At 40.1% G+C, this 72,089-nt stretch overlaps 2 protein-coding genes across 3 annotated transcripts; both read left to right on the forward strand.

Moving 5' to 3' along the window:
• The first annotated feature begins 7,133 nt into the window (after window positions 1-7,133).
• On the forward strand, window positions 7,134-33,043 carry klhdc3 (kelch domain containing 3). Of its 2 annotated transcripts, none has more exons than XM_046401811.1 (11): window positions 7,134-7,243; window positions 8,606-8,847; window positions 10,368-10,544; window positions 10,790-10,905; window positions 11,002-11,073; window positions 12,433-12,646; window positions 13,269-13,355; window positions 14,562-14,670; window positions 25,226-25,299; window positions 26,014-26,092; window positions 28,823-33,043. In XM_046401811.1, the coding sequence occupies exons 2-11, from the start codon at window positions 8,694-8,696 to the stop codon at window positions 28,887-28,889; spliced, it is 1,149 nt and encodes a 382-aa protein (XP_046257767.1). In that variant the 5' UTR covers window positions 7,134-7,243; window positions 8,606-8,693; the 3' UTR covers window positions 28,890-33,043. The 2 variants fall into 2 exon arrangements, with proteins under 2 accessions (XP_046257767.1, XP_046257766.1); XM_046401810.1 differs by lacking the exon at window positions 7,134-7,243 and adding an exon at window positions 7,265-7,482.
• A 2,599-nt stretch (window positions 33,044-35,642) lies between these two features.
• npas4l (neuronal PAS domain protein 4 like) lies at window positions 35,643-41,970 on the forward strand. The gene is made up of 10 exons (XM_046402916.1): window positions 35,643-36,517; window positions 36,699-36,822; window positions 37,828-37,991; window positions 38,177-38,322; window positions 38,433-38,532; window positions 38,800-39,064; window positions 39,165-39,274; window positions 39,447-39,582; window positions 39,682-40,967; window positions 41,075-41,970. Exons 2-10 carry the CDS (start codon window positions 36,719-36,721, stop codon window positions 41,101-41,103), a joined length of 2,340 nt encoding a protein of 779 aa, XP_046258872.1. The 5' UTR covers window positions 35,643-36,517; window positions 36,699-36,718; the 3' UTR covers window positions 41,104-41,970.
• Window positions 41,971-72,089: the final 30,119 nt, after the last annotated feature.

Below are 72,089 nucleotides of genomic sequence, written 5' to 3' on the forward strand. Positions count from 1 at the left end.
CAAGTAGAGTCTAGGACACTGTGTGGACACAAGTATGTTAACATATAAAGGCAGGAGTCAGACCTGGCTTTAAGACAACAGGGCCTTTGTTTTGACTCAGACCTCCTAAATGGGTTTCTTGAGCTCCCATAACAATTGGCCACGACATTAGAAAAATACACCAAGCAGCACAGTTGGGAAACTGATTTTGCTGTTAAGAACATTAAAGCTTAAGCCTGATTCTGGCTCATAAGAAAGTTGATAATTCAAAGTCAACATTCAAACTTGTCAGGCAAGTCAGCCAGGAAATTTGTAGATGATCAAACGTATCTACTTCACAGTCAGTTTGTGTTTCTACTTCTCAACTGGAGGCCAGTTGATGACAAGCACGATCCCAAGTATGCATGGGATCATTTGTTGTGTAAGTGTAAGGGTCATGGCATGAACTGATTTTTCTTGGCTGTACTAGAAAAGTTTTGGAACTGAACAAAAAAAACAAAACATAAAAATTTGAGTCAAACTAGCAACATGCCTCAAGAGATGGCAGTGTCGGTCTGCCTGCTGGTCAGTCAGCCAGTCAGTCAGTGGATGGATTGATGATGAATTTAGTACAGACATTCAAGGTGTCCAGTGAATGCATCCTATCAACTTTGGTGATCCACTTACTTCTCCTCTGACAAGGAAAAAAGTTAACTTTTAATCGAGCTCCATAAGCAAGTCAAAAAATGTAATTTCAACATTTTTATGACCAATTACCTGCCTACCTAAGACTTTTATCCTGGATACCAGAGCTGCCACCTTGGCTGGTGACATCATTCTTAACCAGAGTCTGCGCAGTAGTGAGTGATGAAGCTGTGGCATCAAACTGCATACACCCGCTTGACTCATTCATGAAATTTCACCTCTTTATATGGCGTCAAATAACTAAACTGACCACACAAATGAATAGCTGAACATAGAACATAGCATGAAAAGAACTTAAAATGACAGAAACCATCTTTGGGAAAAATTTATTTAATGACTGAGTCTTTAGTCTGTCCCATGTCCAGTATGCTAACATGAAGGGAAAGGGTGTTATGACTACTACAGCCAGCCACCAGGTGGCGATCAAGATATTTTGTCTTCATTTTGGGGCTCTCTTATATTGTCCATTTTTATTTTACAGTAGGCATAAGCATTATACCTGCTAAGCATCAGGTTCATCATGTTGTGAGCACTCTGACATTAACAGAACTAAAAGCTATATGTTATTTAAATGTTTAATTAAAATGGAATCTAATAAAACAAGCAGTTCGCCTTCTCTGTGCTGCTGATCAGTGTTCCAATGTGGGAAGCACAGCAAGTCGGGACACACTGTGTCATATAGGCTTTTATTCTACTTTTCTCCAAGTGTAATGTGAAGCCACCCTCAGGTGGCAGTACACCTCGGCTGATTGGCGGGATGAGGTCACTCCATCATGTGACATCATAGGCTCACATGGCAACTGTGCTCCGGCAGCAGGAAACAATTTTCCCCATATCAAAGGTTGAATAACAGAAAAAAGCTGCACCTTATTTTTGCCCTCTCCAAAAGAATCAATCACTGTGAGAGGGAGGCTTAACATTTGACCTCTGATGTCATTCCAGCAGCAGGTTGGGTGCCTTCAAGCCTTTATTTGGACGCTTTGTTGACCCAGCGGTGTGATTTATTAATCACGTACAGGAACTTTAATCATGTGATGCAGTCTGCCTTGAGAATATCGCTTGCCTGTCAACATCTGAAGAACTGAGAATTGCCAAGTGGAGAGGCTTTTTAAACTTTTGAATGCAGAAACGTAGAATCAAGAAAGAGGCAAACCTACATATTTATATTTCAACAGACATTTGATGGAGCTGCTCTGTAATCATGATGTACTACAAAAACCTCACAAGAGAAACAGCAGAAAAGAAAGAAAACTGTTTCATCTGAGTGCTTCAGGCAAATGGAAAAATGTAGTTAAGCCAAAGTACATCTTGAGTCATTTTTGAACACTGCTATTGCGTTACAGATTAGTTTAATGTTTTGGTTGAGGTAATTCTTCTCTGTCATTTTCTAATTGGAGGTAAATAAAAAAGTACCAATAAATACACAGACAACTTGGAAAAACTTTCACAGATGTTCTTTAACCTTTTTGAAATGCAGTGGGGTCAACACTCATTTTATCTTGCTATAAAGACATCATTACACGTCACCTCAAAGTGTCTGGATTCAGTACAGGACAGGCGAATCTGATTTTGACATACAAGGTGGCCTCGAGGGCTTTACATAACAAGCTGGACCTACCTGAAAGTTCTGCATTATTGTTTGCCTCACTCATGTCACCTCCTGTTAGTGGAATGGATGAGCTCATCGCTGACACCAGTGTGAGCTATGCACGGCTTGTTGATGCAAAAATTCAGCTGACACTGTAACAAACGCCCTAAAACCAGTGGTATACATTTACAGATGGAGTGCCAGTGCGTTATTTGTCTCCAGCGTACAATGACAATTTGCAACACATCAAAGCAGGCATTATATAATTTTGGAGAGCTCAGTCACTATTTGTAAGCATGAACATCAGTGGTAAAGATAAAACTTTAAGGCTCAGGTTTCATAAAATACTTAATGACATTTTTCTGCTAGTGACAAAGGAGAAATTGTTCCCATTACTGTGTAATGCTCACAAAGACCTGTTCACTGGTATAACAACCTTGATAATAACCTAGTCTATGTAAAAAACAGCAGCTGTTTTGCTTATACTGTTGCATACATGTATGTATTGTAAAATGCACATGCATTTAGCACAATGCTTTCCCCATTCCAGGTTAAAGATATATTCAGAGATGACAAACAGGCACACAGAACATCAAACTTCATTCAAGCATCTTACAGGGACAGGAGAAAGTGTCATCAGATAGGGCGTGGGATAACAATTGGATTTAAAACAGGTGCTGTGCAATCTGTGAAACAACTGTCCCGTCTGTGTGGGGGAGGAAGAGCTGAGGTGGGGCTCTCTGAGGGTCAAAAATAGAGACCAAGCCACATAATTTAAGTGGTTCAGATGAAAATACTTCCTGCTGCCAGTTGTTTCTCCTGTTGCAGTCAATCTGAAATATCCTGTGGAATGGTGATTATTGTACATGGTGATATTAAAAATCAATATCATGTAAACAAAAAAAGAAGCTGCCTCAAAAGCAGTGTGTCATAGAAATTAAACTAAATTAAGATGAACTAAATTAAATGAAATTAAACTGTTATGGGAAAAGAGTGTACTCACTCAGATACCAAACAGACAGATAAACCTTTTATACTCCATGTGAATTTACCACAGTGCATTTTCACACCTACCCACAGTTGTACAATTGAGCTGAACCCAGGAGCATTGTTTTTCCCCTTAATTTTCTTTTATTTTGGGAGGTGTGAGAGCCTCAAACAAACAAACTCACCACAAACACTAAGAAAACTGCTGGATTTGTCTAACGGGAGCTTGAGTTCCTCAAAGAGAGAAACAAGCCACAAAACTACAGTTTCAATGAAGCTTAACGAACACTCAGCTTGGTGGTACATAATTCTCAGAAAATCAGATTACACTTTCAGTATAATAACAGAACTCTTTTTTTATTTATCTATTTTTCTTCAACAAGCAGGTGACATACTCACCTGTCGAAAGGGTCTGAATGTACTCTCACTGATCCTTACTGCTGCTCAGGATACATGATTTTATGACCAGAGTGGAAAAGATAATACTCCATTAAATCACTCATCTGTTTAGGATCTTAGGTTTTATGTGATGAGCGGCCTCCCTGTTCATCCACGTGGCTTAGCTTATAAAGTATGGCTTGTTGGTAAATTGGTAATTGAAAACATAGCCTAGCTAATAAAAAGCTGCGACAAAGTACTAATTTTACTCCTAATTCGGAGCAATTCAAATGAACATAAGCGAGAAAATGACCTCAGGCAAATACCAATCATCTTCTTTAGAAACTCACAGAGAAGAGCTCTGTTCATTTAATAACCCCCAAATTAAAGGAAAATGTATGATTCAATCATCTGGCCACAGAGTTAGATCATGCTCTATGACATCATTCTGGACTGCTTAAAGCTGTTGACCTAATCCAGCTATAGCGGAAGTCAAATCAGTACATTAAGCATCCGGGGAATATCTTTGCATGATGTAGTAATGCACTGGCATTAGCTGGTAAATGAACTTTTTCTCATTAGCGTTTGATATTTATGAAAATAGAAAGGCAGAGTATTACCATTTTTTTTAGGCAACTGGTACAACGAGACCATGACTATGCTCTACAGCAACACCGCTTAGTTCACTTTGGGCCTATGAAATTGAAATAGTTGGTGGAAACTATGGAAGAACCTCAGGAGTGTGTCCATTATAGTATAAACCACGAGCAGGCGGAAATAATGCTGCAAAATTATCCTAAAGTACTTGTTTTTCACGTCAACATCAACAAACGTTTCTTTCCCCCTCCTTCCATTTATTGGTTTATTTTGCATGGAGTTGGTTTTACTGTTCATAATAACAGCCCACTTAGGACTTTTATGAGCCATGGTAAAGAAAAAGGTTAACCAAATGAGCCATTTCTAAGTAGAGGCTGTGTTTTTCTCTGCCACAAAGCATTGCAAAGCTCTTCCATCATTGGGCCTGCCTAAGAATACCAAACAACAGTTGGTTTTAGCAGTTGTTGTTGATGTGCAGAGCTATGCAGCAGTTGGTCAACTCCTGTTCTCTATGTCAAGGCAATAACAACAGACAGGCACCACATGTGTTGGCTATAAAGTTTGTAAAACACACCACTAAGCAAATGTGTCAAAGAGTGGCTCAGCAGGGATGGGTGACGCAATCTGTGCAAATGCTGACAGGTGGGATGGCAGGCCTGATTTTTCAGGCAAAACACACTTTCACTGGGCTGGTCTGGAATCTCTGTTATCTGTGTGATGAGAAACTCTCTTTTTGCAACTACCACTAACACACACCACCTCAAGAGAGGTGAGGAAGGTGAGAAATGTCACTAAGTGTTTAAAAGATTGTCAGTTTCTGAAATAACTAAATAAGTTTTAAGTGTAATTTTCTGGAAAAACAGGCCATCTCTATACCTTATTCTCTCTGGGACCAAATTATTTCACATATTCTCGACTGAGGTCAGGTACAAAATTGGAGACAGGAAGGTATATGCATGCCTATGCATAACATTGGTGTATTGTATTCTTTATCATAATGCAATATGAGGTTTGCATGTTATAGCTCAAAACAAAACAATTACTCCAAATAGCATCTAAATGTCCCAGACATGTGATCATTTAAATAAATGTACCCAAGCCATTTCCAGAAATTCCCTGGTCCACTGCCAGACAATAACATCATCTACCTGCAATTGTGAAATAGAATGCATGCAAAGACTGCTGAGCAGACAGCTACGGTTTAGACCACGTGACTTTTTTTTTAACGGTTTTCCACCTGCATCAATCACACTGGGATGAAGAATTTCTGAGAACTAGATTTTTATTGGACAGAATTACATCTGTAGTGATTCTACAAAAACAACAAGCTGTAAATTTCTAAATGATTTCACTTTTTGAGTGATGATAATTTTAGAATCTGTTGGTTGGCTGTAAGCCATTTTTCAGTGAGAGTCAGTCTGTAGCCTGTAACCACCTATCTGAGTTCCAAGGGGCAGCCATGGGCAGCTGTCATTTGGGCAGCCCCAGGCACAATCTCACCATTGTGCATGACGTGCAGCTGGCATGGTGTTGGAATGCCTACACAATGAATCAATCAAATCCCCTCCTAAGTGGTCCAGAACCTGGGCGGTGATATGGGCAGATCCTTGGCAGCTGAAATGAGGCTCCTCACTGCCATAATCCTTTTACAAGGTTCTACTTTCAGTTCAGCCTGACCATTTGGAACCAAGTTGATCTCACTAAAGCTGCCTGTTTGTAATTTAATGCTTTTAAAAATTAGGTAGCAAAATGAAACTGCATCATATGTCATATTTACAGTCTGGATGTGTGAATGGGGGTGTTTAAGGGGTTCCAGTAAATTTCACTATGTGGAGCAGGCTCTACATACTACAAAATAGCAAGTTCAACCAGAGTTGCTCTCAATTTTCCTTGGCCTCACCGTTGGAACCTCCGTTACAGTAGGATTAGGTCAGTCATGCCCATATGAGCCTCAGATGAAGGCTATTTTATTCTCCAAGCTGGGCAAACTGCCCAAGAGCACATTCTTATTTATTGACAACATGGAGCTAGAAGTAGTGCCTGCAAGATGAAGGACCTTTCTTTATATTATACACAAATTCATACCCAAGATCTTCCCAATTTGACCACAATCTTACACCAGAACAAACTGAGGTTGTTAGGCTTTTTTAGTGTTTAAAGGACTGACCTTGCACAAGACAAGCAGCATTCCAGCTTGTGTTTCTACCACACTGAAGTGCTTTTAAAGAATCTGACGGCAAAATACTGAGATCGCCGGTGACACTGCTCGGTAAGTGACCTTGCTGTGCAAGTCCTCATGAATGATTGCAATGCAAGCAGCCAACATGGAGCATCAGTGCTCAAGGACACCTTAACCAGTCCAAGTGGATCATCTAGTCACATTATCTGACGAAAAAAATACTGGGGCAGGGATCATATTCTTGAAAACAGTTTGGGCAGGAACTTATGTGTTTGGTCTGTGATAGCACGCTGGCCTCATGAGCAATTCAAAACATGGAGGACAGCGCCATCTACTGCTGCAATTGTGTGTGTGTGTGAGAGAGAGAGAGAGAGCGAGGAAGAGAAATAATCACGAGTTATCACACCGCAAACAATGGACTAACACTGTGGTTCTCAACCTTTTTGACTTGTGATCCCCTAAAATGGAATTATATCTGAATGTATAAATTAGGCAAGTGCTTGAACATATAGGTTAGGATCTGATTTATAAGCAAGGATGAAGATTGTGTAGAGCACTAGGGATGAATGTCCCTAGTAGTTCACAAGAAAAATAGATACAAGTCATGAAAAAGCGGAATTTTGAAGAGATGAAATATGTATTTTCTGAATCATCTTTTACACTTAACATTTTGGTGAGAAGTCATAAGTTCGTACTTCAAATTCTGCCAGTGTGAAACAAGAATAAGGATTTCCTCCAGGATGGAAAACCGCCGACAGGGGGTGCTAGCGGACGCTTCTGCTTCCAACACGTCACGAGGGAGTCGGTAGGGTCTGTAAACACCAGTTAACGACAACCTGCTCGACCTGAAGGTAACTGAGATTTACTGTTCTGCTGATTTCAGTGTATGTTAACGAAACAGTTCGTAACTTTGCCAAGGTTGGAAATGAACGCCGCCGTGTTTATTCTTGCCGGTCGTTCTTATTCAGTTCACGTTAGCTAACGCTAGCTAACCGCCAAGTAAAGTAGCTTCCACAGATTAGCTTCAGCCTCGCTAGCTACAGCTTCTACTCCCGGACAGTTTATCAATCTGCTGGATACAGGGACGCTGGTAAGGCTACATTGTTGTTATTAAACTTGATGTTGTGAGGCAAGCGAGGGTTAGTCGCTGTCCCTCACCGGCGTGTGTTATTCCTGTCTGGTAGCTAACATCGGCTAGCAAGTGTACAAGGCGTTCCTTGGGCTGTAGTAACAGTGTTACAGCCCAGTGTCGGTATAGATAAGCTTTATCAATTTATACATTCACAATTTAAATGGCCAACCTGGACCTTTGCAGTAATCTGCCTCCATTTTCCTATCTACTGAACGGGATGCATTGTCTACAAACTTGCTGTGGTCATTTTAAGTTTTCAGTGCCATGGTTAGTTATTTGATACCAACAATGTTCTTCAGTTGTTGTTGGATCAGGAGGGTGTAGAAAAAGCTTTCCACTGGGCCGTGTGAGCTCCCTGTTCTTAACATGAGAAAGAAAATTGCTTTTTACGTTATGTAGGGAATGCTACAGTAAACCGGTTTACTACAGGAAGCTTCCGTCACCTTTAACTATTTGTATTTTAAGGAGTCACTGTATCCCAGGTGGAGTCTTGAGTTGCATGGCAGCTCTTACAATTCAGTCCAGACTACAACTACAATAACAATGACTAAAGTTAAAGTTCACATTTGCCTGTTGCCTAGTTATGGCCTATGTTGCTCTGCAGGGATGTGGGGACTTGAAATAGAAACGTCTATGTTAAATGCTCTCTTGGGAGTTTATTTTTAAGAGCAAACAAAGGTTGGAGGTCAGAATAAGTAAGGGTGTATTGAGTTAAGCAAGAGGTAGGTTCATCATTGCTAAAAGATTGTTGAAAAAGTGGGTAATGATATTGATATAGTATTGTTATTAGCAATAAAATTGTATTGCCTAAAAGGGATGCATATATTTTCATATGATTTTTTATTTACTTGACTTCAGTAGAGTTGTGGGATGGTGCAGTGATTAGAGTGAACATAAAGAGCAGCGGTGGGTGTAGCTCTCTTCTTAAAATACTCCCCCTTGTGACCTTGTCAACAACAGTAAAGCCGAGCAACTCTTAGCCTGAGAGGACAAACAGTTTCCCTTTTGTGCTCTCCTTGATTGCCGCCCCTGGTTTGTGTTTATAAGCAGAGGGCTACTCCTCTTGTTGTTTTGATCACAGGATTCAATGGTGTTGGCTTGATGGGATCCAAGCAGTCAGCAAAGTGATGGTCTAAGGAGTCGGAGTCATAGAGGTGCTTGCGCGTGTAATGTTGCGCTGGTCGGTGCACCTGGAAGGAGGTCCGCGGAGAGTCAACCATGCTGCTGTGGCAGTGGGCCACAAGGTGTACTCCTTTGGAGGTTACTGCTCCGGGGAGGACTATGAGACACTCCGTCAGATTGATGTGCATGTCTTTAACACAGGTAGGTGATGAATATACATCTATATATTTATATATCTATATAATTTCCCTCGGGATCAATAACGTATCTATCTATCTATCTATCTATCTATCTCTCCCATTGGTTATACATTTTGTGGAAAATGTTAGAATTCTTGAATTAATTCCTCGTTTTCAGCTGTACATTTTGACAGTGCATGCAGCTGTTTTGGGAACTCAGTTTTACATCCCTTTTGGAAGTTTTTCACCTGATAAACAACATCAGTCAGTCAACAAATAATATAATGTTAAGGTTGAAAGAGCTGGAAGTTTACGTCAGTGCTACACTGTAATCCCAGTATGTATACACTATATAGACAAAAGTATTAGGGTACCTGACAATTACACTAACGGGGACTATGTAAATACACAGACAGCTCTACAGCTGCATCAGCTTCCACTCTTCTGGGAAGGCTTTCCACAAGATTTTAGTGTTTCTGTGGGAATTTTTGTCCATTCATGAAGTAAAGCATTTGTGAGGTCAAGCACTGATGGTGGACCAAAAGGCCTGGCTTGCGATCTCTGTTCCAGTTCGTCCCAAAAGTGTTGGATGGGGTTGAGGTCAGGGCTCTGTGTGGGACAGTCAAGTTCTTCCACACCACACTCATCCAAATATGTCTTTATGGACTTTGCTATGTGCACTGGGACACAGTCTTGCTAGAATAGAAAAGGACCTTCCCCAAACTGTTGCCACAAAGTTGGAAGCATAGCACTGTCCAAAATGTCTTGGTATGCTGAAACATTAAGATTTCCCTTCATTGGAATTAAGAGGCCTTGTCAAACCCCTGAAAACAGGCCTGTAAAGAGGTGTTTGTCAATATAGTATATATATATTTATATAACATGTTTTATTTCATACTGATTTACTGTAGGTTTCTGTTTGTGCTCAAATTATTTTTATCCTCAGTAGGTGAAAAAGCAGTCTCCTTTAATGGTTTATGTTTTGTCTGTAATGAATTTTAATGGTAACACTTTACATCTGGCAATTAAAAGCCGGGCTTTCCATTGTGGTTTGTGAAATTTGTAATTTGAAAGTTGTTATTCTATTGCTACGCTAAAAGTCATGTTTTCTTTAAATGTCCTGCTCTGACTTTTATGAAACAATTCCCGTTTCTTTTCGCAATCCATTTTACCTATATTTTTTCCTCTGTGTGGCCAACCACCTGCTTTAGGGTTTTACAACTTTTTAAAGTTTGATTTTGAGTGACTTAATTTTTCTGTTTCAGTTTCAAATATAAAATACAGGCATACGTTTATGTGTCTTGAACTTGACTGTCTGAAAATTATGTTACGATTGTCTGCCTTCCGTTGTTTACTTTGAAATTGGGGCTTGTCTTAATTACTGACTGTTAGTACATTATCTCATAGTTTCTTTGGACAAAATGTTCCCATGTCTGTAAGGTTGCCATTTTAAAACACACATAAACATAAAACAAGACTTAATGAGTTAATTTTAACTATGCATTAAATGAATATGCCTTTCTTGACTGTTTTGTTCTTCAGTGTCTTTGCGCTGGATGAAGTTGCCTCCAGTGACAACTGGGGGACATGAACGTGCCCGTGAAGTCCCATATATGCGTTATGGCCACACAGCTGTGCTGCTGGATGATATTATCTACCTCTGGGGTGGGCGTAACGACACAGAAGGGGCCTGCAATGTGCTTTATGCCTTTGATATCAGTAAGTAGACCTGCATCTAACTCATGCTGTCAAGCAATAGTTTCAGACTATACTTCTTTTGAGATGCAGTTATTTGATGTTGAGGTTGTGATAGCAAAAGGGAGAGAAAGGTTTTTATGTCAGGGAGCTGTAACACCTGTTTTTATGTGTGATGGTTTTGCATAACACATCAAGTGTTGTAAAATGAGAGGGTCGATCCCTCAATAGAGTACTTAGAGTTAATATAAACTGTTCCTGTTTCACAGACACTCACAGATGGTTCACACCCAAGATTTCGGGGACTGTTCCGGGCGCAAGGGATGGCCACTCAGCCTGTGTTCTGTTGAAGTCGATGTATATATTTGGAGGATATGAGCAGCTGGTGAGTCTTCATCACGCTTCACGGTGGGACTTTGTGTCGATCTCTCTCTCAACAGGAAAACATGATATAAGTTGTCTCTTTTTTTCTGTATTTTAGGCGGACTGCTTCTCCAATGATATACACAAGCTGGATACCACCACCATGGTTTGGTCATTAATTAATGCCAGAGTGAGTTCAAACCACCTTTAGTTATTTCTTCAAAAAACTATTTATTTTTTAAGTTCTTCCTGTACAGAGAATGGCAGCTGTCATGCTTGAGTGTTCGTTTAAAATTGGACACAAAGCACTTACAACACAACATTAACGTAGAATGGACTGGCAACGTGCTCAGTTACATTCAAAGTGCTGTTGGAAATCCACAAACCATTGGTTATTGCTGTGGTTGGCAGTATTGCTACACAAGCACTCAGATTGGCTGGATACAAAGGCACTGCAATGTAATGCAGCTCACTGGTAGGTGGCCAAGTACAAAAAGCCTCACAGAGGATTATATATACTCCCCTTTTGGGAAATGCCATTTGTGTTTGTATGCAGTCAACCTGCTCATGTGATAAACTCTTGTAAAATATATTTTAGAAATAGACACCAGACCCCAGGGTGAACTCGGGAATGGTGTAACAGGGACTTGCTCCACCAGTCCCTAGTTTTAGTTCCTAACTGATAGCATTTTGTCATCAAGGAGCTTGAGTTGTGGTGCGTACAGATTTAGTTGCACACGTGACTGAATGATCTCAGATTTGCATTTCTTTTGGAAAACAAAACTGCCAGTTGTGCCTTTACTCAAAACCTGTTGACTGTTGTTTTTATTATTTTTTCATTTACAGTTAATTTCATTCATCTGGTTTTAACGTCATATTATTAGTGTAATTTTACAAGATTTTGTTATTCTTCCACTGCTCTGTTTATAATGCAAGCCAGGAAGCTTTATTGCCTGGATAAGATTTATAGGAAAGTATGGCAACACATTCTTGAAAGGAGGGCTTATGAAAGACTTTATGATGGCTATAGGGTAGCTAAATGCAAATGCTAAAGAGGCTTTCCTTTGTCAGGCCCTGTTCCACTGAAACATGTTCCACTGTTGTATTTTTTTTTTTTTTTTTATTCTTGACTCTCTAGTAACCACAGACAGTATCAGGTGCACTGTGACTCTGAGATTGGTCCCCACTTAATTTTATACGGTATAATGTCTCTATTACTTTAAAAGGCTACCTGAAAGATTTGGTTTGTATTTGGTCCACTAGATGGAGCTGTTTACCTAAAGTTGTTTGTTAAAAAGCCTCATCTTTGCCAGTGTGTAGAAGCTTTACTCTGAGTCTTATGATGAGCACAGAAAGTTTTGGAACACAGGAGGGTCATGGACTAAAACTAGTTTATGAGGTGTACTTCAAATTATGCAATAGTGTTGCAAATATGTAGGTTTTGCCTAGTATCGGTTCAGCTCTGCTTTCTGTTCTGACTAGACTACCCTATGTTTTGTCTCTATACTGAAATATCATGCAGTCTGATCTGCTGGTCTTCTCTTCACAGGGCACTCCGGCACGCTGGAGAGACTTCCACTCTGCCACCATCATCGGGACAAAGATGTTTGTGTTTGGAGGACGAGCAGACCGCTTGGGTCCCTTCCATTCCAACAACGAGGTCTACTGCAACAAGATCAGAGTGTTTGACACAGAGACCAACTGCTGGCTGAGCACCCCGTCAACACAGCCATTGCCAGATGGACGCAGGAGTCATTCAGCCTGTAAGACATAAACACACCCATGGCATCAATGTGATGTGCAAATTTGTGATGATCACATTTAAATGTTTACATTTTGCTTTAGTAGACCAGTATCCCAAATTTATTTTATTCTGAAGTATTTTCAAATAGGATCAGATTTAAACAATAATTCATTTTGAAATGAGAGTTGTGGAGAGTAATTAATACATGATAATATTTTTTGTTAGGGCGGCAGCAGATGTACACGTATGTGAATAAACGCTTTTAACATAGTTAAACTTAATGATCTGACATTACATTAACATGGTTCACTTAGTTTGAATAATCTGATGAATCATGTTTTTAAGTGGAAGAACTAATGGGATCATTTTCAAGTTTTCTTACTTTGATGATTCATTAGTGTAGAAACTGCAGTCATTTTACAGTGTGACCTTTCTTCTCAAGTGAGGTTTGTTTTTTCACTGTTTGTGTAGTGGGAGTATCAACAGTATTTTTTTCTCCATTTGTTTGCCCACATTGTCTGATTAAAGTCCTGCTAATTTAACAAGTTTACATTGTTCTGTTTACTGTGTTTCAAATGTCATTGATCAGCATGGTAGACCATAAAAATTGGTTCATGTTTCCTTTTTTTTTTGGTGTTTAGTTTCCTACAATGGAGAGCTGTATATATTTGGAGGATATAATGCCCATCTGAACGTGCACTTCAACGACCTATGGAAATTCAATCCAGGTGATTGAATAATTTTTATAAATGTCAGTGGTAATCCATGTTATGTCGCTGCAAACCTACTAATTGTGTCATTCCTTTTCTTTGCTTAGTGGGTACTAATTTTGTTTCTGATTTGCCTGCATTGGTGATTGTTTACAGCGGAAATGCAGCACTTGCATTGCTACCTCTTATTGACCCACCTTCCTTGTTGTTCTCCTGTAGGGAGCCATGTAAACAATCCTTTCATCCCTTACTGCATGATTGTCTGTCTGGTGATAGTGACTGGCTTCTCCCTGTTGACTGTGCTAAGTGTGATACACAGATGTCCTGTCTTTTTGTCAGAAACACGCAGATGAAAAGCAATAATTCACTCTTTGAAGGCTTTGTCTGCTCTTACAAATGTGGACAGATTCATTTTCGAGTCAGTTTAAATGTTTTCTAAAAGAAACCTTTGTGCTCGTGTTCCAAACAAAGCATTGTTGTCAAAGTGGACACAAAATGCACCTGGAGTATATTCATTGTCAATATAGTGTCCTATATGGTGTTGAAAGAAATAGAAATAATAGTGTGTGTTCATCTTGAGAGGCTTGACTTGGTTAAACCTGAGAGCTGCTTTGCAGTCCACTAGATGGCAGTACCTCAGTTTAATCCTAATTATCCAAGAAAGTCAGAATGTCCTGTTGCTATAGAGATGCAGTGATGCTGTGGGCTGTGTGAGTGTGAGACTACACAGTTCATCCTTATATGGAACAGCTGAGAGAGCTTCAACATCGTCACTCATACTGCACTTTAGCAGAGCAGAAGAGAGGCTTCATGTCTATTTCTGAAATGGTCAAGTTTTGTGTTCAGATGACGGTTAAGTTTTTGTCCTCTTGCTTTCATTGCTTTTCATTCCCTTATCCCTGGGATTTGTGTTTGTGGTTAAATATAGCAGGAAGCTGAATGAACTGCAGACACAATGAGAAACACTTGTAGGTTTATGTAACTTTAAGTGACTGGAAGATTGTAAAGCTGCTATGAAATAGTCCACACAGATCAAAATGCTTTGCTTAAGAGCTCTCTGTTGAGCTATTAAAGCAAGAATGTAATTATTTATGCATAATGTATAACTTACTGAGAGTCTTCCATCTCAAAAGAAGTCAGATCAGGGTATTTGTGTCTATTTTTTCTTCTATTTCCATTATTATGTCTAAATATTGTTATCTTAACTTTATTCTCTTCTTGTAGAAACCTTTTCCTGGGAGAAGATAGAACCGAAGGGGAAAGGTCCATGTCCACGGAGACGGCAGTGCTGTTGTATGGTTGGAGATCGAATCATCCTCTTTGGAGGAACCAGGTGAGGCACAAAAGTTTTTCATTTGGCTGTTCTAATGGTCATAATTCTATATGAATTCAATTGCTAGTCCTGTATAAATATACCATTATATATATTTTAATAAACTTTTTCCAACTATAGAATATGAATATGATAAAAGCTTAAGCTGACAGTACATGATGATGATAAAACCAGGGTGCCTAAAAACTCATCTCAACCCTAATCTCCTAACACCCCTTCACTCTTTCATGTTCTCCTGCTTTCCACTCTTGTTCTTCTACTTAAGCACTTTTATTTATTTTTTAGCTCTTATTGCTTTAGTCTAATTCTATACTGAAACTTGTTATTACTCATTCTGTAAGTCGCTTTGGATAAAAGCATCTGCTAAATGAAGTGTAATGTAATGTAACCTATTTCTAGGAGAGTAATGAATGTGACTGGCCCCACTCATTATGTGTTATCTACTTTCAGCTTCTTATTTCTTGTATATTCTCTATATTCAAAATATCTTGGAACCAAATCTTTGCATTGACCTCTGCCTGATGACTAATGGTGTTAATATAGAAAATCTGCAAAATCGGTTAACCTGTAAACAACTATTTGTCATACACTTGAGACACTACAGACTCACTTATATCAGGTAACCTGCCACAGTTGACAGCAAGCTTTATTTATTTTGTCAAAGTCTTCATTGCTTGGTATTACAGTTGATGATATTACAGTATATAATAATATAATATAGTATGGTAGTGTATTGAAAAACATTGCATTTTTGATTTAGATGATTTTTTGATATTTTATTGACTTAACGATTAATCATAAAAATAAAAAGCAGATTAGTCAGTAATGAAAATAATCCTTAATTTATTCAATTGTTTATTAACATTATAAAGATATCAACTTTAAATGCACTTAAATGTATCCAATCGTGAAAACTCTTGGATGAAATAGTTTATAGAGAAAGAAATAGAGAAAGAAAACCTGTCTGGCTAGAGATGGGAAGTACTGCCAACTCCTTTCTTTACAAATATTTAAATTCTTATACTCATGACTCTTTTCTTTGTTAGTTATCATAATCTTTATGAAACACAAACTATATTCAAGACAAACTGCATTCTCTGTTTTTGTTTGTTTGAGAAGAACTGTCCTCACTTTTCAGTATCCCAAATGGAGAGTCTGGCTCCTGTAGACGGCAGTCTGTGATGATTCCCTTGTTGGCCGTAAGACAGGAGTGATTGTGGGGGGTTCGTAGCTGGTAAGCTGCCACTGGGCCGGTGAGGGGCTTATGATAGGCCAGTAGCCAGTAGAGTAATGAGGTAGCTAACAGCATTAGCATGGTCCAGTGTGGTCCGGGACCTGGGCTACTGTTATCAGCAAGGCTGTGTTATCAGGCAAACCCCACTGTGGTAACCTGATGGTGGGGATCGGGAGGCTGTGGATAAGAGTCCTCTCAGCCCCATTACGTCTAGAGGCCCTCAACTTCCAAAGGTGCTGCTGGAATCATTTTCTACTGCTCCAGTGGCCACCACATCATGGGGACCAACACACCATAATGCACAAGTTTCATCTTGATTCATCCACTATGCAGCATTATTAGAGTTGATCTAAAATGATTTTTTTTTTCAACTATTAGCTTAAACAATGACAGTTAGGTAAAAAAATATAAAGACACATTTTCAGACATGTAGTTCAAAGAAGCAGAATCTGATGGAAAAGTAAAGTCAGTTACTGATATGCCACTGAGGAAGAGCTTTTGAAGATGCTTATTTTCAAAGATTGTTATGCGTTGTTTGGTTTCTCGCCGGGATTAGTCCAGGATGGGTTTTAAGGAGTCATGATTTCCTGTTGTGAGCAGATAGGGCTGGTGCTGGAACGGGAGTGTCACTGGAGCCAGTGGAATGATGGAGGGTGCTGGCTGAGCAGTGGAAGAAATCAAACCTCACACAATATCTCCAACATTCTGTTTAAAAGGTTCAGAGCAGTTTTTTTTAGGAAACTTGTGCCAATTCAACTTTTCCATCTTAAGCTGTTAAAACAGTATATATCGACGAATGCAATCAGATATTTTTAGAAGGGGAGAACTTTGGTATGTTTGTGATACTTGTAAAGTGGAGGATTTTGTTGTTCAGTTGTTTTAAGCCTGCCAAGATGTTGTTTCCTGTTACTGTACATGATCCTTGCAGGCTTTAAGTTGGCCACACAGGTTCTCTTGAACCAACGCTGCACCTTTGTTGTTTACTTGAGCACACTTAAGCCTCTTACACACAGGAACTCCCATAAGCACGTCCATACACAAGCAAACTCCAAGCAGCTTCTTATCAAACTCATTAGTTTGCTTTCTCTTCCTCACAAAGAAAGTTTCCCTATTATGATTCTCTTGGTGTTTTAATTCTGTCATGATTTGCACCGATAAGCAGTCAGCTGAGCAAGTGTTTTTTCATTATGCTTCTCTAATTTGGGGTGAACATTACACTGAAAACTGGCCATTGCTGTGTCGTGCTTGTGTTTGTTTTTGTATGACCTAACAACATGAGGGCAGTTAACGGGGCAAAAAAAGTTATTGGTGTCTGTCGCAAAGCAGTTGACGAATGCTTCCACAGACCGTCATGAATTACTTGCTGGACACCTTGCTTGTGTTTTTTGTGGGGCTCCTCATTTTGGTAGGTCTGCCAAGGAAATTGTATTCAAATTTATGGTCTACATCTTGTTTTCCTGGGTTAGTTGTCCTTTCATACTGATCCAAAACAGGACCCTTCTGCTGATGCGTTTTCCTAGTTTATGATATTTATTTTACCTGCAGGAATTTGTTCAGGAATAATTTATCACTTTAGTGAGGGATAATAAAACTATTAAAACCAAGAGCCCTCTGCTTTCAAAGGTATACTTTGGACTGGACATAAAACTGTGGTGTGTTGACACTAGATGCAATTATAAAACAAATCAAATCAATGATGTGATATAGAGTAATGATTAAAAAGTGACTAAAGACACTACAGGCAAACATGAGATTATGAATGCAACTCTCCAGTGTTCAATGTTATATTATGATTTAGACACTGGATTCTCACACAGGATTTTGAGTATTTTTTTGTGTTTTCTCTGGTACTTCTTTTAGGATAAATTAGCAGAGTGCACGTGTGAATGACAGGCTGGGCATTAGTGGCAGTCTATTGAGTGCCACTTACGTCAGTGTAAACAGGCCTGCTGTGCTGCAGAGAGGCGCGAAATTCTGCCCCATCTCTGATTTATGACCTTAGGGAGCATTCTTTCTCACAGAGTGCAATCTGATATACCCTCAGCGCCTCTGCTACACTCATTTACTGAGACCTGCTCACTGCCCCACGAAGGACGAGCCGTGCATGACTAACTCCACCTGCACTGACCTTCACCTACGCACACAAGCAACAAGCAGCGTCCTTTGCCAAAACCTTGTGCATTTGTAACTTTTCTCTCACCTTCCGAGGAATTGAACACTGCTAAAATTGAGCTGCACACGAAGACAGTGCCACATAGATTATGGATCTCCTGCTGAGGTTATGTTGTCATTGTTGGCATTCATCACACTCTGTATATAATTGCTTACGACAAGCCCAGGTTGGGCTAAATTGGGAAGCATTTTAAGCTTGGGAACAGGACTTCCTATGAGGAGCAGGATGTGAACAAGGACATGACAGATTGGCATGCTGGGAGCAGACAGCTTGGAATCTGTGAAAGGGAATCTAGCACTGGGCTTTGCGACATGACGACGTGTGTTCATTTCATTATTGTATTTAGGAAATGTATTTTTAACATGACAGGTATTCGTGCCTCCTTGACTACCGTATGACTGATTTAAATCATCTCTTTTCGTTCAATTTTAACTCTGATTAAAGGCTTCCCTTTTTTGTCACTTGGTAAAGGTTAAGATAAAAAAAATTGTATCTAGAATTATAATTTTGTGCCCTCTTCATAGAGTTGCTATGGGTCATAAAACTCCCAGCTCAGATAGTATTACTGTTTTAAAGGATCATTTTTCTACGTTTTGAAAGTGAAATCATTTCCCATTCTTTCTTAAAATGCAACTTTAGTTTGTATTTTGTGCTTTATAATGTGCCACAAATTTTCAATGGAAGAGATATCTGAAGTGCAGACAGATCAGTCTAGTACCTGCACTATTTTTCTCTATGAAAACATATTGTTGTAGCACGAGCACAATGTGGAAAACATTGTCTATTGTCTGGCTGGCAGCTTGTTTTGCTTCAGAACCTGTATGTACCTTTCAGCGTTAATGGTGCCTTTAGGCATGAGGATATGACGTCCACGATTTTCAAAAATCATTTGAAATGTGGACCGGTCAGATGACAGCACACTTTTCCACTTTATGATTGTCCATAAAAGCTTTTGTGAAATGTGTTGCTATTATCAATTTCATAATAAACTCATATTCACAAGAATCATTGAAGATGATGAGGTTAAATATTAAATATATTGTCTTTGTAAAGTTTTCAGTTGTGTTTTACACAGCAGGGTTTTCTGTTACACCTCTAGCCTTTATGCATGTTTTATTTTATTTATTTTCTAAATCAAACTTTAATTTGATAACCTTCTTAACATCTTGACACAACAGAAGCCTGCAGAGAGAGTTTAAAATTCATTGTCGTTGGATGATACAGAGTGTCCCTAGTTTTGAGTGTCTTCTTTTAGTCAGTTAATATCCTTGTTTCTTTTCAATTAAATCACAGCTCCATTCATCGTCTAAATAACCACTTTCCCTAATATCCCAGTGCATTGTATTTTGGATGTGTTTTATACAAAGATAAATTATGTGTTTTGAAGCCTTAGAGTGACCATGGTCCACTTCCCCTGGTTCTGAATTTCAGTCAAATTGAAGAAGCCACTGTATGTCACTGTTGAGATTTGCTGCTAGCTTCTGCTCAGAACAGAGACCTGGAAAACGCTCTAGTGTTCTCTCTATTCCGGTGTAGTGTGCCATTTATATGTGTTTGCATGTGTCTGGATGTATTGTACTGACTTAATGACTCATAGCTCCTCTTGTTCAGCTGACGTCAGAGTGGTGCACATGCTAGCTTTGCTCTGCCAGCTTTAACGCATGTGTTCTATTTGGCAATATGCATAGTTGATTGGTACATTGGTACAGTGAAGGTTGAAAGCATGCTGACGCCAGTCCTATCATTAGATGCAGAAATACTTAAGTTTTGATTATTGTGCTTTTTATAAATACTTGTCTGTTGCTGACTCATTACTCTGATTTAGTATAGGTTGAAAATGTTAGATGGAAAATAGTAGAGGAACAGATGCAGTTTTTGACACATCATTGACTGAGTGTGTGGCTGCCATATACTCTTAAGAAAGAGGGAGACTATAGAGTAGGTAATCTCTCTGGTAGCCAAAACATCCCAGCTCAGAACCTCTTGTTAAATCCGCTAGCATCTCACCATGATATTTAATCTATGTGGAATTTAACTGGTCATTTCAAAACAGCACGTTGTTGAGCCAGAGAGCTTTCTGCATAGTCCAGTGATTTTGTTTAGTAAATCAGAAAGGTCAAAAGCCTGGTGCCTTGATATCACCTACTAGGCCACTTTGCACCTTATCAATGGCTGAAAGGCCTTCTGTTATGATAGTCCAGCTGGTCAGAGTGTGTGTTGTTATCACTGTTGAACCTGACAGTTCAAATGTTAGACTAAACACGACATTACTCTGAGGCAAAACTAATTCTAAAATACTTTCTTTTCATACCCGTTATTGCATGAAAACCCATCCTTTCTGTTTTCATTTTCAACATTTTCAACATAAATTCTTGAATCTAAATATCAATATGGTGGCGCTTCCTGCACCCATAATGTCTTGAGGTCAGCCACAATGGACCTTGGCTCCATGGAAACATGCCTATCAACACAGCATAGATTTTGATGCCACACACATGTTGTCGTTTGGCCTTCAGTGTCAAAGGGTAGGTTGCAGAAGTTTCCTTTATTAATTGTCTGTGTGCGTGTGTGTGCGTTTAGTATGTCCGAGATAAAACCTGTCAAACAGTGGAGGTGACCTCAACAGGATATAGGGCATCCCGCACGTGGCGAGACCAAATCTTGGGGCAGCACAGCAACACTGTGATTTACTCTTCAAAGACAAGCTCCTGATAGTATTTCATCTGCATCTTAACCCTCTTTAACCCACTAACAGGCTGTATACATTAAGGTGTCATAAGGTTGAGTGTTACACAGCAGCTCAAATAAACAGCCTGCATAGGTGATGCTTTGTGATGCTGCTGTCAACATGAATTCACATGTCTAAATAGTAGTAGTTTAACTTGTGATTTACTACTGTCATCACAGCCAAAACAGCTCTTTGTATGGTTGGTATCCTCTCTAGAACAATGCCATGCTGTGTAGACAAAGTAAAAGAACACAGCAGCTCACTGATTTAACAGAATATGAGGTTATTTATTCTCAGACAGCAAGACATGTCTAAACTACCTTGTCAGTGGCAGCGAATAGACTCTTCTGTAACACTTCAAAGCTTTTGGAAATGGAAGAGCTAACATGAGAGGAAATTCTTATAGTTAATTAAAGAGCCGGATATGATGAGATATTAACTTGCAAAAATAGCTCATGTACTAATAAGCTATTCTGACAGAAACTATGAGCCATAACCATACATGTGCTGAACCTATGGTCTGTAGCCAGTGAGTCTTTGTCAGTATTCTTTATTGTGAGTATCTCCTGTTGGGGTGCTGACCTTGATGCTAGTTCTCAGATTGCGGCAATAAAGGAAGTAACTTATTTTTCAAATTGAGTCTTCCTGCTATAGAAAGTCATTTGACAAGCCTTGCAGACTTTCCTCTGTATATTAACCAGCTGTGTTCAAGGTCCTGAAACACTATTTAATTTAATGTCATCTTCCTCATTTTTATAGGCAAGCTAGGTTAATAACAACCTGTCCTGATGAAAGGAACTAAATTTGTATTTGCTTGAAATTTCTAGAGCTAGTTTTCTCTCACTCCTGTAGCACCTCCAAATCCAACTACATTTTGTCCACAGGAGTTGCAATTTGAGATACATGTTCATGAGTGGCTGCCAACTCCTGTGTCTAATTTGAAGTCAGGCGTCTCTTTCTGGGAGCCAGCTGTAGTTTGTGTCTCACCCTCCGCATGGGTCTTAGGTCTACAGGTCTTAATCCACTGTCCAGCCACTGCCCAGGAGGGGGCACAGATAGCTTGGTAAGACGAGGTGAGACAGTCGAGATTAAGGCAACAGAAATGGACGGGAATCTATCGATGTGTGATAACTAAGTCTGTTGGATTTGTTTAAGAAAGTTGAGCTCCAACTCTTGGTGGAGTCTCAGCAGCCCAGTAAACCCCTTCTATCAGATTCTACCTGTAGAGTTTTGTTTCATTTTTTGGTTTAAAGTGAGAGTGAAAGTAGAGAGCAAAAGAATGCATGTTATGATTGAATTATTGTGCCTTCTTGAACTAAATTATCCAATTTTTTATATGACATGTATTTATGTTTACAGCTAAAACTCTGAGAAGCAGAATGAACGGAGGAATGTTGTTCACGTACGATGGTCAAGATCATTAGAACAGTCTTGCTGTGGTCCAGCCACTATTATATATTTTTCTTTAAATAGTTGTTCTTAAATAGTGTTGCTTTCTATGTCTGCTATGCTTGTTTCCATCTAATCATGCAGTGCTTTATGTATTACCTTTTAATCTAGAAGTTATTTACAAATTCCTCTCTCTTTTTTTGTTGTTGTTTGGTGGTCACTACCTGTTCCCAACACTTCAATGTTTTCACTCAAAAGTAGTGCTGAAATAACTTGATGCATGTCTGGCTATGCTGATAAGGTGCTTCGCAGGAAGTTATAGTGCATGATGAGTTCCTGTGAGTTAGAAGCTTCTGAAGGACCAAAGTTCAATAGGAAGTGTAGAAAGGAAAAGGATGCAGATCATATCACTCTAAAGAATGAGGATATGGCCAATGAAGCCTCTGAAAGTGTGCTTATGTTAGGTTGGGGTCCATCTATATTGTTAACACCGGTGTGTTTACTGATGGAAGATTTCTCCAATATGGAATCTCTTTCTTGTCACTTAATTTACATTGTTGCCATTTCTAAAAGTCATTTGCAAAATTTGTGGGCGGTTGAATTCCTGGAGAATTCCCAAGCCACTTCCATGTCGTTCTGTCATTAGTTTTAGGACTGCAGTTCAGCTCTTTCTCCTACTGTTTTGAGACCTGGGTTTGGAAGATAATGAGGTGGAGCAGGCAGTGCACTGCTAGAGAGGACTGGCAATAGGGTGATTAGGCACCCTCATTGAGTGTTGTTTGAAATAGCAACCAGTGTTTTTTTTAGTGGGGGAGCGGCATCACTCAGGCCTCCTTCAGACTGGGAACCACTGCTGCTGCAGGGGGAGGAGCACTTTCACACATAGTGATACTTTGCTGATCGAGTAACAAAGTGGCCCATCAAACACCAGGATGCCACATAAAGTCGCACATTGTGACTTTCCCGCTTCCAACCGCTGCCAGTCCATCCTACCACACCTTTAAACAACCCTTTTTCCTTCCCCATGATTCTACGATCCCCTTCAGCCCTTTTCTTTTTGCGATGACCAATAAAGCATTACCATTCCTTAATGTTCTGCTAAATTTCACACCCTGCCTGACATTATGCAAGAACATGCGAGAAAGTCTTGTTCCAGGGGGTGCAGTTTTCATCTCTTGTTGCTCCTGTGAAAACATCATCTTATCTGCACCTTTTCACGCGTCACCATCCAAGGCCTGTACCTTTTTTTCCATGTGAGCTTGCGCAGTAGTTGACAGCTACTGCAGTGTCCTCTTTAGATAGAGAAGCTACTTTTTGTCTACTTCTGTTGAGGATACACACTGCAGATGTTAGTGTCATTTCCACACGTAGCATCTAATGCAACCCATAAACATTTGAAATTTTCCATGTGGCAGTGTGGAATAGCAATTTGTATTGGTAGTGAATAATCAGTATGCATATAAGATTTAGAAACAAGTAAAAGAAAAATGAAGGTCAGAATTTTCAGTGCTTTGTGGAAGTTCTTTTATAATGGCATCTTTTTGTAAATGGTGTTATAAAGTCCCTTATAAGTTCTCAGCAATAATTAAAAAGCATGGTGTTAATCACCGCAGTAATGTTACAACCAGTAATGAATGCAGGTCCACTAGTAGACACTCCAATTATGACGGGGGAAGGTTTGGATGGTTGAGGGTATTCTGGTGAAGGTCCATGCTGTAAGCCTGGGTGGATCACCTCCTGGGGGGCAGGGGGCGTAATGACTTCCCCAGCTGGCCCCCTGGGACGACTGCGCTCGTGCTCTGCACCTCTCTTGGCCGCTTTAAGCCACTACTATGTTTGTTTAGGGAAGATTAGCAACGTAAAACCCTTACAACATCCTGAACACGCAGCAAAGGGAGACACGATGGAGAGGACAGCGGGAAAGAGGAATAGAGATTGATGGGTAGAGAGACAGTGGAGGAGAGTGTATATTATGTTCAGCAAGAAGATGGTTTGAGGCAAGAATGAGAAATGGAAAAGGATGAAAGGAGAAGAGAAATATTACAAATGTAATTTAAAAGAAGTGGCTTCTGTTCAGTTGCTTCAACAGTGCTGTAGTGATGGTGTCCTTGGTTGGTGCCGCTCAGTCAGTGCCCAGTCCATCTTGCAAAGCTATTCTTAAGGACAAAGAACCTGGCGAGGACCAAGTCCCTCAGTTATTGTCAATGATTGATATTTATAGACACTAAACTGCTTGGTAAATGCAGCTATTTGGCTGAAATTGTCCTCTGGGTCGTGTAAAACTGTAAAGTGCGTTTTTATCCACTTATCTGCACAGGTCTCTCGGTACACCGTTGTTGCGGATGTAAAGCAATGATGTGCATCAAGTACATTTGCAGGAATATACTTACTGCCTTGCGGGAATAAATCTTCCTTAAAATGTTAGTTCAGTTCCCACACAGACTGCATTTTTATGCAGTAACCTTCCGTATAGTCATGTTTTGGCATTTGAACTAATTGATAAATTGAATGGAGTGCTGGTGACTGAATAGAGTTGTGATACAGCTAGACTTTCTAAGGTGCTGTGCACCAGGTGTGTCACAGGTGTGTGTGTGTGCATGTGTTGAGCCATGGCAGGAAACAGATGTTCAGTGATATCAATGGCTGCACAGGTCTGGAAGACTATCAGCTCAGTCCAGCCTGCTGTCTCACAGCAGAGCTGTATTTCCTGTGTACTTAAATCATCCCATTCCCCATGATAAGGAGAACAGAGCACTGTGTTAACAGCCCTGCTCTCTTTGAGAATAATCTGTGGCTCTCTGATTATGAACCTTAGTGATTAAAGCAAGATGGTGAAATGGGTGGACGACAAGGTAAAATTGGGAGCAAAGTACAACAAATTCAAACATGGCAAAATTTACTGAAAGTTTAAGAAGTTACTGTTGCCCTCCTGGATAGGTTTGAACCTTTAATCACTTGTAAAGTGTCAGTTACAGTATATTTTGGTGAACAGCACTAATTTTATAAAAAACCCTTTTTGTTCTCTTTACAGCCCCTGTCCAGAGCAAGGAATGGGTGATGAATTTAACCTCATGGATCATTCAGACCTGTATATCTTAGACTTCAGTAAGTATCCTTCTCATTATCTATGTCTTTTTTGCTAACATAAGAAGGTGTGCAATCTCACAGATGCAGTAAGTATTTTATATCCGGTGGTCTCCGTAATACATTTTATAGAACCGATACCCTCCTTACACCACTGCTTCATTTGTCAACTAGTGTAGCATGCCTGGCCTTGGCCCTGCTTTGTGTTATCACCTGGGCTCCTTCCGTCTCATGGACTACCAAATATAGCAATTTCCTGCCTGCACTGGGGTAGCCTGTAATGTGGTCAGGTCACAGTTAGGGTTTGTGTAGGTGGGCTTACACAGGGACCGTATGGGACTGGCAGTACTCAGTGGCATCCCTGTGGCACATGCCTCCACGTGCCAGCCGGGTGTGCCTTTGCACACTTTATCAGTGAACATATGGTGGAACAGCCATGACGGTGATCGTAACTGAGACGAAGTTTGTAATACATTTTAGAAAGGAAGTTTATACCACAGTGATTTAAGACTAGCACCTTAATGTCGTGTATGTCCTCGTATGTGTACACTGTTGTTTGTGTCAGTTGATTTTTTCACTATGGAGAGGAAATGTAGTGCCTTTCATCTGCAGATTCTTAGATCAGGCCTGCCTCTCTCCATTTTGAATATCCACAGCTGATATGGATATTCTTAGCCGAGTATGATTAATGTCTATGATAAGTCTATGACTCATTACACTTTCTCTTCTTTTCAGGCCCTAATTTGAAGACGTTATGCAAAATAGCTGTTATTCAGTACAGACTGGAGCAGTCAGGACTCCCACATGATATCAGGTCAGACAAGCATCCTCTTCTCAATCATTACCACTGTTTGGTCATAGAATTGACATATTGTTGTTCATGCTGTTTGTGTTAGGCTTGTCATTGTTGCCACCACGCTGTCTCTCTCGATAATGAGCCTGTCTTTCAACGAGGCAAATTACAACTCATTACCCTTCATTTAAGTAGTGGTAACTTTTACTCAGGCTTTTGTCTGGCTTTACTTAAGGTAAAATTTGTATATAATTATTACATCCGCCAACTAATATCATGAAGATTTGCCTATAGAGAAAATAGACAGTCACAATGAAAGAGTCTGTGTGATGCTTTCAGTCTGTGTACTCTGTGTACAATTTGCACTAAGATGCTGGTAAAGAGAACTCTTCCTCTCTTCCTACTTATTTGTAGCATGGCAGTGCTGCAGAGGAACAAATTTTGAGACAGTCCAAATGGCATACAGCAAGATTTTACATTGGAAGACACAACCTTGAATGAAGATAGCCCCAACAAATTCTCCCCAAACTGTTAACAATAGACCTCCTTTACAACCATACGCGCAAACCATTGGTTTGTCATCTTTGAATGCATCATCCTGTTCGGGATGGGAAAGTTTTTAAACATACTTTAAGGGAGGTGCAGCCTGAGTGTAAAGCAAACATTCCTCAGAGAAACTAGTGCAACGAATTAGACTAATAATACACAATTTTCCACTCTCACTGACAAGTTATAAAATTATTTTGACACATAACTTGTTGCAAGAGATTCAAAAGAATGAGAACACCACATTGATTTGTTTTGATGTTGTAATCACAGGGTAGGGGAAGTTGTAATAACTGTGTTAAAGCTACATGCCAAACTATGTGAAGTTGGTTGATGGAAACACTCCTAATTAGATTTTTTTTTTCCTTTCTTTTTTTCATGTTCCTTTGGATTAGTTTGACACTTCAACACATTTATTGAAGTCTTTTTCCTCAGCTATATGTGGCATAGTATTTAGATGGAATGATTTCAAACACGTAACCAGTTCTCAAATAAGCTTAATGAGTAGACTTTGTCAATCTGTTGTAGCTCAAAAGACAAGTGCATCTGAAATGGAAGGGTTGCACTGAAGTTTTTTTTTCTTAATGTGTGGATCCTATGCAACTTGATACTAATTACTCTTCTTAGCCTCTCATTTCCCTCACACTGTCACTGCCACTTTGCGCACTCCCCACTTCAGTGTTTGCAGTTGTATCTCTGACCCTGAGAGGGCTTTTGGTGGGGTCACATGACTCTGGTTAACTCCCTTTGCCCCTCACTGGCATCTCCAGCTCCAGTGCCAATCTCCCCTCTTAAACACACACGTGCACAACAAAAAACGAACAAAGCAATTGAGAGGGGAGTGAGTGTGAAACCAGAGCCAGTGATAACAATCTGGAGCTCAACCTCTGACCTGTCAGCAGGTCAGCACTAGACCCTGTTGTCAGCCCCTGCTCCTGGTTCTCGTGTTACAGCTGGGCCTTCTCTTATCGTTGTCCACAGCGTAGACTGTCAGTCAGACAAGAGGGGAGCAGAGGGTGACAGCAGATGTCACATGTTTGCTTCATTGAGTGTCCCAGCGGTAGATTTTTAGCATTTTGGGTGTTTCAAACCATCGAATGTTTCTGAATCAGAAAAACATAATAAAAGCTTCAGGATTGTCACTGGCACTGAATAACCTGATTAAGTGATGTACACTATATAGATGAAAGTCACCTGACCTTTACACCAACAGGGACATTGATGACATTACACTCAGCTTTGAAACTATATCGGTTTCCGCTCTTCTGAGAAGGCTTTCCACAACATTTTGGAGTGTTTCTTTTGGAGTTTTTGCCCATTCATGCAGAAGAGCATTTGTGAGGTCAGGCAACTGGTGTTGGACCAAAAGGCCTGGCTCGCAGTCTTCATTCCAGTTGATACCAAAGGTGTTGGATGGGGTTGAGGTCAGGGTTCAGTGCGGGCCAGTCAGGTTCTTCCACACCAAAGTCATCCAACCATGTCTTTATGGACCTTACGTTGTGCACTGGGACACAGTCATGCTGGAAGATTTAAGATTTCATTGGCTGGCTCCCAATACTTTTGTCTGCATAGTGTATTCCCTGTATTACTCCTGCCCTACGTATTTAAGGAGTTCTTCAATTAAAAAAAGTGTAGAGACCACACAGTTACTGCCTGCTGTAATATGACAAAATGCTTGTTTTTTGCCCTATTTGGTCCTGGTGGTCACTGTTTATACAGTACAAGGTCCACTTACAGTCTGCCATCTATTAACTGTTACATCCATTAATTCATCTTCTTTGGAACAGCAGAGATAAACAAAACACATGAGGCTCACTACAGTCCTACATGACTTGCTGTCAGTCTCCACAGTCTGAGTTATCCTTGTGGGTCCTGATGATGCACAATGACAGCTGCCAAACTGTACACAAATTCATGCTTACAGCTCTTGTTTTGTTTGTAAGAATTAAGAATCACTTTATTGGCAGTATATATATTTTTACATACACACACTGAAATTGTCTTCTGCATTTAACCCATCCTTAGTTGAACACACATGCAGCATCCAGCAAATTACATGCACACCCGACAAATTACATGCGTACATTGTAAAAGGGCAACGTGAACACAAATCAGACCAGAACTAAAATCCACGAATGTATAATTTGTGAATGTGACGGGTGTCCTTAGATTCTTGCCTCTGACTTTCCTCTTTGTCCACTGCAGGTGGGAACTGGCAGCCATGACCACCAACAGCAACATCAGCAGGCCCATCTTATCCTCCCATGGCTGATGACACAGAATGAAGCAGAACCAGAACTGCTTGCTCTGTTTCAGGACAACAGGCTTTTACTTTTTAATCAACTGAGCTCCAGCGGACTGTTTTTGTAGAATTGGGGTCTGGATCGAATTCGTTTTCCACATTCTTCAAATGAATACTCTTTACTGACCAAAAGATCCTGTGTGTGACTTCCTTGGACTTCATGAGCTTTCTCTTGTTGAAGGATATTTTAAACCTTGAGACATTGGTTGAGCAAGACAAAAATTGTGGATACCTGTTCACCTTCTGTCTAGCCACTCTTTAAATCAGCCTTTGATAATCATACACTCCTCATCTTAAGCACAGGAAGAGACAAGGACTTCAGCCAAAGGTCTTGAGAGCAAACGTCTGTCGAGAATGTCATCCCGGGGCTGTATTTACAAACGTTCTGAAAATACTTTTAGAGAGCTCTTGACTATGTTGAAAAATTTCTAGCAAGGAATGACAGCTTAGGGGTGATTAAGGAAAACTCTCAGAGCAAACTTTAAACAAGTCAGGAGGTGTGGTTGATCTTGTTGCAAGGTGTGACACATTGTTCTACTGGCTGATTAACAAAAAGAAAATGCACTCCTAGTGATAATGGGCATTGTATGGACAGTGAAATCAATAGGCCTAATTCTAACATTCAGTCTCTGTCAAGGCATGGTGTAATTATGATTACTATTTTATGTAATGAACATCTCTCTAATAAATAAGCTAAGCTTTGAAAGAAGCCTACATATGTTTGGCCAGCTCATGCAGTAGTCTGTTCACAGGCTGATAGCTATGTTTATCTGCTTACCTTTATTTACAATTCTGGTAATTTTAGTATTTAATCTATTTGATATTAACAAGTATAAAACCATTTTACTTCACTCCCAGGGTTACAGCACTAACCAAGAGGCAGGTGTGGGAGAATATAGTGCAGCAGATACACCTGATTGCCTTTTCCATTTTTTAGTATGATTTTAGCTGAAAGTGAGAGGGAAGAGGGGGGACTGTGAAAGTGCTGTAATTGTTCTGTGATCACTCTGCTGATGGGAGGTTGCAACAGACCAATTTTCTTAGAATTTCACCACTAGGAGCAAGTCATAGTAGGAACCTTGATGAATATGGCCCCTGATGTCACACTCAGCAGATCTCCTCTAAGAGACACATGTGAACCTTCTGTTACAGATGAAAAGAGCCTGAAGTGGTCATGAGTTTGTATATCTTGCAGCACTAACTTGGCCATAAAACTGTAAATCTACCATGTCTGTGTGTTGCAAATTAAGTTATGTGCACAGTATACGGAGTGGAAGAGCCTAACTTATTAATTTGGTGTTAAAGGCAAGTGGATGCACTATATGGTACAAGAGTTTAATGGTTGTTATGCTTGTGAACGTTCTGTTTGACTGGCTTTCAATGCGAACCTTTTTCCATACTTCATCAGGACTTGGCTACTGACCCACTGCACTTAAGCGTCTGAAACCTGATTTGCAAGGCTTCTGAACAGGCCATGTGCCCGCCTTGTAAAGTAATCAAGTCCATCTACCTCCCTCAGTAACTTGTTTTGTTGAGTGTTCAATAAGACTTCCCACTCATTAAGCATATACTTTCCCTCCAGAAAACAAGTTTGGGTTTATGGTTGTGTGTTTTATTCTTTTAAGAAATGTCACTGCAAGGGTGTGACGCATCAGCCATCCCACCCCACTCTTACCCTGCAGTTTGTTTTTCAGTGCCAAATGTGGAAGGCAATCATGATGCAAATATATACTGTGTATGTGTGTAAGCACGTGGTCCTGTTGACACGTAATCCTAGCCCACCTGCTTCAGTTTGCCTGCTGTTGTGGGGGAGATCATCCATAATGTGCATAATGTTCCACTTAATGACAATCCTACAACATTCAGAGACTCTTCCTCATGACCTGCTCATTCACAGTGCATTGACAGACCAGGAAAGTGTGGACATGTGTTTGTGTGTGTGTTTGCACCTGGGAACAAAGCTACACCTGAGCACTGGTTATAACTGCATAAGGGCTGTTCTTAGATTACACACACCACCACACAGCTTGAAGATTACCTGGAATAGCTTAGATTGGGGATGTTTATTCAGGATGTTTACTAATTATAAATATTAGAACAAACGTTTGAAAACACAAGAGTTTTTTTTAAACATTTTATCTCCATCCACTTAAGTTAAAGAATAAGGTTGGTGATATTTTGGGTTTTTTTGTAGTCTAAAAATCCAATGAAAACACCAAACCCCACAGAGTGTTATTTCATCTCTCGGCTCTCCTCTGCTCAGTCTGCAACTCAGCCTGTTTGTTCCTACTGAACAGCACCAAAATAAGGTTCATTATTTCCTGACACAGCTGGGATCTGTCACTTTCAACAGTTGCTACTCTAACAGGAGCAAATAAAGGTTTTGGAGACTTTTTAAGTTGCGGGATTTGTTGCATTTCCGAATTGTTTCAGCAGAAGGATTGTGTGTTTATAGTTGTTTCTAAATAAACTGACGTGGCCATGTTTATTCTTATGAAGGAGTAAGAAACATCACACTTGGGATGCACAGACCGTACAGTTGTTGGATTTGGCCTTTTTATAGGATTTGACAATAAATAAAATACAGAATATCACTATGCTTGTTCTTTAAATTTTTAAAGTAAGAATAAGAAATATGCCATGACATTAAACCTGATGTCTTGTTGAGGATGAATATATAGGCAGAAGAGTTTTATTCATACTGCCTATTTATTTTGATGTGACTAGGAACTGTGTTGCCACTCACTTGTGAGCTGCATCAGTGCTTTTCGGTCCTGGTCTTTGGGACCAACTGTTGTTTTCTGTCCTGCCAAATAGTTAATGAGAAGTTATACCTGTCCCTGATTCACTGGTTAGAATGAATCCCTGCAGGGCTCTGGGTCCCAAACATCAGGATTGGATTAACACTGAACTACATCATAAATGTTTACAAATCTGTGTATTTCATGTGAAGCAGTGTAAAGCGATCTTCAAAGCAGGTTGAAGTTACCAGATAACTGCACTAAAGCCAATGGTGTTATGTCAGGCCTTACAGAGAGGAGACTACTTTTTGCCTAAGTAGAGCTCCAGAGTTTGAGATGTTTGCCTGCCCGAATGAAGTGTGGATTTTATTTACAGACCAGTGGTGCCAGTGTGACGCAGTTTTATGCCCTCTGCACTGCATACACATGGACATGTTACACAGTTGATAATCCTCAGTACCCCAGTTACTTGGTCTGTACAGCTAATGCAGTGAAACCACAGGGAAGCTAAGTGTCTGTTCACACACAGAAGAAAAACCTACCGGTGAACAAATGAAACTGTTAATGTGACACCAAATGCCTGTCTGCAAAGCTGATGATATTCATTTCTTTTTTTCTCTTTGTTTTTTTTCTTAAAGTGGTGTGGAAGTCATTTTTATTTTAGGATTTTGGTCCTTTTCTTTCAGGTATAAAGATTATGGGTGATGAAATTTTCAGGAATATGACATAGTAAATATTGAGTAAATGATAGTGTAGATACTGTGATCAAAAAATAAAAATAAAAAAAGTGCACAACAACAAATGTTCTCAGTGATGGTCACTCACTTACCTCCAGCTAATGGAAAGTGGTAGTGATTTAGCCCCAACGATGTATATTGGCTTTACGTTTTCAATGGGAGTGATGCAAAACTGCAGCCTCTGGCTCATCTGCTTTTTCTGATTGAAGTTTGTGAGGAGGTTTTGGCAAAAAGTTCAGTCTTCACAGCGTGACTTCTGCTTTACCAAAACAGCTTTGTCCAACCTAGAAAAGAACTTTCCATCAAGAAAGTGCATCATTAGTTTGTAGCTCGCACTCAGGATGAAATTATTCAGTGTGAGCAGTAATTATTTGCAGAAGTATGAGACTGGGCTAATCCCATGCCGAGAAGTGTCCTCTGTCTTTAGGGCTCACAGTAGATGGTTGAATAGTTTATATACAACAAAAATGCTTGGGAAAAGCAGAGAACAGAGTTCATGCGGGCTCCCTTTGCTTACTGTATTTGTTTTCTGTCGTACACATTTTTCAGCGGCGACTCTTGTGTCTGCTGAAGTTGGTCAGGACTTCCTGTGCAATATGTTTTCTAACTGTATGAATAATAAACATGAGCAAATTTGAGTTGTTAACATTTGTATCCATTTCAGACTTTTTACATACCTGTTGGTCAGTTTCCTGACCTAACTGTTTTCATGCTGAGCTAAACGATGACCATGTCAGTCAGTGCTGCTGTCATTTGCACTCTGTCACAGTCAAGGGTGGACTGTGCAAATAGACTGTTCACTGTGGGGTGTCACGCTGCCCTCCTGAAGGCCAGATTTGGCCCAATATACGATTCAAAAAGGTCTCCCCCGTGTTTAGATTTCCATGTTAAATCAGTTGGATTGGTTAGGGTTTAGTTTGAGTGTTTTCTTTCAGACCAAGGGTGCAAAATCAGATTGTTAAAATGTTACTTTTTTGTGTTCAACATTTGGCAACATTTCCAAAGTTTTAAGACCAATATCTGTTTGATTTACCACACTTCTGACACACAAGTGCTTCTTCTTAAACCAATACACAGTTGATAATTATATTTTGTGTACAAGGAGTTTAATGTCAGTTTTCCTTTTTTGATCTGCAAGGAGAAAGTTACCATTCTCCAGGAATAAAATGTGTGCTTCACAGTGAGTTGCTCAGCCTGTACGAGTGAATAAAGCTGAAATTTATCGTTGAAAACCAAAACAAATCCTAATTTAAGTTTGACACTCCTGCTCCACACCATCAAACACAGCTTCTCACAGGAGAATTCTGCAAAATAATTTGAGTAATAAATAACATGAATCATCACAGCTGTACTTAGAAGTCAAAATGAAATGGCACACTAAAATCTTGAATGATAATCGTGACATAGCTTGCAGTGATTTTTTAACAAGTTCAGACATCAGTAAATGTGTTTTAAAGAACAAGCCTGATATGACTGATTTCCATCTCTTTATCTCTGGAGTGTGGTCTCGTCTTAGAACTACTGTAAGTGGCACTTTATAGTTAGCAGTTCTTTGAACCCTGCAGTCCCCCAGTTTCTGCTTCCTGCAGAAATCCACAGAGCTGAAGCTACCCCAGCCGGCCCGTCTGATAGCCCTCACCGTCTACTTCAGTGGGTACTCTGAAGCCATGGTGCCACCCAACCCCCTGACTGGCTGTCAGACTGCTTAATGGGATGTGTGCGGCTGCTTTGGGGGGTCCCCCATCATTTGAAAGTATCTCACATTGAACCCCAGCACCAGTCTGTGCCTCTGCTACCCGTAGCGGCCTGGCAGTTTGTTCCTGTCTGTCACCAGCCCAGTGCTATAAAGCCAGTGTTATCTGCAGTGTTAAGTGCAGGCCACAGACGGTGGGTCAGCTTAAAGTGAGGCAGCAGAGACACCCTGTCCCGCCTGGCCCCGCCACACACAGGAAGCGGGGTTGCATTGGGTGCCTCTGTCTGGTCCCGGAGCCTGCCTCGGTCAGCAAGCGCAGGCGTTAATGCAAGCAGACACTCAGCCAAATGACTCTCTAATTTCCCTGCAGGACTCAGACGATCCCACCGGCCCTTGAGAATCAGACTGAGGATTTGTTCAGAGTGATTTGTTTTGTCTTGCCCCCCCCTCCTCATCCCTGTGCAATTCTTTCACTCAAGTTCTAGGTCTCTGCTCCCAGCGTTGTTGAGGCCACTAAATTGGGGATTTGAGAAAAGAGCCATTAAAGGAGCATGAGTCCTTAGAGGGTAGAAGCTGTAGCTGTATAACTTAAGCTCGTGTGAAAATAATGGAAATGGAAGCAACAAGTCACCATCTGATAACACCCTTGCATTTTACAAAAGGCTGCAATCTTTAATCCTAAGCCTTTTACGCAGGTATCACACACTCAAATGTGACTCATCTAAGATGAGTTACAGGCTTTTGTAAAATGTTCGTGCACACCTTGGTCGTTGTTCTGTGGGGTCCATCTGCTAAAGGAAGCGATTTTGTGCAAGTGAGCGAGCCTCTCAGCCTCAATGCGTCATGTTTGCAGACCTGTAGCTTAATTCCCCTCCAACTGGGGTTTAATTGAGTGACTAATACACACGCAGTTATTGCCCTTTGAAGATGAACTGCCACAGCTGACTGCCTCAGAAGTCTGTTCTGAAACCAAACATTGATGCATCAAGCTGATTTTCTGCTGAGAGCTGAATGATAACGACATCGCAGTTTGAACAATGAAGCTGTGCTCAGCCTGTTGTGTTTAACTTTTAAGTGCCTGTTCTATTACTGACTAAATGTATGTGTGTGTACGGGAGACAGGCACTTCTTGTCTTGGTACTTTTCACAGCCGTCCTGGTGGTGTTTGGTGCTGGTTGCATCATAAAACAGGTTGTGAAATCAACTACATTATCAGAAAATAAACTGTTAATAGTCATGCAGTGACAAAGTGGAGATCCTTCTATTGAACTGTCAACTAATTTCTCGTCACATATCAGTCTTTCTGCTGTTGCAGTGGAATAATGGAGACACAGTGAATTTTCATTCTGCTCTGATTGGTGTTGAGAATATGACATCCTAAACACTAAATAACTGAGTCTGAATGTCTGTTATTGGAGATTCTCATTAAACGTGTGTGCTCACTCTGTGACAAAGGGAAGGATTGACACTTTGTGCTTTTCTACATATGTGGTTTCAATTAACACATCAACAATCACACACATACAGCAGCAGTGGTGGAATGTAACTAAAACGATTTACAGAAGTATTGTAAGTACAGTTTTAAAGTACACTACACAGACAAAAGTATCCGGACATATTCTTCATACCAAGACATTTTGGACAATGCTTTGCTTCCAACTCTGTGGCAACAGTTTGGAGAAGGTCCTTTGCTATTCCAGCATGACTGTGTCCCAGTGCACAAAGCAAAGTCCATGGAGACATGGTGGGATGAGTTTGGTGGGGACTTGATTGACCTGCACAGAGTCCTGACCTCAACCCCATCCAACATGTTTGGAATGAACTGGAATGAAGACTGAGATAACTTTTGTTGTGAACTGGTGTTATGTAAACTGGTGTGATGACAGGTGGCCCAATACTTTTGTCTATTTAATGTATCTGCACTGTACTCGAATATTTTTGCCTCAATTCCACTATAATTCAGAAATACAGTACTTTTTACTCCACTACATTCGCTTGACTGCATTAGTTGCTTCTCAATACAGCTCGTCAGAAATATGAGAATTGAATATCCTCACATTTGGAGATACACGGTTTTCACTGGAGGTGAAATAAATCAATATTTTCTAGTCATTCAATGAGCACAACATTTGTAGCGACATGTTAACTTTCCACGCAAGTGAAACATGATGACAACTCTCATCTTCTGCCACTTCAAGTCGCCGGATCGGATCTAACGGGATATTTATAGGTCTCACTGTGCTAAATATAACCCGCCTCGATCGTTTGTCTTCACGTCACAACAAGTAACACTATCCCATTTTGTTTTGTGCTTTTTTTCCCCCTTCCCCACAGGCTAAGAAGGATGAGAGGTGTCGGGTGTTGGGCTATAAAAGGATGGAAGAGGACGGCGGCTCCACACTCACCACCAGACCGGAGGCTGTCAAGGTAGGAGATGAGGGCGGGGAGTTTCGCCTCACAGGGGAGCCAGTAACTCTGGATCAAACAGCTTTCACGAGTTTTCACTCAGAATATGTGTTTTTTAAGGAAAAACTAGACATAGGATTGCCTTTTTAGCACTTAAAGCCATGTCTGATCAGCTTTAAACCCGTGTTATGTTTTACAACAGGCGGCCACATCAGCGTCAAAATGACTATTTGGTGCAACACCTGCAAATGTCACGTAAACGTCCCGTGCAGCTCTCATCACCTGCCCGAAGATCAGCATCGCATCTCCTTCTGCAGAAGGTTCAGGTCAGTGACACTCCTCCTCTCTGCTCCACGTCCTCTAGTGGCTGAATCAACACATGGCTGTTCACACTGTTTAGACCCAAGTCTGCCGCCTGCAGCGCACGCACCACAGGGAGCGCTTAATCCAGTTTTCTCCAGTCTGCAGCCTTGTGCTATATGTGATACATACTAATCCAGCCACAGTGATGCTGTTACTAAGTTAAAAAAAAGTCACGCTGGGACAGACTAGCCTCTGCTGGGTTGCTTTGTTGCAGAAACAGCTTGTATGAGCATCGCCCACTTTTATAAATGACTTATATAATAATACCACTGGGAATTTATAATGCATTTGTTAATTTAAAGTGGCATAATACTCCTGTTGTATTCATCTTGTTACAGTATCCTTAAACAATCCCAAATGTGGGCTATCCATTGTATAATTTGAATGGGTCTTTATTGCAAAGGTGCAGGACTGATAATTGAAATTAAAATGATATAATTGTCCTTTTGTGGCACTTTCTGTGTCCTTGTGACGCGGGGCGCCCCGTTTTGAGGACACCCACTTTATAAGGCAATGAAGGGAGCAGCAGAAGCCCAGCCTTCCTTTTGTGTGTGACGCCCACGCTGAAGCCCTGGCAGCTATAAAAACCCCAGGCTCTCTGTGGATGGGCCCAGACAGATACTGATCACACAGACAAAGTCTATTGAGAGCCCTCATTTCTGCTGCAGCCACAACAGCCTCTCATATCAGCAGTTTCCATAGGAACCCTTGATATTCAAAGTCCGCTTCAGCTCGTAGACTCCAGGTTGAATTGTAAAAAAGAGGCTAGGCCAGTTCAGGGCAATCATTCTTTTTTTTCGTTCTTTTTTTTGTCTTTATTGGATTTTCTTTTCACTCTTGCAACTTGGAAGAGGATGATTTCAGATAGATTTTTTGAAGTGTGGCAGTAGACGACACTTCAGCCTCCGAGCTACAGTTTCTCCGGTTTTCTTCCAGTCTCTGACCTCAGTGACCATGGTCTCTCACAGATCCACCAAAGGAGCATCCAAAGCCCGGCGGGACCACATCAATCATGAGATCAGGAATATGCGTGCTCTGTTGCCCATCTCTCAGGAGGACCAGGAGCGACTCTCCTACCTGCACTCCATGGCCGCCATCTGCACCTACATCAGAAAGTCTGTTCTCTTCCAGGGTAAATCTTCACACTTCAGTTACAGTTGATCTTTCATATCTTTGAACATCTAATCTACATGCAGCTTGCGTTATTGTCAAACAAAATGGGACTTAGTTTGCTGCAGCAGTGACTAAATCAAAGATAAAAGCTGTGCCAACCTGCTGCAACGTAACCAAAGCTGAACTGGCTCTTTCCTCTCTAAGGACTCCCGGCTGGGGAGAGATCACATTGCTCTCTGTCATATGAGGCCTTTCTTCAAGCCCTACACGGCTTCATCCTGGTCACTACTGCCCAGGGGAAGCTGGTCTATGTGTCCGAAAATGTAGCTGAATATCTTGGTCTTCCCATGGTGAGTTGGGTGATGTGATAAATGGTCAATGTGAGGATCTTTTGGTGTTTTATTACTTAATTTTTCCTCGATTTGTTATACCTAATAGTAAAACTGTGATTTTTTTTCAGGTAGATGTTCTTCAAGGGGACACTTTCTACGACATGGTGGAGAGCTCTGATATTGCCATTGTTAAATCAAACCTGGACATTGAAAACAACTCAACATCAGGTAACTTTAAACACTTTGACATCGCTTTAAAATTGCCATGTGCAGAACTTTAAACAGTGTATAATTAACACAAGTATAGAGCTATAGTATACTACAGAGCTTGGTAATAAAATGAAGGGCACATTTTCTCCAAATGCTTGACTCTGTCATCTCTCTATTTCATGTCAGTGTCCACCAAAATCTGAGCAAGTGACTCACAATGTAAAATGGAAAGAAGAAGCCGTTCTGATTACTGAAAAACTAAACTGACGTGTTATCTTTCCTCAGAGAGGAGCTTCATATGTTGCATGCAAACTTCCAAGGCCTTCAAGCTGCAACACGGCAGCTGCTGTTCCATGATGATCCAAGGGAGCTTCCAGTCTTTCCCTCAGCTTTGTCCCTTCTCCTCTTCAGTCTGTCCCACCAGCCAGCCTCTATTTGTTGCCCTCTGTACCCCCACAGTCAACCGCCTGCGGAGCCCTGACTCCCACTTCTGTCGCAGCTTCCACAGTGTCCACGGACTGGATATGACCTTTACTCAGCTGTCCGACAGGTAAATTCAGAGATCACCAGAATTATGTGAATGAACAGATAATAATCAAAATGTTCCCTTCCTTGTTACTGACAAACATTTTTCTGTGTTTCTTTTTCAGTGTTTTATATTTTTTGGGTTATTCAGCAGAGGAAATGACTGGTCGATCATGGTACAGTCTTGTCCATCCTGATGATCTTTCATTGAGTGCAGATTCTCATAGGAGTTTATGTAAGTGTACAATCCATTGCAGAGAAATTAGCTTTACACTGGTTGAATATCAGCTAACAAGAAAGAAAGCCTTTGTAGGCCTATCATGAGATATTTGTGGATTAAGCACTGATTTGATTGCTTGAATGTCCTTAAGTTTTGAGCCTGAGTCTTTCTTCCCCGACCCGTGCAGTGCAGGCAGATGAGGGCTTCCAGGTCGAGATGGTGCTAAGACTCCAGTGCAAGGACCTGTCATGGACCTGGATCTACATTCAAGCTAACAAGGACTCTGAGTGCCTGGCCATGAGTTGCACAAACTTTATCATCAGGTATGACAAACTTAATTTTTCCAGCAGACTGAAGCTTACAGTATATGAAATGTTTTTCATGTAAAAACGCTGTTGTCACACATTGTTTTTCTCTTGTAGCGAAACAGAGGCCAGATTTCTGCAAAAGAAAATCAGTAGTGATGCCTTCAGACCATCATCTCTGGCAAGTTCCTGCAATTTTGCACCTCAACAAGCGCCCCACACTCAGAGCTACAACACCACTAAATGCTTTAAAAGGCGGAGGACGTCAAACAGTCAAAGTGAGGAGCCATCAGGTGCCAGAGCCAGGAGGGAGTCTGAACAAGACATATACTATGCGGCGTGCACCTCCTCGCAGAGCGATAGCTCACCTGTTCCCTTGGGTGACAGCCCAGTTCTCTTCACCCCTCCCTACAGCCCAGCCTCCTCCAGCTCCCCCCTGCAGCAGGAGGAGCTCAGCTGTGACCTCCTGATGGATGTGCATGGATACACAGATCAGCTGCTGTCCTCCCCTGAGTACTCTCCTTCCTATTACTCCTATCCAGAGGCAGGGCTCACCTGTCACCAGTCACCCACTGACTCTGTCGCTTCAGCCGTTGAACAAACCTTTGACCAGGCAGCCTTTGACGTGCTCAGTTCTCGCTCTTCAATCTCCCCCTCCTCTTCTCCAAACTACGATTTCCAAGCTTGTACCACCGATGCTCGGTTAGTTCCAGATTGCCTGTCTGTGTCCGACATGTGTGAGATCCCAGTGGACTGTGCCTTGCATCAAGACGACTTCAGCCTTCTTGAGCAACCACAAGGGGGCAGTCTTGTCCAAGCACATCATATTTCCAACCGTATGTTGCCTGTACACTCCAGTCTTCTTACCCCTGACCAATCTCCCACATCCACAGAGTCTAACCACTACAATGAGAGGGAGCAAGAAGAGATTAGTATTCTGGCTCAGCAGATCTCCTCCCTAGCCAGCAGCTTTGCCATGTATCACACGCTGAACCCGCTTCAAAATGCGTCCGAACCTGCAGCTACTAACGCCCTGTCCTCAGTCTGTGACTGGCCCTATCAGCCTCTTCAGCCCTCAGTCCTTTCCCCTAAGCGTGAGCTGGTGCTCGATGACAGTGTGTTCGACAGCATCCTGAAAGACCTGGACATCACCACAAGGAAAAGCAATTTGTCTGGCCCTGCTGTTGTACCATACAGCTCCCAACAGAGCTTGTTGTGCAGCAGGAATGGATCCCATCAGTTGGAGCAGGAGCCCATTGGTCTCTCCCCGACCATCCCAGAGGACCCGCTGCCTGCAGAGCAACTGACTGTCATGGATGCCTTCAGTTTACAGTTGGGACACCATGGCCAAACAACTGGGTTGCATCAACTCAACCACTATATGCAAAGGGGCCTTCAGCAGGGTAATTTCTTTCAACAACCACTGATGAAATGATTTCTCTTTGATATATTCACTGTAGGTAGATACTGAAGTTACATGCCATTAATATTGTTTTCTGTCTCATTTCAGATGGTTATGCTGAAGAAAACCTGTACTGAAATAAGTCTGTGACTTAGTGTGCTATCAATTGTATGACATATTGTCAGGGCAATCTTCCTTCACTGGATTCAAAGAAGAATGGGAGCAAAAACATTTAAAGGACACCTTTGCCAAGACACTGTTTCCTCCATACTTCTGAATGTAGAAAGAATCCAAAGTAGATTAAGAGCACAGCTTTGTCTTGATTTCTTAACACTGCTGTCAGCTGGATTTTTGTTTTGCTGATGTCTTATATTTTATCAAAAGGGTACTTTTTAAAATGTGTCTGAGTGACAAAGGAGGTATATTTTTCTTATAATGCTGAGGGACCACAGTTTACTATTGAGCACTTTATCAATGTCATTGCCACAATAATTTTTATAAAAGAGGTGTGCTGATTTTAAGGGACATTAACTAGATTTCAGAAATGCCTGGATGAACTACAACAAAAAAAATCATTCCTTATAAAAAGAACCATTTGGTTTTAGGTGCCTTGAAATCATGTAGGAAGAACTTATGACTTATTGCAAAGTTTGCCTAAAAAAAATTTACATTCCTTATTTGTCCTTCGTGTCTCATTATTCTCAGTGTGCCATTGATGCTTTCATGCTGTTATGATGTAATGAATAAGCGAGAAGTTAATAATTGTTACTTAAACACCTACCTCAGTGGTACATCTAAATACATTCCAAGTCTGAATTCTTGATTATATTTATTTTGAACATATTCACTTCTTACTCTCACTGAATAGTGTTTAAGTAGTTTTACTTTGTGAATCTTAAACTTATGTTTATTCATCCCACTTTTTTGTTTGTGGTACTGGTATTGTACATGTCTGAATGTTCAGTGTTATTTCTGCAATTTGCTTCTAATGTTTGACATGTTAATAAAGCTAATGAAAAATACATTGGGTTTTGTTGATATAAAACCAAACTAAACTAAAAACTCATTGCAGGTGTGCAATATACACAACTCCCTCTTTCTGAATTTTACAGTAATTGCTGTGACCATGTTATTAGACTCGTTCATGCATTTTAACACATTCAGTACTGCTGATCAAATCTTTTACACCTTTAATGTTGAGCTAGTAGGCACAACCGTCTTAATTATATTAGGTAGTAAGGTCAGTTAAGCAGCATTTTCTACCAAATTAAACTTTGGACAACTTAAATTTTGATGCCACTTGGAGGCAGTGCAGCAAGTTGTGAACACATCACTAACATATCACACCAGCATTCATATCTCTCTTTAGCTGCTTGATGCCCCTCTCTGCTCAGCAGCTAGTTGCTAATTTTGTTGTCTGTTGTTTGGTGCTGAGCAGGTACAGTATGCTGCTGTGGTAGTGAACTGGATCAAAACAATCAACTGAAAGGTGCCAAAAACTTTCACAGAGCTGAGGAGAACTGCTGGCCTGGGTGATAATTCTCTTTGGGTTTCTTTTGCACGACATCTTGAGAGATATCTAATAATGATAAAAATATTAATAAGTGCCACTTTAAAATACACCTTTTGTAGCAACAATATAACCAATATGTATACTGTGTACTGTGTCATGCGTAGTTTCTCTGTATCTGACAAGATGGTAACCGGATAAGCAGCAGCAACACAACGTTTACTGAACTCTTCAGTGCTCCATTGATTTTTACATATTGTGGCTGGTCAGACCAATGAGAGCATATAAATTGTTCACAGGGGAATCAATGACGTGTTTGGACAGATGTGCAGTCAATGGGCAAATGAATAGTTAAGCAAAGAAATGAATTGAGTGGGCCCTGAGGTGAGTGATGGATCACCGTGATTAAACAGAGATGTAGCACCCAGGCCATGAATGTGGGATGAAAAGCTCACACTGGGCGCCACAGTCATGCTGAAGCAGCGTGTGCAATGCAGGGTCCCCATGACTTTTCTCCTGCGAGCTAAGACAGCCACTAGATGGAGTGATAGCTCCAAACCTCCTAGTAATGCACGTATCTGCATGCTATTGGTGTAATATAACATAAACAAGCTCAAAATAAAGTGGAGGTGGAGTGTGTGTGCATGTGCTTGCATATGTGCATGTGGCAATGAGAGCACAAAAGGACATCATTCAGTCCATTCATGAGCAAACAGTCCAGATGCCTAGTCTTATCCATGGAGACCTAATTAAGAGTGATGTCTGGTGAAGGGTACAATGGCAAAATAAAGTTCTTAACAAGTCCCCACATCTGCCGCGCTCCAGTCTTCCTGCATCACTCAGCGTTACCTGGAACAATAATGATTTCCCAGAGGTACGATGACACCAAGTCCGTGGCATCGACATATTTGTCCACACCAAGCAGAAAATGAGAATCCACCTTTTCATTTCACTGACACACACAGTAAATACTCCAAACGGTCCCATGTCTCTGCAGACACAACAATAAAGAGAATTTGTCACTTTTCTGTAGCCGTGTTTGAAAGATTATTATTAAATCAGGCATGGCTGTGTGTTGAAATGTGTGTGTTGGTACTTGGTGTTGACTTTCTCTGTTCAATCACTTAAAAAAAATCCCCACTGTTATCATTAATATTATTGACAGCAGTAGTGGGTGGCTGTTTGAAAAAAAATCATAATAAAATGTAAGTGTAAAAATGTATGTTAAATACTGAAAACATATGTCTATATACTGTGTACATTTCAAGGAAATCTAAGACTGACTTACAACCAAAGGAGGACACAAACACGTATATACAAAGATACCAAAGCAGGAACACGCGCACAAACACACTCACTGTATCTCTATTACGTGGGTTAGTGTATCACTTAATTACACAGGCGGTCCTGCTGTCTCCCTCATATTAAATCAAGATAATGTGAGATTAAATTAACAAATTCTCTGCCTCGCAGGAGTGGTGAACTGCTGTGGGAGTCTGTCAGTGGAAGTGAATGATAAAATGCACTCGGATGACGCCGTGATTCATACCTCAGATCTGAGAGCGGCATTGGCGCTGAAGATGACACCACACAGCTGAACTGACAAAAGAGAAACACAGGCAAAACTGTCATCTGCCCTACTTCAGTGGCTTCTAAAGTGCTTTCTCAGGTGGATGGCTGGAGGGCGGATGCTGAGGGAAAAGCGCATCAGTGCAGTTAAACAGCAGCTCGTGGATGGGATCCTTTTCAAAGCTGTGCCTCCCACAAGCAGCCAGGTTTTCATATCGTGCCTCTCCGGTGGCTTCTCACAAATGATTACCTCATTTACTTGCAAAGAAAAACTCTCCAAATTGAAACGCAGTGATTTCAGACAACAGGGCCTCAGGTGGTGCTGCTGTGTCTTCGTTTATTTATGCTTTTATTGTCACTGCAACCAGGCTTGGGGGCTCCACTGAGATCTTATCTTGAGGCATACATTTATTTTGAGATAGATGAAGATGTGCAATCCAGCTAGGAATGTGATTTGTCTATTTTGCTATGGGATTGTTTGGCAGATGGGAGTGGTGACACTGGCGATAGCTGCCAAGGTCAGAGAAAGGTGTCGCACACTGTCAAGAGGGAGACCTGAGCTGTTATTGCATATTAACCTGCACCTGCCTTTTCATTCTGCGAGGAGATCCTACTTACTGTATAATTCATTTTCTCCTTGTCTCAACGCATGAAACAGTCAGCCATTGTTTGGGCCGCAACGCATTTCAGTGTCTATAATATCGTTGTCCCACTTTTCAAAGGAGGCACATCACCTGACTGGTACAGTCAGCACACGCTGACACTGTAATTGGGTTAAACAAAAACACCCAAAATAGACTGCAGCCTGTTCCTCCAGAACCCCTCCCGTTCCTCCTGTGTTACCATGCCTGAAACCACAGCTCTGATTCAATACTGGATCCCAGTCATGCAGAGTCAACATATCCTGTTCATATTCACGAGAGAAAGGCCATCCAACCAGGGAGAAGAATACAAACGACAGCCTAAAAGCGGAGCCTACTTGCATACGAATGTTTGATTTATTTTCTACTCTTCACTCTCGGGGGAGCTTCATATGTAAGGCAAAGCACCTGTCCACTGGAGACACACTATTCCACTGTGGCAAGATTTGATCGGTGAAAAAAATTATTATGTACTGAAAAAACATTTTCTTATATAAGAATTTCCATTAGGGATTCTAAGATATGTGCCTGGATGTTCTATTGTTCTTTACAGCAATCCCAAAAAGATTTCCATGGGTTTACATTAAGCTCTTTTTTCTGCAGAAGCATAATACTACTTTTAGGGGAGCAAGTTTGGGGAGGTGGGGCTTCTCACTATATTGTGTATTTAAGCTACGTCAGCTTGGTACCTAGCATTCAGGAAATCAATGCTCTGTGCTGGAATTCCAATACAAAGCAGCACATGGATGGATTTCTGTAAGATACAGTTTGATTTTTCAAGTGCTGCTGCTGTTCCTGTGGTAATGTGGGTATTTACAGTAAATGATTAAAATAGTAGTGATTGCTTGTTATTACCCACTTGTGGTTGTACAACCAGAAGTGCATCACATGTGGGGATATGCATCGTAAAGATGTTTATCTCTCCGCTTCAGCAGAATCCCAGGGGCCAACACAAACATGAAGGACTCTATCATATCAAGAGCTAAGAGAATTGTTTATCCATTGGAGGGAGCGGCACTTCATCACAGGGCTGACACATAGTGATCCACAGCAATTTGTGCTCAAATTCACAATTACAGCCAATTTTAGAGTCACCAATGAACCTGCATGTGTTTGGACTGTGAGAGGTGGAAAACACACACGCCATGGAGCTAACCTCTGAGCCACTGTGCTGCATGCTGCATTGAGATGAAATTAATTGAAAATAAATAAAGGAATTCATTAAATAGAATCAAATAAAAAGTATTTACAAATGACAACATAACTAATGCATAGCTAAATCTAGCCAAATTAATGTTAATACCTAATTAAATGGTGGCATGTGTAAATCAATTTGATGACTTAATTTAAATGGGAAATAAAAAGCTAAATTGCATATGCATTTTATAAACCATCCACTTATTCACTTAGCCCCAAATCCCTTACTTACAGTTGTTATTTGCCTGTCAAGCTTTCTGTTCTGACATCTGAAGTGTAAACCCACTGTGACATCACAGATGGTTTTTCAGCCTCCAGTCTGAAATTATGAGCATCACCATCTTAGTAGTTTGGAGTCAGAGTATGAGTATATCTGGATGAGAGAGTGGAGCTGGGGAGTATTTGCATTGTTACGCCTCTAGGGCTGGGTCCCTTTTGGTGAGAATCCCAGGACACACCATGATATTGACTTGTGAATATATTTTACTGTATGAGCATCATGCTGTGTTGAGGAAGACTCGAAACTAACAATTAAGACCGTAAACACATTAGAAAATTGTTTACAAGACAATTTATCCACATGACAGCTGCGGCAAATGAGATGCTGTTTACACAACATGATTAATGCACAGATGTGCTGTGTGACTGGTCACAGTAAAAACACATTTCAAAATGTGCAGTTTTATCACTCAACTCAGTGCCACAAATGACGCATGTTTTGAAGAGCATGCAGTTGAAGAGCTGGCTTCAATAATGCCCACCAGAGCTGGTGATCATGAGTTTGATTAATTTCACTATTATGAACCACCTACAATGTTGTTTCAGAGAAGTACATTTGTGTGACTATCCCAACTCACACCTGTGCAAATAACTATGCTGTTTAATCATCACCTTGATATGCCCAACCTATTGGGTGGATGGATTATTAGTGTTCACTAACAGGTTTTATTATTTTAACGAATTTGTGACTAGAATTAAAAACAAAAAAAATCTTAAATCTTTCATTCCAGAGCAAAAAAAAAAAAAGTGTTTATTTATATTTTTGTTCTGTTTAGTCAGCAGGACATGCTTATGAATGCAGCTTTTGTTAAAGCGAATGAACACACTGGTAAATCTATTGCTTGTTTGGTTTTAGAAAAGCTAAAACAAAAGGCACCACAGAGAATTATCATTTGAATCTGCAGCTCCCATTGGTTTTTGTAGCTTATATCAGGGTCCACTCTCACTGCTCTCTTAATATTGTTTTTGGCTGCAGTAGGAATCTATTTTCAGTGAAAAAGCTCTAAAAATCTATTGAACACAACCTGCCTAGCAACAACCAGCAAAAAAGAAACAAAAAAAAAAAAAAAAAAAAACGACACAGTGTCTAGCTGATGGACCCAGGAACATTTAGCAGCTAATGAAGCATTTATTTTTCTACAGGAGTTGGCAGAAACAGCAGAATGTTTAATGAATAGTGGTTGTCACCCATTGGTTTGTGGACTATTGCTTTGAAGTCTTTATGACTGTTACTATCTTGGCATTTTGGGGACCAGAATGCACCATATTTGGTGAAAATGTTCGAGTTGGCGTGGATATGCATTGCTACACCTCTATCCTGATCTGACTATGAACCCGAGAAGACACTGCAGCAGTGACTTATCAGTCACAAGGTAGCCACGCAAGTTAGAAAATGAACATCATGCCGTGTTGAAATAACTACAATCCAAGACCGTATACCCATGAAGAAACTGTTTTGGGAGGTAATAAATCAAGTGAGAAGTAGAATAATTTTTTCATAAACTTACAAACAATCAGAGTTCTTTTTGAAAGAATCAGAATTAAAATAAGAAAGAATGCAGGTTTAGGGCCCTCCCACATTTGCTTCACCTTTCAGACCCAGAAACTCTGTCCACCTTTTTTTCATGATCGATTTGTTCATACGACACAGCTGTCACTCTGATTGTCACTGTCTGCATGTATACATAAATCATGGCACAAATTAATTTATCTGAATTAATAACTCATATCTGCATGGGCATTTTATTGCACCTATACTGATCCCTGTAGGTTATATAACCTTTTAAATTATGACAAGCAGCTCAAGCTTTCCAAGTCATTTCTTTATTGTCTTTGACCTTTGGGATGTTCAGAAGAGCATTAGCTGACATTAGATCCCGACCAATCCTGATGGTGTGTGGGGAGAGTTAAATAATGAGTGGAGTTATTCTGACGTGTGCGTAAAGGCGCACAGTGTCTCTCTTAATCACAGGAGATGCACGTACAATTAGTGCTATGGCACGAACCAGGTCCCAAAATTAACATTTTCCTCATTAATGATGCTTTATTTCACCCACCAGCAGCAACCCATCCACTATTAATCAGACAGTTAGGCTAATTTTCTTTACCCGGCATGCCAGAATGGCAGATAAACTGTAGCAACTGCAGATACAACTGCAATCTGTGCATCATTGATACACTTATAACCATGAGAAATACATTGCTGCACCAGACCTTATGTTAAAATAATCTGTTTTTGTTAACTTCTGCATTGTCTGGTGTGCACCACCCCTCCACACACACACACACACACACACACACACAGCTATATGCTTGTATCAGTATTTTTCCAATCATGCATTGCTTTTTAGCAGTGACGGGCCATGCATTTGATACCTGGGCCTTCAGTGGGGACATACCTGACTTAGTCCACCTCTTCATACAACCACTATCATGTCGCAATTATATATATAAAAAAAAAACATCAATACTATTCAAGAATGCTATATGACAAGCATGGCATTAGAGAGAGAGGAATTTCGTGTGTATTAGAATTTAGGTTGTAAATGTAGGTGAGTGCTTCGGATAGTGTTTAGGCCAGCAGAGATGGCCTTGCTGGCCCTGACAGCCTGTCACTGTTTTTAGTGGTGGTGTAAATTTTGGGGAAAAAAGTAAAATGACTTCAGCATGGCTAGATGTGGATTTGGTAAACTCTAAGCTAATTCAGGCATCACTAGTATCAGTTACTGTACACACAAACCTTGTCCTGCTTTCTCCATTACTACCTTCATTTGTTCACCTTCACTGACTGAATAAAGGTGGATTAGGAGATCTGATTTTGACCTATGTTTTCTAGGACAGGTTCATTAAAAGAGGACATATTTAGCACTTGGCACAGTGGTGCAGTGGTTAGGACTGTCATCTCACAGCAAGAGGGTTCCAGGTACGAATCCTTCTGTGTGGAGTTTGCATGTTCTCCCTGTGCCTGTGTAGGGAACACCCATCCCCCAAAGAATGCATCCTAGGCAAAACTGGGACTGCTCATTGGCTTCCACTCAATTGGCTCAGAATGTGCAACCAAGACTGAAATCACACAAGGCTTTCTGTAATATATAATGTTGCTGCATGCCTGTCCAGTGAAAAGTAATGTTTTTTTGGGTGGCACTTCTGCCCACTTTGTGATGCAGTGGATCACGCTTTTGAACTGTGTATAACGTGGTAAGATTTCTAATGACGTTTTCATTCTCTTGTATATTTGGCATTCTGTGAGTCATCGTTAATTTAATCTGATTTGACTGACAGCAGTGTAAAATTCTAATACCTTTTTCTCCTGTGTGACTCTGTGTGTGTGTGTCTGTGTGTATGTGTGGGCGAATGGATGGTCCTTTGAAATTCATTACAAATCATCAGACGTCTCCAGCACTCAGTTAGTTTGGGTCTAACCCTCATTGACAATTCTGGTGGTGCAGCTTACACAAAGAGCACAAGGCCTCAGCTCATGCATAGCACAGACAATATTCAAGTCAAATGTTTCACTTAATTCTTGTTATCTTAAAAGGATTATTGTTGAAACCTTCATTAGTCAGTAAAGATATCTCTCAGTCTTTTTTCTTGAGTCACAAGAAAACACTTAATCTGTCGCCATAAAATCTTTGTCACGACAATCCATGGCAGAGTTTTGTTATTGCTGAAGTCACTGTCAAGTAAAGAAGGTTTGCTTTGTGTTTCCGAATAACACTTTCTCCATAGGATACTTCTGGATTAACATATGTGTTGTTTAGATATGAATATATCTGAATAATGCCACACTGTGCTGATGGAGAGGAATGACAGTTGACGCTGCGGGAGCTGAAGTGTTTCCACTACAGAGAAAACCTCTCCCTCTGAGGTACTTCAGACCAAGCATGAGGAAAAGTTTGGGTAACGCTGGGGACAAGACAAAACTCTGGTGGTTTCACAGCTCCACCAAATATACTCAGCCTGGTGGGGGTCAGTGTGCGGGTGATCTGAGACTCTGTTTGAGTGATGAGGAACTAAAACAAACGACCTGGAGAAAAGAAGCATCAAGCGAGCTTCCTTGCACACCTCAATGGTGCTCTTTAATTTATCTCTTGACCTTACACATGAATGATGGACAGATGTAAGACTACGATCTGCTATCTCCACTACAAGGCAACACTTCACACATTCATTTGTTATTCTGAGGGATTTCAATGCATGTTCATTTCTTTGCAGAAAATGCACACTGTTTAGTGGTGGATGACAGACTCAAGTACCTCTGTAAATGTACAAAGATAAAAAAATCATTGTACAACAAGATCTGTTCATGATGAGGTATTTCATCTTCATATTGCTGTCACAAGCGTTCCTGCATTCAAGCACAGAGAATATTGAAGAATATTACCATGGAAACGGTACAGTGCACAGACCAATATAGGTAAATAGCCTGAACCTCAGCATCCTGGATAATATTGCCATACACAAAAAAATCATGACAAAGTATGACAGTATGTCTTTACTAAACAAACTACCTAATACTTTATATACAGTAAGTAATACTAAAAACCACACCTTCCAAACACAATCAAGGTCATCACTAGAGTTTTCATTAGCATGGAATATGGTATGAATTACAGGGAATGGTCTTAACAATATGCCCATTGACATTTCTGACACAGTAAAATGTACTCGACACTGGGACATTTCCTTGGATTTGTGAATCCTGTCTTTCTTTACATTCATTGGCACCTTTCATCCATTGTCTATCTTGTACCGTTACCCCATCATGTTTCATGCAGAGCCTTGTGGAGACAAGATCTATCCATTTTGCTGATCACTGTTTAGCTCATTCCAGCCCCCGCTAATGATGATAATTGGAGACAGTGCCGCCTAGGTGACAGTTTGGCATCACCCACACATTAATCTATTCATCTTACACTTAGATTAATGTGCTGACTCTGATCCTAATGACCTCCGGTCTGCAGAGACGTCGGTCACGTGCTCGGGTCAGGCACACCTCCTGCTATGGACTGCACTGCTGACACAACTGTGCAAGAATCTAGGCTATTTGGAAGAAAATAGGGTGAATGATAATGTGGCTCGGGCTGACTGCCAACTGGAGAATAAATATGTAATTAGAAAGTAAAATGAACATAGATTTGCGACTGTACACATATTTCACTGCACAATCCCAGAGCAGACGCAGCCACACATACAGTACTCACACACACAAATGGCTTTGTGCTCTGACAAACAAAAATCAATAATGATTTCACACAGCTAATCAAACATGATCTCTTTGGATTGCAGACAGGAAAGCATTTGATTCGAATTGAATAAACCCTTTCCAGTGTTAAAGCAGTCACTTTGCCCTCTCGGCAAGCTCAGATTTATTGAATAGATCTGATCTCCTCAAGAATACCTTAAAATAGAGCCAGAGCCAGAAAATCAGAGCCTAGAAAACATCTTCTTTCTACTGCCTTAGCTTCCTCACTTCTCTGTGAGTCACTGTGTGTATTGTTGCCACATGATGCTTCCCTGTGTTCTTTTTCTAATTTGAGGTTTATGACTTGGGCTGCACTGGTTCAGGAGTCTGATGGGAGTTCTGATGATGAACGCTGAGCATTGACACCACAATGATTTATAGTACAGTAGTCACTGGAGGTATGCATGGGCTGTGCCACCCGGGGAGATGCCTTCCACCACATCTCATTTGCATTCGCTCAGTTTCTGTGCCGACGATGACTCATGCCACTAATGAGGCACCCACAGGACAGGAGAGAGTTCAGCTCACAGTAGCGCTGGTGTTTTACCCTTCACAGCAAATATGCCCAGCTCCTCACCAGAGGCTACGCATGGAAGCCATGTTTGATCTGTCAAGGTAAACAATCGTTGTTGGACATGTTTGTTACACAGGGTCATATAGTGGTGATTGTGCACAGAAAGGAAATCAAGCCAGAAAATCAGCCTTAACAGTGCATGCAACACCTCACATGTTGTCTGTGATTGTGTGAGGTTCTAACTATGATATTACTTACTGATTACGTCACTGAAATGGACCAGTTGCCCTCAAAAATGTCATATTTTCATGTAGCTTGTGCACTTGTACACCTCATATCACTGCTTCACATACTGTTTGATCACAGAAACAAAACAAGTTAGCCAGAACATCTTTCCATCCGTCTGTGTTAAAGTTCAGACTCCTGGTGCCTGTAAAAACTCTAACAGTTAAATGCATTATATCTGCGTGATGCTCACAAAGGCCTGTTCCAATAGAAAAGTGCTCTGAATAATACCAGAATATTTGCATTACATTTGTTGATTTGGTAGATGTTTTTGTGCAAAGCTTTGCACACATGAGAGATAATGTGTACACACTGAGCACTGAGCAATCAGTGCACAAAGCACATGGACATTTTTCTTGTCCCTGTGCTGCGTACAAAGCTGTAATTCTGTCTCTCAAGCTCTCCTAATTCTGTCAAACACACTCCGTAAAGATTTATTTTGTCACATTAGAAAAAATAGGTTTACCTTCCATTTGAACGAAGTTTCTTGCATTTATTTACAAATTTGCATACTGAATCACCTGACATGAGTGGATTCAGTTGCATCTTTGTGTAGAAACTGAAGATTTTTCAAATGACCGCAGATCCATCAATATATGTTATGAGCTGCTGCACTGTAAAACATTTGGTTCAGTGGGATTGTTTTATTTTAAGAAAGCTGTTTATTTAATACATGCAGGAGTGAACAAAAACACTGCACAGTCTTGGTGAATTATGGAGTGGGTGAGCTGTGAACGTAGTACGACAGATAAAGACATGAAATGCTCCGTTGTTCCCACGGGCAGTCGAGAAATCTCTGTGTTATCAACTTTTTTCACCTTTAAGTCTTTTTGATCCGAAATTAAAGTAAATATTTCATGATAGTAGCTTTGCATTTTATACACCCAATCTCACCAGACATAAAATCACTGATGCACCCTCCCACTGCTGTCTTTGTGTGAATGTCAGAATAATTCTGTTAACATTCAAAATCCAAAACACAAAGATATAAATTCCAGTCTATAAAAGGCAATTTGGTTAATGTAATAATATTTTAATTAAAAATCCTTCATATTCATTTGTAATCTTGTTTTCAGCTGTGTGTTGTAAAACACACATTTGTCAATGCAGACAGAGACAGCAAAGCAGCTTGAGGTTTAATAATTCAAACCTCTACTGAGGAGCTTTGTTCTCCTTCACTCTTTCTTTCTGCCTGATAAAGCCTGCCCTAATAATAAAGCAGCACTGCCATGAAAAAACCTTAGTAAAGTCAAAATGACTGTGTAAATTGAAATTTACGAGGATAATAAAAATGCACGATGTCATTTGAATAATTTCCTTCTCATATCCCCTTTAGTCATTCTTCACAGGGACAATAATTGTTCTGAGGGTTCCTCTTTGAACAGCAAACACCAAGGGCAAGAACTTATTTGGAAACTTTTCTGTAGAGGTGAAATGTTGACCATAGCTAATTATATGGTAATAAATTAATTAAGTGTTTAAAAATATTTAATTTGAAAAAATGTGCAATCCCACAAGTCCAATATAAAAAGCCTTCCTCAAAGCTTCCATGCTGACAGCACTATTGTTATTATATTGCTATTGTATGAACACACATATTGTGAAAGATGTTTTTTGTACTGTACACATAATTTTAGGTGTGCTGTGATCCTGATTTAGACATCACAAAATGTACCTAAACTGAGCTGTGCTCTCCTGTGGTGTGTGGCCTTTCAGTCACAGTGCCTCTGCTGGAGGAGAGCAGGCTGTGACTGACAGGTTTAGTGGGTGGTAAAAATGTGTGTGTTCCCCAGAGCAAGAAGTGCAGCAGTCCTTACCGCTCTGTGTCTTTTTCCTCTCCTATTGATCAGAGGCGGTTAGACCATGTCTGTCCATATGAAAGGTCACCAGCTCTTTTTTCATGTCTCCAGTGTCACCGTGGAAGAAATCTAGCTGCTAAAAGCCTGTGGGGAGACGTGTAACGCTCTGGATGTTCAACTACAGAACTTTATAGACCACCTTACTGAGTGGATGGACTCTGAATCGCCTCACATATCCCCCACCAACAGTGACTTATAAAAGTGAATGGCTCCATTGAGGAAGGAAATACAGACTTCATTTTATCCCTGCCTTGTACTAAAGTTGATGAAATTACTTTGTCCCCCTCGCTTGGCACCAAAAATCAAGTATTAATTACAGTTAATCAAACTTTGCAGATTATAGAGAAATGTGGAAAGGGTCAAACACTGGACGAGTGCACTTCAAGTGCTTGCTGGCTTCATTCAAGGCATGTTGGTGCATTTAAAGTGCTGAGCGGCCTTTTGCTGAGGTTGAAATTTCAGAGTATTAGCAAGTTATTAACTTCTCCTAATAGGAAAATCCTGCTCTTGGAATGCAAACGAGGTGAGAGAGCAGTTAGGTGACAATGAGAGCATCGCTCAGCCGCTCATGGGATAATAATGATGTGTCCGTTCACGCACAGGGTGAAACGGCCTCCGTGTCCTTAAGTGCTGGTCTAACAGGTACGTGTCAAAAGTCCATACTGAGTTTTCCTTAAGTGTCTAATCATGAAATTGAATTCCACGGGTCATAAAGAATCATTATTTATTGGAAAACCACCAGGGTGTTCTGGTTTGTGGTGGTAATGTGGGGTTTTCTTGATGAGAATGGCCATTTAATGATCATTGCTGGCTCATTAGGGTTGGGTCATCTTTATTCATGTTTTCATTGATTTTACAGAGATGATCTTGTAATTGTGAAAACATGCAGTGTCAGGCGAATGAATTACTTTTTTTCTACAATAAATATGCCAACTTAACCATTATGGTTCTATTAGATGTTTTAGGTATTTGGAAAAATCCTGTTGTTTTCATGGTTCCAGGCTATTGAAAAGCAAAAATTCATAACAAAATGAATGTAATTTTTGTACATTAGCAGAGATGGATCTTACATTTTACAAATTTCCCTGTACTCCTCTGCTATTTTGTTATTATTTCATGTCACTTTTTTTGCTTTTTAGTTATGGGATTTTAGTTAAGGGTTGATGGATACCAGTGGGCTATGCTATCCAAAACTCTGCCCTTGTTATACTAAAAGTGATCAGAAGATCCATGACACTAAACTAAATCAATTAAGCAATTAAAGCCACAACTGCAGTCTCACCAAATCTGTCTTCACAGCAGAGCAAAGCAGATTCAGTAATTAACTGGAATAAAACATATTGTTCAAACCTGATGATGTGTCAATAAGTGTCTCTTCTACTTTCTGAGTCAAATGTTTCAGGAAATGAGGTGTGTGACAACAACAAAGTGAGCAAGGTACAGAACAAACACACACACGATCACAAGCACACAGATATACAATATAGATGGAAAAGGGGGCTGACATCAATTAGCAGGCACGTTCCACTCTGCGTGTCACTGCATTTTTGTAGCGTGTGGTGGAGTGCTAGCTATGCATCAGTTGGGCCCATTACAGAACCTCTCAGAAATGTCATTAGAATCAGTGACCTTTCAAAAACAAGCAGCAACATTTTAAAGGCTCACTAACACAATTCATATATATATATTCTCACTGTTGTTTTCCACCTTTGCTACTGCAACTCCAAAATAGATCAAATTCATTTTTCCCTTCAAAATTCTACACAAAATACCCCATAATGACAAAGTGAAACAAGTTTGCTTGAATATTTTTTTTTCCAAATTTATTAAAAATAAAAAAAACCAAAAATATAACATGTACATAATTATTCACATTCTGTGATCAATTACAGCCTCAAGTCTTTTTGAGTATGAGCCTATAAGCTTGGCACTTATTTTTGGGCAGTTTATCCCACTTTTCAATGCAGAACCTCTCAAGCTCCATCAGGTTGGAGCATCAGTGCACAGCCATTTTCAGATCTCTCCAGAGATGCTCAATAGGGTTCAAGTTTGGGCTCTCATGTCTACAGACAATTCCTTTGACTTCATGGCTTGGTTTGTGCCCTGACAAGCACCATCAGCTGTGAGGACTTATATAGACATGTGTGTGTGTGTGTGTGTGTGTGTGTGTGTGTGTGTGTGTGTGCCTTTCCAAATCATGAAATCAACTGAATTTACCACAGCTGGACTCAACTCAAGTTGTAGAAACCTCTGAAGGATGATCAATGGGAACAGGATGCACCTGAGCTCAATTCTGAGTGTCGTGGCAAAGGGTGTGAATAGTTCTGTACATGTTACATTTTTTGCTTTTCATTTGTAATAAATTTGTTTTGCAAAAAAATCAAGCAAACTTGTTTCACTTTGTCATTATTGGGTATTTTGTATTTTTTTTTTGTTTGTTTTATATTTTTATATTTTGTGTAGAATTTTGAGGTAGAAATTTAATTCAATCCATTTTGGAATGAGACTGTAGCAAAGCGGTGTGAATACTTTCCTGATGCACTGTATGTAAGCTTCCAGCACAACTCAACAATAGGCTCATTTTACAGGCCCATCATCCATCCAATAACCTTCCAGCTCTGAACATAATCCAGGGAGCAGTTTTGATCTCTTTACAACTAATTTTTCAAAGATTTTAGCTTATAAAGATGAATTCTTGGAGACCATGTTGCTTTATTATGTAGCTTTAAGATCCACAGATTGTCAGCGTTTGCCTTGAGCAAACAATATTTTACATGTACCCTGGCAATAAAAGAGGGGGAATATGGAAATTTTGCTGAAACTTACTTTTATTGTTCTCCTTGTTTTCTTCCCACGTCGTGTTGATCCAGGTTTAAAGCATGTTGAATGAGAACCAGCAGCTGGGGAGTAGGACATACGGCCACTGTTGGACTTCTTGTATCCGTATCAATCACATCTTTCCAAAGTGTGGCACTCATCTCTTCAGGGGTTTCATCCCACAGCAAACACGAGTTCCTACTTAGCAACACTAGACGAGCAGAATTACTTTCACTTGGGTTGCACACAGCTGCTCAAGTAAGTGACGGGAACTGGGAGTCTCAGAAGTGGCCGGGACAAGGACAGTCTGGACTTCCCTGCTGAATGAATCTCAGCGTTTCATTATCTGTCTTTGGTATGGCACTTTTACTTCACTGAATTTGTTAAAAGTGGATAAAGAGATAATGATGGTGTGTCCTGGTGTAATCAGCACATTTTACCCATTGATCAATTGATAGGCTGGCTCTTAATTTCCCCTCTTTTCATGAGAACGAAAGTGTGAAACAGAGGGGACAGCATTATAATTTGCTCCGAGTGGCTCCCTCCGGTGCCTCAGACAATGCTGATGTGTCTCTAATTGATTTCCACGGCATCCTCAAATGAGCTGCGAGAGAAGAGAGGTGTGTGTTGCACATTTACAGGTTCCCACCAATAACAGGTACGATTTAGGGACTATACTTAAGATGTCCTCTGTTCTCCTTCACATCTAGCCACGTAAAAATCAGTAGAAATATTGATGAATGACAGCATTTATAAATGCTATCATTCCTCTCATCAGCTTTGATACAAGAGTGTGAAAATTGAGCTTCGATGGATTCTGAACTGAATAATGAGATAGAATATAACCTTGTAATTTGCATGTCTTCAGCTTTTAAAAACACGTTGAGGCTGACTGATTGCACTTAACAGCTGAAGCATCCCTCTCTCAACCTCACCAGTAAAAAAAAAAAATATAAAGCAAGTCATGATTAATTAATAAGAAAGTTTGTTTAAGGACAGGTTTAAAAATGCTCTCTGTATTTAAGTTCTCAGGAAAAAGCAGTGTAGCATTTTTCAGCCTTATTTGACAGGCCACTTAACCACTCAACTCTTTTCTCCAGCAAGGGGACTAAAAAGCAAAATCCTGGATGGGTCTGAGTTGTCTTTTCCTCTTAACTGTCAACAGTGTCATGCTCGCAGCATTTATCTTTATGTAGTGAACTGGACAGTAACGGATTTTGGAGGGCTACCCTCAATCCATCATCGTTCCAGAAGCTCTTTTTGAATATTAAAAAAATCTATCTACTTGATCAAATGGCTTTGGCTTTGAAGCCTTGCCAGTAAAGAAGTACAGGATGGATACTGTGATATATATCATATATCAGGTTGAAGGAAACAGTGGACATATTACAGATATAAAGATATGGTTATATATAAACTTGAAATATGTTCACTGCACATACTTGCGGGTTTTAAGAGCAGGAGAAGATGGGGCCTCTTTTTTGTAATCAAACCACAGTTGGGATTAACCACTGACAGCTGTTTTGTCATCTGGTTATATCTAATCTTTATACATGCTTTGGTCCATCATTATACACATAAGTGTGTATTTGCAGATCGATGAGACAGACGGACAGACCTCTTAGCTGTGGCTGCTGTATCAACAGGAGCCTGCAGACTCTCGCTGCAAATTAAACCTCTGAACTCTTCACCCTGCATTCAGCACTGACCCAACATTTATCAAACATTCATAGCTGCACGGCTATTTGCATTAGCACACGACTTGCAATCAATTCTGGGCTGTGATAGAGGTTTACCAACTGGGGAGCTGTCAATAGCTATTTAAGATTCACTGTAGATTTCCCATGCGTGAATCGACCTCCTGCACCCCGACTTGGCTGTGGGATAAGGTGCTAGTGATAGCTGATGATGTATTCCTCTGCTGTGGGCTCCTTTTGACTCTCGTCTGTGGTTGCAGGCTTGTCTCAGTGTCAGCCCAGGTTATTTATTTACTCAATATTTACCACGTGGCCCAAGCCCTGACCTCTGTCCTGGGGACAGTGGACATAAATAAAACTCGATTTTGATGAATTTTTTTATGTACTCTGGCATCTTATTTACATTACAGTACACAGAACTCATAAACGGTGCAGAAACAGAATATTTCACAACTGCGATCGTGAAATATTTATTGCATAAACAGTTAAATGTATTTGGTGTATTGGAATATTACACACACACAAACAGAATTTTTAGATACAACTCATTCAGTGTACAGCCTGCACTGCTCACCTCTCAATCATCTGCTGACTGCTGCTGTCTCTTTCTCATCTCTCTCTCTCCATCGTCTACATTTATGTTTTAGTTTAGTGGAATATTACACTTTCTTTCACTCATATGCTGTTTTCACCATTTGCACTATTTTCTGAAAGAAGTAAAACTTTTAATGATGGAGAAGCGGTCAAATTTTACAAAAAAGGTAAGAGTAATTTGATCCTTTGTCACCTAGTCCACAGACTTGCTGAAAAGGTGAATTTTGTTGTTTTTGAGTTAGGGAAAACTTTAAAAAGTCTCCTCTTATAAATTCATTCCTTTGTACTTAAAAACATGGTGCCACTTTTGATCATACAAAATTACAACACGGCTGTCAAAGTGAAGAATTAAAAAAAAAAAAAAAAAATCTCTGTATGCCCAGCCCAGACGACGCCTACACATGAAAATCTCTTTACCTCTAATCTTTACCCATTGAGTGTTGAAGCACCACAGTCTGTATAATTAGCTGTAATTGTGGTGCCTCTCAGTTAAAAAGCTACAGACTTATATTCTCCGCAGCCCCTTGGCCATTTTCATTATAATCAACCCTTAATATATAGTACGACATGCTGAGATGCTTTCATTGGCTATTACAGATAAATGCAGCAATTGGAAACTGGGCACAAACCACTTTGGCACAAATAGGGTCATTGTATGTTAACACCTTTCCTTTCATTACTGCCTAAATCAACAGTGTCCACCAGGGTCATCATTTGGCAAACCTGAGGGGAGCTGTATGGTTCAGCAAGATGATGGTGAAGAAAATATTACACATTACCAAGAGTGGTGTATGGTTTCAGCTGCAAAACTCCAGAAGTCACTGAAGCATTAAAACCAAAATGTTTGGCGTTGACTTCATTAGCAAACTTGTGCTGTAAACTATTTCAGCCATTCTGTATTCATCCATAGACAGGCAGATCCTAATGACTTGTCAAAACAGTCTCATAAATGCGCCAAGACTTACCATTAATATCTCCTGAACTGTCTTTTAATGGAGTCTGAGACAATTCTATTTCCCCTGGAGTCATTGTTCATGCAGTGTAACCAACATATGTATGGGAAGTTACTGTAGAAGTTGAAAATTAAAATCTAATTGGTTCATTAAAAATGCATCACTTTCAGCAAAATGAAATTCTCCTGTTTCACTGCTCAGAGTAAAAAAACACAAAAACAGGATGAAGAATCTACAGCCATTTGACAAGCGCTGTAAGGCTTTATTGAGACACAAAACCAGCTTTATACTGAACAGTGTTAAGCGCCTGCCAACACCTGCTATACAGGTGATCATGTTAAATTCAGATGTTACCATCCAGTTCTCATGTAGGCCTTTCTACACAGAGAAAAGGATAGACACATAGCACACAATCACCACAATTTTACTTTTGAACATGCCCTCTACCCGCTGGCTGGTTGGAAGGTTTTACTTGCAGGCTGATTTATTGTAATCTCAGTGAAAGATTTGTTGGCAGTTAAACTCAACATAAAACTTCTCTTTGTTCTCGCAGAGCAGGTCACAATTCCACACAGAAATTCTCTAAAGGATTGTTTCCCTTCTTTCCTTGTAGATCAAGCCTAAAATCAAACTCAACAAGCGCGTCCTTTTGAGGCGTACTTTTAATTAGTAGAGAGGGCCAACCTGGCTGTCAAGAGTAACTCCCCATGATAAGCTCTCAACCAAGCCTGTATCATTATCCTGTGTGAAGTTCCCACCTTCCTCTGCTGGACTGCTGCCAACAGAAATGGAGCTGCTGCAGGTTTTTGGGATCTGCACAATTCAGAGTTGAGCTGTTTAGGGACAGAGCGAGTCTCTGGAGACAGAGTGTGTGTCTCTACAATGCAAATTCCATTTCCTACATTTTGCTGGGGTTTGTTTGTGTGGACCCTTTAAAATGGACACGCTGTGAGACAGTTTATTGTTGAAGATAGGTGGCTGAGGCTGGGAGAGCAGCGAGGGATTTAGATGAAAGAGAAATAGAGAGGTGTCCTAGCCATCACCTTTGCAGCACAGTCTTTCCAGCCCATTCTCCCTATTAATTTTATGCTACCTGTATTTGAGAAGCTCTATAAATATGCAGAACAGCCAGATGATAAAATTCCTATCTGAGGAATTGCAAGGTAAGACGAGCCATCGAGTCAACCTGAGATGAAGACAAATCCTGATGGCTTTCCTAATTGACCACAGGAGAATGGCCAGGAATCACCTCTAGCATTTTAGCTCCAGCCAGAGGGAGCGAACCGGAGCTCTTACCTTAACCGTGTTAGTGTTATACCAGATGACATGGACTGCTGTAGTACCAGCATGTCATTCTCATCCATCCTTTTACATTGTCTGCAGTCTTTGATAGGCCATGTTTCATTCAAATGTTCCGTTCCTTTGCCCTCTTTCAATATTCACCGTATAACACCCTCTGTAATGGGCTTTTGCTGTTTGAGAAAACAGCAGAACAGCTTCGAGTAGTTCCCCATTCCATAAAAGAGGAAAATAACCATCACATGACATATTTCTCCTCTCAGACGAGAAGAATATTTTTTATAATACTGCAGCTGTATCTCACCTTCTGTGGAAATACTTGTGTGAAAATTCCCACCCTCTGAGCAGAGTATGACCAAAACTCTTCTGTAACTCACTGAACTTTAATTTAACCTTTTTTTCCACAGAAAATCATGTTTTATTCATGAGTTTTTCCAAAATAAAGAGGCACACCACCTTTTCTTGTGCCCGGGAAGATTCTTCTAAAGGCTACGTATTAGGTTTCTTTGGTCGTTTACACATAAATAAATTAACACTGGTGCTAATTTCAGCAGCATTGCAGTGAATTCCTCCTTAGGCAGGCACCTCTCTTTCCATCTAGTCAGCGGAAAGCACATCAGAGTTGCTTCCCAGACTCAACTTCACAGCACAGCCACAAATGCGCTACAATAACTTCAGGAAGTAAAGCCTACATGTTCAAATCAATTGGGATTCAATGAATCTTTCACTCTCTCTGAATGTCTCGCAGTCATGATACTTCTCATGTTGTCCACGCTCCTTTTCTCGACACCCTCTGAGGACAGCCTCTGCGTGCCGCTCTGCATTTCTGCAGGGATTAATATAGAACCTAATATGATGATTGCAGTGGGGAATTAATACAAAGGCTGCTCCATAAGCCTCCTAATACAAAGTGCAGGTATACTAATCTCCTGGCATGTGCTGTGCCATGAAGCACAGTGTTCTCTGCTTTGAACTGGCCTGTATGAGTCACTGTGCTACTCAGTGGCAATTATGGATTACACCCAAGAGGGTTGTGTAATATCCCTGCAGTCAGTTTATGAAGACATATGGGACATTGTGTTGTCTGAATGCACATAGATGTCTCTTTGTTTGTAGTTATTAGGTTAACTTGCGTACATGTGAAATTCTGTGAGCAATTAATGATCAGTTCTAATTTAAATTCAATTCACCAGCACGTCTGATTTGAACTTTACAAACTCATTGGTAAGTTCTGCAGCAATCTTTTGTTGCAATGACAAAGTGCATGCACCCTTTTTGAATCTTAATTATTCTCTCAGTCCTCAGCTCAGTTTTTCAGCCTCAACACTTTTAATGAAACAGCATAATGCAGGGTTTTCCAGTTAATAAAGCAAGGTTCAGAAGTGCCTGTTTCAGTTTGCCGAAAACACAGAGGGCACAATGTAACCTAGAAAACTGCTTAGTCTTTTTCTGCCTATTAGGAATGTGCTACACTTTTGTTTTTGAATTGTACCCAGTCTCACGCTGAAGAGATGCATAACTACAAGACAAAGAAAGCATCTATTAAAAATTGAATTCATGAACTTTTAATTTGCTGTTTCCCTCAAATGCAAATCAAATTTTTCCTTTACGGTGCAGATATAAAAAGATGACACTCTGGAAGCTTTTAAAGCACACTCACTTTTAGACAGCTACTATAGAAGATTTGTGATTCTGACAATGAACCTTCTGAGGTCAGAAACCTCTGCAGCAAAAAGAAATTTTCCCTATGAAGGAAAGCGGTGTACACACACACACACACACACACACACACACACACGCTCACACTCATACAGTACAAGTTCTTTGAATAATGTTGATTTGCAAATGGAGGTTTCCTGATTGTACTCCATTCAGCTTACCACATGTCTTAGGTCTGACTCTGCTCTAATTACTCATCACTTCGTGCTCCAGTCAAGGTTGTCTGCTAGAAGGAGAGGCAGGCATGGGAATTCAGCTTCACTTGCTATCTCTGAAAAAAGCGATAGTAAGTGTCTATTGGTGTGCAGAGCCTGAAGTGACAGCTTCATAGATTTTAATAGCAAACAATGACTGCCTCGGCATATTAGGTTAATGTAGAGAGCCCTGAGATTGCATCTCAAATGAATTATTGCCCGCAATTTTTGCTGTCATTTTACATTCCCTCACTTACAGTGCTCATGATAAAGATGTAAACCACCTTTTCATAGTCATCTTGTTTTTTAGCTCTAGATGTGTGCGTTTGTTTGACATGACAGGCCATTCATTATAAAATGCGATTTTCCAAACTGCCACTCTCAACAAACGTGCAGATCTTAAAATAGCTAACTTATCACGATGCGCTGCTTTGCCCATCTCTGACAAAAATGAACACATTTCACAATTCAAGATGATTTCTCATTCCCCTCCTCTTTTACAGAAAAATAAATTCTCCACCAGCCTTGCAAAACTTGTGAGTAGGACAGAGTATAATTAAATAAAATAGCAATAGTAATCTGAATGCCTGACACCAAATATTATTTAAATGAGGATAAATTAAACATTCAGTTAGTTTTTTTTTTCTTCCTGATTTAAAAAGCTCTCTATTAATGTTGATATTTGAATAAGACAGGCTTATATATACACTTCTTTATATATACACATCTCCATGTTACTTCGGTGTGGTACCTCATCAGTGGTGTTACATACACTCTCACTTGGAGCTGACCAGACCCCTAGCCTTAGCAGGGACCCATAAATTTGCCCTATTGGTGCATTCTGGCTGTGTCTGTGGTGATAGAGATGGCTCTTCATCGCCCCCCCGACTGATACCAAACATTGGCAAGAGGTACGTGCAGCATCTCAGGATGTCTCATCCTGCAAGGCCCCAGCAGGTCAAGTTGGATGGACCAGGCAGGACGATCTAGATGAGGACCTTGAACTTGATCATGATTATGGTGATGCACAGAAGAAAATATGTTAGTGTAACACATGCAGTAACGAGTAAATTCTGTTCATGTAAATTATCAGATGCAGGCCAAAACACTGTGTACATGAAATAAGTATTATTCACAGACTGCATGTATGTCTATTTTTGCTGGAAGTTACACAGTAGCAATGCATTTGGAGACTTTACAATACGTCTAATAAGACTGAGCAGAGACATAAGAAAATCACAATAATCATAACATCAGCTATTATGGTCAAATGACTTGTAAGCTTCCTGTTTACATTCCACATGTCAAATACACCTGGGAATTTGTCCACACAATTCAAACACAGCTAACATACATACCAGTTTAAATTATTATTCTTATCTATATTATTTTAACATGAATATTCATGAGGACAGAGTAATTCTCATCCTCTCAGTGAAGCAGTAACCAGTGAAGTGTAGTAGTTGCACACTGTGGTCCTCATGTATCCTAGCACATTCTGTTTTGACAGGTCACACATGACCAAACATGCAAATCTTGTGAACCAGGCAAGTTGTTGCTGTGTGATACAGAAGCTAATTACTAAAAGTTTGAGTGGTTAGAAACCCAGGGTCTGGAGTTTTATGGTTGAAGTTCATGGACCATCATCATTAATGCTGAAATGAGAAATCCCAATCATTGCCACAAGCGATAGTTTGTTCAATTTTCAGTAGTGGAACTTCTTTTCAGGCTACTTAAAGGGTCAGTCATAGCTGAAATATATGCAAAGAACTGTATATACAATCACACATCTTTTAACAGGCAGATATGACAGCAACACTGAGCTGTGCTTTGCTCTTTCACTGCCATCTTTCTGTAGCCTACTGTACAGCTGTGGTCAAGAGGGTCGTGTATGTATAAATATTAATATCATTGCATCTAACATTTTTAGCAGAAATGCACCTTAGGAGACCTCTCTGGTTAGTGAGTGAGGGAGCACATGTTTCATCAGGACTCAAGGAGCATCAACTCACATTAGTCTGAACAGATGAGAAAACTGGCAACAGGTCACTCAGACGTGCTAATGGATCAATGCAATTAATTCGTCAGAGAAGTGGATCAATTAGTATCACCAGTGCCCTCTGCCACTTAATTAATTTTCTAATCCTTTCTGTATTTGTGAAGTGAACTAACACATAACGCATAAAGATAATCTTAAAAGAGCAGAACAGAGAGGATCAGAATAGAAGGTTTGAGTGCAGCTTCTTAGAAATGTAGACAACAGACAAGAACTATAGAAACAATAATATAGCATTCAGTTAGCATCTATTGCTCAGTGACTGAGAACTGAATCACTAAAAAAACAAACAAACAAAAAAACAAATCAACAAGAAAATAACCCAGTCTTTCTCTTCAATGATCCAGTAATTGCAAGCAACATTGAATAAAGTCAAACGGCAAAAAAGCCACATAAGAGCAGGTAGGATAAACAAATTCATGGTGAGGTGATGAGGTTGGTGGTGGATTTTTGCAGACAACTTAGGTCTCTCTTTCTCTCTCTCTCTTTTGTTGGACAAAGAGTCATTGTCTCTAGATTCAAGGATGAAATCGGGTCTGTTGACTGTAACCAGGCAGCAGGAGAGTTACATCTGCAGCCTGTATCGGGTTGGCTCATTAACAGAAGGCACAAGCTGCTTTCTCGCCTGAGCAGAAATCTTTATCTTGGCTCTCTGGTTTATTTGTTTGTTTGTTTACTTGTATTCATTTGATTTAATCCTGAGAGTAGATAGCAGAGAGCCAGCACAAATGTTTGTGGCCTGGATTATTTTCCTGATTTGAACTCCCTAACATATTCATTGTTGCCATTTTGAGCACTGCATAAAAAAACCCCAAACTCCTCTGAGGGAAGTCTGGGAATGAAAGAACTTTGCTTTTCTTTTCAGATGAATGGTAGTTTTAACTTTGTATGTGTAGTGGTGTCCACTAAGGAATCCCATAAGATTTTTATGAATTCTGCGTACATACTTTCTTTGTGGCAGAGATGCTGAACTATGGCATCTCATTCAGAATAGCACCTTCATCCTGAAAATTGGGAAATGGTTTATTTCTTGTTAACCCACAGGTAGTGCTGTTGTTACAGACTTGCAGATTCAGATTAAAAAAGAAACAAAACAAAACTGAAATATTAAAAACATACCTGAAAATTTAAAAAAGAACATTTAGGATATTGAATATTTTCTTCTTTGTTCTTCTCATGTCACAACTTACAAACAGTAAAAATTTAAACCATTTCCATGTTCTCAAAATCGTTGCTTTCATTCCAGGGAACCACATCCTACTCGGGACCATTTTCTGAGCTGAACACAACTTTAAAGGACGTTTAAAGGATGTTTTGGGAAACCCATTTATAATAGATATTTACATTCAGAGTATGAAAAGTTTCATACCACTGATATTTGTCTGCCAAATATGAAGTCAGCAGGTAATCAGCTTAACTTAGCATCTTTACATTTTGTTTATAAGTCTAGACTACAAATAATATACAATGTTAAGTATAATTAAAGTTTCATTTTGTCTTGTTTGTTTACAGGTGAGTCTTGACTGCTGCAATATAACAGTGATGTTGGTACACCATTCAGTGGTCACTGAGGTCTATGGGGCAAACAGCTAGACTTTACTCAAGCTTAATTAAATCTACCCACCAGCAGCTATTAATTTTACTGAGGAAGGTACTATGTTATATCTTGTTTATTTGATAAGCCAATGCTACAAGTAATGCTAAACAAAGCCGATCTCAAACTGGTTCTAGCTTGACATTTAGCGTGCAAATATGAGAATATTTTTTCAACAAAATTAAACATCAAGATATGTTGTCCGTCCATGGTATCTACGAGGACACAAAGAAGTGCTTTACTCGTCTGACATCAGGATGACATTATTTGTCTGGTCTGTTCAGTGTTGAACAGTAACACACACATTTCTCAAAATGTCAAACTATTCCTTTTGTTCCATTCATTCCATTTTTTCTTCATCCTTGCTTTCCTTGTCTATGAAGGGAAGGATTTATCCATGAATCCAAATAAAGTGGCTTTTATGTTACTTAAACACATGATCAGTAAGGATTTATGAAGTGTGCAAGCTGACATGTAACATTATTTAAAAATGAATACCATCCTTTGCTCCTGGTGGAAATGATACGTGTAATTGTCGAGGTCAGAATTTACAGGCTTCGTGGTTACTCAAAGACAGCTTGGAGAACTGACAAACAACAGTCAGTAAATGGGGAAATGTCAGCTTGGTAATTTTAGTTTCAATTTTTAATACTATCCTCTGTCTCAGTACAAATGAGAAGCGACAGGATGCCAGGCTTTTATTGACCAGTTGACATTTAAACCATTAGAGGATTCCTTGCCTTATCCAATCATCCTCTCTACAAACAAATGCTGCTGTGCAATTCTCAAAACAGACCCCTCCCTCCCTCCCTCGCTCCCATTGCTGTGCTGTCAGCCTTACCAAATATAAAGTGTTACTGCCAATGGCATGCATGCACAGTCTCTCAAGAGCAAGGACAAAACAGAATAAGGACACTTCACCCTGAATCCTGCAGGGCTTCAGGGACATGCAACCCTGGGACGCACTGCTCACAAATACTGTGTGGTAGTAAACAGGCCTGCTACATGCCTGAGGCCACGCAAAGGCCTATGGCTGACACTTAAATGGGATCAAGTAAAATAATTTACTCACAGATCTCTGATCTCTCATCACTGACAATACAGTTGTTGTTTTGCTTTTACATGACATCATTAAAGTACATTTCATGTCACTTGTCATGAAAATCATACTGTGAAAACATCCTGGACAGTCAGATGTGCAGAAACCACATGTGCCGTAAATGTAAAGCAAACAGCTAGGTCAAAAATCAAAGAAGAGCTACAGTACAGAGAGAATAGGCAAAATAAAGTGTGAAGAAGCACCAGGTATGACGGACAAGGCTGAACATAACAAAGCTGAAAAGCCAGTCTTAACCTTTAAATAATGTTATAACTAACTATATTGTTACGAGTGCTTAACGAATTGTTACTCATAAAAAGCAGCAAGAACATAAGCAGACTGTCCCTATGATATCACTCTCTTATCAGGAACAGAGTGGGAGTCCAGTAGCCCAGCACAGAGCAGGTTTAAGCCACTGTTTATGTTATTATTATTATCATTATTTCAGTTGACAACCACATACTCTCTACAGCATGTCAGCTCTGCACCTGGTTTGACCAATGCTTTGCTTAACGTAGCCCTCAAGAGTGGATTTGACAGTTGAAGAATACATTTACTTTTTCAACTATGACTAGATAATTTCTTCAGTCAGCGCTTGACTTAATCTCTCATTTGCTGGATGTTTTTTTCTCCTTTAGTTTTAAGGTGAAGGGAGTATCTGTATCTGTCACAGTCTGATTTAAAAGTTTATTTTTTTCTGAAATAAGTGCTTTAATTTAAGTGCTTTATACTGATATTAAATGAATGTATGCAAAAGAGAGGATGACTTGGATAATGAATTTGGAATATGTTCCAGTAGAGCTTATGTGAAATTGTTGCTAAGGAATTGGAGCTAAGGGTTGGAGGTGGTGGTGCTGGAGAGGATGAGGATGGGGGTCCAGTATGGACCACAATTCCTGGCCTGAATTTCAAACAGAAAAGGAAACACAGGAGCCAGTTGTCTAATCTGTCCCCCTCAGACCGACTTTGTTGATGTTGTGACGCTTGTCTGCAGCACGTTTTCCCCGGGATACACATTCACGTGCTGAAACACTTCATGTAAAGACATTTACTTAAGTTTTTTGATCTAATGAGGTACAAAATACTAATCACAAAAGACTTTTGTTTGTTTGCTTTCCTCCCTCATTAAAATCCCAAAGAAAGACCTCGTTAATCTTCAATCCAGTCCTTACATCCTGACAACAGTCAGGCAAATTCACTGTCAGATTGACTGACAGACCTTTTAATACAACAACCGACTTTGTGTGACAGCTAATCATGCATTCTAAATCTACTTAGATGTCAGTCACTAAAACATATTTCATATTTCATCATGAACCTATAATGTTTCTGATTCTGGTTTGTTGGCCTGATCACATCTTGATTTATATCTTAAATGACGTGAAAGTTCATAAGCACATGCATATACTGTAATACTTGAGCAACACCAATCCTCAAGGATCTTTCCTTTAAAAAGAAGGACCTGAAGTGTCAATTTATATGTGTGGCTCTTTGCCATATGAACCCTGGCTGTCACACACTGTAAGTCTGATGCATTTGAAATGCTGTTTCATACAGCTGCTGAAGCTCCCTCATTAGGCACAGTTGCTTCTTCTCTTCCCTCCAACTGCCTCCCAGAAAACTCATACATACCACGTGTGGCTGAGGTCTTTTGCCATATTGAATAGAACCCTCACACATTTGGCCAAAGTGAAATTGCTGTGATAATGCTGCATTCAGTTTGCGAGGAATGATGCTAAATGGCTGTTTTGGCTTTGTAGGAAACAATGATAAATTTCAGAGAGGAATGAGACTGGTCATTTTCCTGGTTATTGACAATGTCCACAACTGAGAAAACATCTTTTTCATCCAGCAGGTTTTTCTTGTTAAGTGACACATTACCTTTGAATAAAATACCAACCCACTCAAAAGGCATCTTGTTCTTGTTCTAGATACATAAAAAAAAATCTCAGCCAGAATGATAAGCAGCCAGCAAAGCTGCACTTGTTCAGACTTTCTAATACTTGATGTTGTTGTTTAATGAGATAAATACATATTTAAATTTCAATTAGGCAAATATTGTCCATGTCTTCATTTACTTGAGGTTCATTATTGGGGGATTACTGGTTGATGTATGTGATTTTCTTAAAGCATCACACATTCAGTGTACAGCAAAATGACTACAAAACCCAACAATTTCACTGCATCTTGCATTAGTTTGTATCTCTAGGCTATTTCCTGAAAACCTGAAGGTGTTAGTTTGAAGAGCCCGCATGAAGAAAAGACAAAGGAATGGCTGCAGCTGTCAGTGGTGAAGCTAATTAGCAAAGAAACACTGTCCCCTGACCACCTTTCTTTATTTCCCACACAAATTATGCTTGCAGGTGCTGCTGCAGTATGCCACAAAACAATACAGTTGAATGTTAAACCTACATCAGTTGTTGGTCACACGCAACAGGCTAACTTTAACAAACAATAGGTTTGAGCACCATTTTGCCTGTTTACATATTCAGTGGATATGAAAAAAATAAGAGTTGTTTGAGCTGTGTTTGTGTTCACCTGACAAATCTAGTCCAATATTCTCTCTCTTTATAGCTATATTTCAGCCTAAATAATTAGCCCTTAAGTTAACAAAAATGTAGCTAAGTTTGATAATTCTTTAACAACTGTAGCCTGAGAGCAACCCATGCAATACCTTATATTTTTCTTCACCAGTCATTTGATGGAGTTTATGGAAAAATATAGTGAAGTTCTCATCTCCCCATGTGGCCCATAGTTCACCAAGAAATGCTATTCTCAGGAACTGAAACACAAATTAGAGTCTTTTTCACTCTATCTGACAAAAATCTCAAGTGAGAGGAGTGCCAGTTGAAGATGAAAATGCAATGGCTTTCCTTCAGCCATTTAAATTGCACTCCAACTTCGCAGAGTTTTTGCAGAGTGATAGAAGCTGATGATCCACTGGCAGCGCTGAGATAAAATTGGGCCACTGTCTGTTGACACGTTCTGGCAGCTCCATTATGAACCAGATGATGTGACTTTGTTTGCAGGATTAAAATATATGTATCCTGCAGCACCAAACACTGCACAGTGAAGATATCAATAAAATGCAGCAGGCATCAAGTTGGACTTCATATGCAGAAATGTCTCTCTTATGCTCTTTAGACGCTCTTGAGTGCCTATTTAAGATCCAGTCATTGCACAGTAACTGCCCTGCTCTGTGTCATAGATAAAATCCTGTGCTGATAAGAAATAGATGTATTTTAATAGATCAAACGGCTGTGGTGAATGTGGTCTCTGACCTTTTCTAAGCCAGCACTGCAATTGAGAAATAATTCATAGTGTGCAAAAGGGTCACGCAGGGTTCCAACAGTTTCATTTTATTTGTCATAATCCATCTCTCTAAAGTTGTTCTTCATCAATAACTCCAAAGGAAAAATTGCATATTCCAGCTTTGAAGTTTCCACAGGAAAGGCTTACAGGCTGTGTGAAATATCACATCACAAGCTATACAAAATATTGCCCTCTGCAGAAATGTTGTCACCCTTTGAGGCATTGTTTCTGCATGCAGTTGTGATATGACCTCTGCACACGTTACTCATGAGTTACGGACCGAGGAGGAGGTGGTGGCTTACTGCACCATATGTGACAGCAATGGTGAACATCATTTTGATCTATTTGGCTTTCAAAAAAAACTTCTACATTAGAAAATAAGACCTTGCTTATCCTGCAAGGTCTGTCTATTTTGTCTGATCATAAATAATAAATTGATTAAAATGAGGTGCATTATACAGCTAAATGACTAGTGTACAGTTTGAATGTAAACACCGGTTCCTGCATGGTCCATTTATCCATTTAAGTTGAGCAATAAAAAAATAAAGCATAAGCCATGAGCACTCCGCTTAAAGAGTGCTACTCTACAGTAACGCAAGCAAATGCAAATCCTGCTATAAAGTATCTTCCAAGGCCTCCAATTTAGCTCAAGAAATAAAAAATGTTTCATGATCATTATGTTTTATTTTC

The sequence above is a fragment of the Scatophagus argus genome, chromosome 10 (genome assembly GCF_020382885.2).
Source record: "Scatophagus argus isolate fScaArg1 chromosome 10, fScaArg1.pri, whole genome shotgun sequence".
NCBI lineage: Eukaryota > Metazoa > Chordata > Actinopteri > Scatophagidae > Scatophagus > Scatophagus argus.

What these genes read in the sequence shown, in the direction of transcription:
- klhdc3 (XM_046401811.1), top strand. Translation starts at nt 8,694, where the DNA reads ATGTTGCGCTGGTCGGTGCACCTGGAAGGAGGTCCGCGGAGAGTCAAC. An exon ending in TGTGCATGTCTTTAACACAG is followed by an intron (nt 8,848 to 10,367) that starts GTAGGTGATGAA and finishes TTTGTTCTTCAG; the next exon opens with TGTCTTTGCGCTGGATGAAG. An exon ending in CCTGTATATCTTAGACTTCA is followed by an intron (nt 25,300 to 26,013) that starts GTAAGTATCCTT and finishes TCTTCTTTTCAG; the next exon opens with GCCCTAATTTGAAGACGTTA.
- npas4l (XM_046402916.1), top strand. Translation starts at nt 36,719, where the DNA reads ATGACTATTTGGTGCAACACCTGCAAATGTCACGTAAACGTCCCGTGC. An exon ending in AAAGTCTGTTCTCTTCCAGG is followed by an intron (nt 37,992 to 38,176) that starts GTAAATCTTCAC and finishes TTCCTCTCTAAG; the next exon opens with GACTCCCGGCTGGGGAGAGA. An exon ending in AGATTCTCATAGGAGTTTAT is followed by an intron (nt 39,275 to 39,446) that starts GTAAGTGTACAA and finishes CGACCCGTGCAG; the next exon opens with TGCAGGCAGATGAGGGCTTC.